This window comes from Oxyura jamaicensis, chromosome 9 (assembly GCF_011077185.1).
Source record: "Oxyura jamaicensis isolate SHBP4307 breed ruddy duck chromosome 9, BPBGC_Ojam_1.0, whole genome shotgun sequence".
In the NCBI taxonomy this organism is placed as follows: Eukaryota; Metazoa; Chordata; class Aves; order Anseriformes; family Anatidae; genus Oxyura; species Oxyura jamaicensis.
The window spans coordinates 654,739-721,861 of NC_048901.1; the positions used below are offsets into that span (position 1 = coordinate 654,739).

The window sequence follows — 67,123 nt, forward strand, 5'->3', positions numbered from 1 at the left end:
TTTTTTTTTTTTTTTTTTTTTTTTTTTAGTAGTTTTCTTCACCAGCTCTTTTCACTCTTGCGCATCTCAGCGCTTCTCGTGAGCACCAGCGATGGAAACGACTGCAAAGTCTCTCCTCGTCCTGACCGCTGGCATTGCCAGAGCCATGGTCAGCTGGGCAGGGACTGTCGGGGACCAAGTCCCAGACACGGAGATCATTAGGGTTAGGAAACCACGCAGCAAGTTTGTGCTTTGAAAGGTGACCGCGCCAGTGAGCAATTCGCACTCCCCTATAGACAGGCAAGCACACACACTTTGTGCCTTATGGCTCACTTTTTTTTTTTTTTTTTTTTTTTTTTTTTTTTTTTCGCGGGGGTTCCGTTTCTTTTTGTTTAATCTTTTAAAAAATGCCCCCACTTTTTTTTTTTGGGGGCCCCCGCCCCCCCCCCCCCCCCCAACACCTCACTCCCCATCCCCGGAAAACACACGGCTCCGGGGGTTTCCCCTTCTTTTCTCGGCTCCCGGGGTTCTTTCTGCGCAGCGAGACCTGCACCACGGACAGGACCTGAAGCTCGACCCCCTCGCGAGCAGCACCTAGCCCCACGCGTGGGCACGGCGGCTCCACAGATGGGGCCGGGGGGGCTCTGTCGCTGCCGGGACACAGGTGGCTTCACAGGTGGCTGCCGCTGCCACCGGTCGCTCGCCGGGACCTCACGGCGGCCGCGGAGGGCCGTGCGCCCGCCCCAAACCTGCGGGACAGTGCCCCGGCCCCAGGGCAGGGGGGGAAGGAAGGGAGCAAGATCTTGCGGTCCCCGAGTGGGGGGATGTTCTTTGTGCACGGGGGGATAACGGTGGGAGAAGGGGAGAGGGGAGAGGAGAGCCCGGGCAGGTTAGATAGCTATTACTCTCCCCTCGACACACGCCGCACTCACTCTTCCCCGGGACCAGGGGCATCAGAAACTCCATCTGCTGTCAAAACAGGTGGACACGGTCCCGGATAAAGGCTAAAGGGCCAAATCTCTGCCCTTTCTTAGAGCCAGGACAACTTTCTGGAAGGCAATTGTAGCCTCTTCCTGGCAGTGAGATCGCAAGAATTGCAAGGGTTTTTAAACAAGGAGAGGATAGAGTTTATTCGAGGTTTGGGAACAGTTTATAGATGTTTCCTAATAACAACCAAAACCACACCGAATTCATGCCCTGCTCCACAGAGTCCCTGGTCTGGGTTATTGATTATTATTATTATTATTATTATTATTCGGAGCTGTTATTATTTAGATCTATTTATTACTCAAAAGACAGGAGCTGTTTCACAGCGCAACCTGCAATCCATGCAGTCCTTTCGACTTCTCCTTTCTGGTTATGGCCGTGCAGCCCTCCCCGGGACCAGAGATGAGGTGCTCGTGCATTAAAACTAACACCTTGCCCAGGGGCTTCGAGACGACGCGCCTTTTCAAAAAAAAAAAAAAAAAAAAAAAAAAAAAAAAAAAAAAGCCTTGTCCCTTTCATGCAGAAAGAAGAAAGAAGAACGATTCGTGACACGTGAATCGTAAAAGTTCAGTTTTGTTTATTTGTTTGTTGAGATATTTAAAATGGGGTGAAACAAAGCACGTTAAACAGGGAAATAAAAGAAAAGAAAAAAACAAATAGTCTGGAGGACTGTAACTTCAGTGGCTGGGTTTGAAGCGGGCAGACCCTGGCTACCTTTGACCATCTGTCTGGTTTAAGCTTTTGCCCCCATGCTGTATGATTTTAGCTTAAAATCTCTTCCGTTGCAGTGCCGCTTTTATTGAATTCATCAAAAGCAAACTTTCCCGACTTTTTTTTTTTTTTTTTTTTTTTTTTTTTTAAAGAAGGGCTAAAATAATAAGTCGACCACTGTGACATTCTCTGGGCTTAGGCCATTTTTCATAACGCAGCTGATACGCTTTTGTGCAGCTAAGGCGACCAAACAGATGAATAACGAGAAAAGTCTTTCGAAAACTAAAGCTTCCAGCTTTTCCCGTCTTTAAAAAGTTAATGAAATTGAGAGGTGCATGTAGAAAAACCTCTCAAATCCAAAAAATAAACTCCACCACGCCAAAGATCAGGGCATTACTTTTATACCTCTGAATGGTAACGATGCCTTTTAAACAACTTACTGCACACACACACATACGCACACACACAAGCACACACGCACACACGCACACACACACACACACACACACACACAAAACTTTAAAGCTTGTGAAACTGCCCAGGTGGTGTTTATAGGACCGTAGCCAGTGGGTTGTAAAGAAATCCGAGACATTTGAAGGAGATTAGACTATTTAGAAATAGATGGCAAAACATTTTTTAAAAAATATTTTAGTCTTATTTCACTGTATCCACCGTGTATAATGCAGGGCTTGAAGGATCAAGTTGTCTGCAGAGCTAAAGAAGAGTGCTACAATTTGTGATGATTTGGCAGGCGGGGGTAAGTTCATTTTTTAAAACGTGTTTTCTCATGTGTGTATGCTTGTATTTAATGTCTGCGCTGCGAAGAAATGTGTCCTCGTGATTTTATTGTTATTTTAGTCGTAAACCAGTTTTGTGCTTAAAATCACGTCTCTAACGTTGTTGACGTTCTTCCTGGAATTTTGTCAAAAATAAAAAAATAAAAAAAATCCAGATTCTCTCAGAGCCCCGCAGCAGTCAGACCCCACAGTGCAGGACTGCTAGGCGACTGCCTCTATAGCACAAGGCAACAAGTAAGAATTTCACGAGCTTTCGCTTGGGTTCAGAATAATCGTTTTTATTTGGAGTCTTTCTTTTTTTTTAGTCTCACTTCCATGTATGTATGTATTTATTTATTTATTTTGCACGTGCGAACGCCAAACCTGAGTGCTTTAAGACCACAACTGTGAAACTCGGCTTTATTATGAAAACTACTGTACGTATAGCCTGGATGGAAGCACAGCCATTGGTTCAAACGAAATGACTATTGATTCAAAGTGCGAGCCCTCCAGGCTGAACCGAGAAGGAAGGAATGGGTCGACGGCTTTTTTTTTTTTTTTTTTTTTTTTTTTTTTTTTTTTCTGGAAAGAGAGAGAGAGACTTCTAAGCTGCGAGTGTGACAATCACCACCCAGCCCTTATTTTTTTGGATGGCAGGAAGAATTTCCCTATGAGAAATAATAAGGTTTCATTGGAAAATTCTGCAAGCGAATCACACTCAGAGATAAATTCCAGCCTTTCCTATTCAAAACATAACTTTAGTTTATTGCAACGGCGTGGGGAAGAATGAGGATAAAGTAACACGGTTCCTCCTCACCCCTCCTCCCCATGCACTCTCAATGAGGAGTCAAACTGCACTTTCCTGCCACTGCTCTCCGCTCGCCCAATTCCTCCAGACTTGCTAACATCGCCCTTCTCCCTGCGCCGCTGCTCCGGGCACGAAGCCCGATGAGTCGGCCAGCGATGGTCAGCCCAACTTCGTTTATCTAGGAGACAGGAAGGGAGAGGAAGGAAGTATGCAGGAAAAAAATAATAAAAAAAAAGGAAAAAAAAAAGAATAGCAAGGATATATATATATATATATATATATTTATATTTATATATATATATATATATTTAAAAGGAGGGGGAGAGCAGAAGAGTACAAAAAGCACCAGCTTATTGGAAGTAGCTTGTTAGCGAGGGGACCTGATGGTGCAGGAGCTGCACCCCGGGCACCTTCGGAGCCCCCAGCCCTTCCACCCGGGAGCTGTCTGGAAGCGATCACAGCCAGCTCACAGCTAATAATGCCCTTCGCAGAGGTTTGGTCTGCGGCGCTCGCATAAAATGCAACTTTTGCCCCATTGGTTAGCTAGGTGAATTAGCACACACTGCAACTGAACAGTACTTGACCTTTGCCTTTATGTTTGCTCAAATGTTTGCCTAAAACACAATCACCCTTGACAAGAGAGCATGCTACCGTGTGACACTGCCTATTCAATAGATAGATGTTCCCTGCCACACACAACCCAGTTCAGCATTTTAAATAGCTTAGGTATTTGTAAAAGCCGTATAAATTAATGTCTGATGATTGCTAGTTGCTGGTTAAAGAGTCGACCATTTAACACGTAGAATAAAAGTCGGCTTAAAAAAGCCCAAACCGGACCGAAACCAACGAGCAGCCAGAGTAGAATATAAGGGCAGAAAACCAAAGCCGTGGTCAGGGCGAGCAACAGATTCTTTTTCTGCCCCGTGCAAAGCGTGGTTTGCCGAGCCGTGCTGACGGGTTGCCTTTGGGACCGGCTGGTGGAGGGGCTGAGCTCAGGCGCTGGCCGGAAAGGCTGATGGCAGAGAGATGTGCGGGCTGACACACGACCACGCACCTGAGAAATTCCTAGATAACACAGGCGATAGGATGGAGGCAGGCACCCTCCTACACTTGACCCACGAACCGACGTCGCCGCGACTGGGCAAAGACCGCAAAACTTCAGACAATAAAATAACAACAACAAAAAAAAAATAAATAAAAAGTTGCCATTCTATGGGAGCGTTTTGTACTTGAATTTGCTCGCTGAAAGTCTCGTCCCCCAAAAAAGCGTGAACAGAAGGGACCTGGAGCTGGGCTGGAGCCAGCGGCAGGCGCTCCGTCGGGGCTGTCCGACGGGGGCTCGGCGCCCCCCACCCGGTGCGAGCTCGGGGGGCCGGGAGGCAGCGGGGGTACGGGGAGGGAACAGCCGCTGCTCCGAGGGAGCGGGCAGGGCGGCGGTCGCGAACAAAATGCCACCTGACGTGGGGCTTTTGTTTGAAAGGCTACTTTGTTGTTTGGAAGCCTGTGATAAAGCTGTTCCCTGGAACAGAATGTTTATCCCCGGTGCAGTTTGCAATGTAAGGGGATACCTGCACATCTTACTGGGGCTTTCACTCGGTAAAATATTGCGCAGCCCAACAGGAAGAGTACAAGTGGGATTGCAAACAGTTGCTCTGCTTTGATTTACCTTTACTGTCTTCATCTGGAGATTTTTGATGACCTTTTTTTACTATCAATTTTGGGAAACACAACTTCCCCTCCTTCTCTCCCTCTGTGTTTTATTTTCACAGCACGATTTACTCAGGAGCATTTTGAAAAAAATGAAAAAATAAAAAAGAAGTTGATCCATATTTACATGAACATCCTGCTTTAGATCTAACGTTAACATGGCATTAAAACCAAATAGATGGGGAGAAATCAACAACGTAGCTTAGAATAAACTCTTGTAATAAGAGCCGGATTGCAAAGCACAGAAGGAAATATTCAGTTGTTACTAGTTGCCAGTTATATAGATAATTTATTTCTATCAATCATTTCTTTTTTTCTTTTCTTTCTTTTTTTTTTTTAATTAACAATTACATTATCTCGTTTACAGCAATGTAGTAAATGATCTTTAGAAAAATAACAATCGAACTTCGCAAATAATCCATTTGTAAATGAAAGAAATACAAATCTAATTTATTTGGAGTCTGATTGCTCCCTAATGAGTTTATTTCTCCTCACACAGATAAGCGTGAAGCGTGTGTCCAGTTCTGCCAGCCCTGCTCACCCCGAGCAGCGCACTGGGCTGCAGCACAACCCCAAATCCCTGAAAAGGGCAGGGCAGCGAGGGGCTTCTGTGCCCGGACACTTCTCGGGGCTTCTGCCAAGGGTTAGGAGCCCTACATTTGGCACTTATCGGCTTTGCTCTGCTCTGCTTTTTGCCAGAGCCAAACTTGACCTAGCGGAACCAAACCTTCCCTATGGGCTGAACTGATCCTTTAGATGATTTGCTTCTGTGTGGCTCTTTTTGATGTGGACACACGTTCGCTTGGGCTTGTAGGTCACTGGTGACCTGGAATAACAGAGCACCTACCCCTAGAGGCATAACGACCAAAGTGAACCGTAAGGCCAGATGAGAATTCAAAGGCAAGTTGTGTGCACACCGCTCCCGCTCCCTTCGGCGGGGAGAGCAGGGCTCAACCCGGCGGGGACGGGCGCTGCGGGGCTGCAGATGCACGTGCCCCGCACTGCCTCTTCCCCAGGTAACTCATTGGAAAAATGCACCTGGAGGAAACGGAAAGCCAGGGAGCCCTCCACTGAAATGGGCATCAAAGTCAGGAAAGATTTTTAGGAGGGTTTTCCGTGGTTTTGCTGGGAGTTAGGGGCTGTTGGAAGGAGAATTGCCGGTGAAAAGAGAGACGGATGACTCTGCACAGGGAGAGGGATTTCAGAACAGAAACATTTGTTTAAAGGAGCGATCTCAGCATTAGAAATATATATATTCCTTTATGTAAAGAAGAGCAAGCTTGCCTTTTTATTATTATTTTTCCTTAAGCCAAGAAAAATAGCTTTAAATACTATAAACTCTATATGACATAAGGGCTTGATATTTTCCCAAAGCGATTTTTGATCTTGGTTAGTTTTGGCCAAGCTCTCGTTTACATTTATTAACTTTCTCTGTGCTAAAGGTAATTCTCTGGGCACCTTGAGGAAAATTGTTTTGCCAGCAGCCCCTGCTAGAAATCCCCCCAAACGAGTCGTGTTCGTTCTGCCCAGAAAAGCGGTCTTTCCAGAGGCACAGGGCAGAGCTCAGCATCACCGCCCGTTTCAGGGATGGCATTCTTTGTCTTTATACCTTCAGTTTTTAAAGGATGAGTTTTACTGGCAGGAATATCAAGGAATCAAGGATGTGCGTGTCTCTCCTATGTTTGCTATGCTGTGCAGGTATCTCTAATTAGAATAAGACACCCCGCACAATGAGGAGGTATTGTATGGGTGTTTGAAGCACAACAGTTCCCCTTCTGGTTCAGAATCGCTGCCTACAGTTATTCTCCGATTTCCGATGCCTATTATGTATACAATCGAGCCTATAATTACCTGCTGATTTCTTTGTAGTAGTTAAAGAGACTTAGTACTGCTCGGGCAATATTGTCCAGTCGTTATGTCTCCAGAAACTGTCATGAAAGCTTGAATATACTCTGTACAATCTGCAAGTAATCAATGAAATTTACGATTTCGACCTACGTCCCCCTTCCACACACACATTTCCTGTCCAAAGAAGAAAAATAGAGATAAGAAGGTGTCTGGGTGTCCTTCGCAGCACCCTGTTACACGGCGGCTCTGGGAGGAAAACAAGTGCCAGGCTCTGTGGGTCTCTGCGGGAGCGGGAGCCGAGCAGGGACGAGTGCCGGGGATGAGGGGGTGCCCCAGGGGCGCTGCCCGCCGGGTGGGCACCGGGGGCTGCTTCCACTTCTCCCCCCTCTCCTCCAGTTTCGGGGGAGTGAGCCTAGCGCTGGGAGATCCCCCCGGCTCGACCGACCCTGGTGCTTTGCTGTGCGGTCCCGTCCCCTCCGGTACAGCAGGCGCGGCGATCCAACATCCCTTCGTCCTCGGCTCGGCCGGGTGCTGTGAGCCCAGCCGCCGTCCCCCACCCCCGCCCCCCGCCGGCCCGCTCCCTCCCCTGGGCAGCCGCCGGGGTCCAGGTGGCCGCGGCATCACCTGGAGGGGGACATAGGGGGGGGTCCCACTGTGCCCCCCTTGTGCCCCCCCGCAAAAAAAAAGCTGCCCGGGGTGTGTCTGTGCGTGTGCGAGGGAGGGAGAGAGCTGCCCCAGGCATCTCCCTGCTTTTCTGAACACCGACCCGCTGCGGCGTTTTTCAAACACTGTTATTAAAACAACATTTAGGGAGTGTGCATAATTGTACAGTTAAAAGGCATGGCTGATGCCTTGCAGCCTAGAAGGTCGGAGCTGGGTAGCAGTCCCCGCCCCATAAGATGAGGGAGGAGGGAAGAGAGGGGGCCTGAAATTTGACTGAGGAGCACTAAAAAAAAAAAAAAAAAAAAAAAAAAAAAGAGAGAGAGAGAAAGCACTTGCAGGCAGACACAATGGTGGATCCACCCTGACCCAACAATTAATCTTGGGAAGAGAATGTGACCAGATAGGGTGGAAGCCAGTTCCCTGGGGAATTGGGGGGAGAAGGAGGAGGGAAAGGGGGCTGATCTCGGGCGCTAGGGTTGCTACATCTTCTCCCAGTGCTTATCTTTCAGACAGGTGAAACGCAGCCCAACCCCCTTCTCTTCTCCTCCCCAAGGCCCAGATACTGCCTGCAAGTGGGTGCTGTGGTCCCTGAGTCCTCCCAACGCCATATAAACATGCTGCCTTGGAAACTGTGTTTACAGCTGGTTCCCCTCTGCAGTCCCTGGGCACAGACACCAGGGAGTGGGGATACCCCAGATGGTGAATGGTCTGATCCTTGGCTCAGAGCTGGGGGTGCTGTGGGCTGGACATGGGACCAGGGGACCAGAAGCCCCATGCAGGCCTAAGGAAGGTGCTGGGGGACACCTGGAAGTGTGAGGCGATGCCAAGCAGGTGCAGCAGTGGTTGGTTGACTTGCAGTGACTTGGCTGGTTGGTGTGCCAAAAGCATACAGGTTGTGGCCCTTGTGCCCACCCGAGAGTCTCCCATGCTGGGAAGAGGCTGAGTGTTGTCCCTGTTTCATGTCTGTCTGGCAAAAAGGCAGGAGCAAAGCACCTGAGTCCTCTGCAGCCAGCCCAGCACCCACCCTGCTCCCAGCCCTCCAGCCAGGGTGCCTCTGCCTCCACTTGCAGACTGGAGTGAGCATTCTCCAGGAGCACACAGCCAGATGTGTGGGCAGAAGCACTTTTACATTTACTTTAGCTGGAAGTTTGGAAACTGGGGGGTTCCTTTTGAAAATAAATAAGAAAAGGAAGCCAGAGACCGAACAAGCTCTCACAAAGGATGCTGAAATGTAACAAACCTTCCTCTAATTCCCACTCTCTCCCCAGCCTGTTGTATTGTATTGCCCCAAAATTGACTCCAACAAAGTAGGAAACCAGTCTGTGTTGGGGTTAATCAGCGAATCATATGGGAACATGTATGGGCACCAAGGCCAATGTAACTGATACAGCAGAAATTGTTGTTTCCTTAGCTGGCATTTTACAGAAGAGGAAGTAGCTGTAATGCAATCCTTTTGGAGAAATCAACACTTCTCACTGCTCAAAGCTAGGAAAGGAACCAAGCCGTGTGATTAGGGTTAATTCCAGGAGGGTTAGATGCGTAGTGTCACGTGTAAGACCAACCAGATGCTCATAGATGGAACCAGGACTGGGCCCAGTTTTTTCTCCAGGATTATTTACAGCCTGTCTTACACATATGTGTCAGTGCTTGTTGCCACTTACAAACAGAGAAGTCAAACACATACTTGCATGTTTGCATGGACACTCCATTTGTTTTGCTTTACTGGCACGTAAAGCCAAGATTTCAGCATTTCAGGGCCTCATGCTGTCCACATGTGTCTGATTTCTAAGAAAAGGACATTAGTGTCACATTGATTCCTCTAATGTTCACACAAAATCATGACTTGGAAAAAAGCCTCATTTTGCATCATGCATTACAATCTATTACAATCTATGATGGGCATGCTGTTATTTGCACCCACCTCCGTTCTTGATATCAGCATTAATTAGTAGGTTAAGGCTATCCTAATTTGGCCCTGGGCAGGGTCAGTGCCTTCCAATGGTGGCCTGGGCCCAGCAGGTGACAAGGTCCCAGGCTGCAGCAGAGCCCTTAGGGCGAAGGCCAGGGGACAGCCGAGCTGGGCTGCACTCGTCTGTCCTCCTGGCTGCTTTGGGGAGGAGGTGGTGAGAGGGAAGGGGCCTTTGGCACACGTCGTGCCCGGGGTCAGCGGGACTGGAGAGAGCCCAGCACACAAATAACTGCCCTCCTTCCCTGCCCCTGCAATCCTCAGGCACAAAAGTAGGCGCAAATTATAAAAGCCTGTTCTGTGCATCAACAACAAAAAAAGCCCCCTATTCTCCCCTGACTTTGTTCTTTTGATTTTTTATAGATCAAAGGCAGGATAGAGAAAAAAAAAATTGGCAGGCGAAGATAGACATTGTTCTAGTGACAAGACGAGAGTCCTGAAAGGAGAATGCTTGCTCCATCGGAAGTGGCTGCATGGCAAAGGGAGAAACCTCACTTTTCAAGCCCCTTTGCAAGGCATTGTCTTTGGGGCTGGCGCTGCTGCCATACAGTAGGGTCCCCATGGCAACGCAACCTGCTGCTGCTGCTGCTGCTGCCCCTCTTCCAGAGTTGAAGGCACTGAAAGGCAGCTGAAGTGACTGGGCTTAAAGAGCAACAGAATAAACAATATTTTGATTCATTGGGAGAAGAGAGAGAGGCTCCCCCCCCCACACCCCGCCCCCCGACCCATGAATGCTGGCATTGTCCGTGCTTTTCTGAATCTGATTTACCATATCATAACCCCTAGGAAGAAGAAAACATCAATATCCCGAAGGAATGGAGATGTTTCTATGGAAAACCTAGGAATTTTAGTCCATAACAGATCTGGTGTAAAAATCAAAGAGATCAAAGGCGGCGCTCCCAGGAGTATAGATGCGTCTCTGAATTAAAGATGGACGATGCAGACTACAAAGTACTTTTTTTCCACTCTTATTTATTCAGGCCTCTGTTTCCTTTCAAGGGAGGCGCTGTCCCAACATCATATCTGAGCCCAGACAGTCGCCGCAAACAGTGCTCGCGAAGGGGGAGAAACGCTAAAGAAAGCAAATCATAACAACCATCCGGCCTCGCAGGATTGTTGCCATTACAAACCGGAGTGTAACAATTAATTACGAAATTGCAAAAACAAAACAAAACAAAAGAAAACCAAAACAACAACAACAACAAAAAACACAACCCTAAAAACAAAAGAAGGGTGGTGGTAGGGAGGAAGGCTCAGGCGAAGCAATTGATCCAGATGATGCAGGCTGCGGGGGCGGGGGGTTCAGAGTGATGTGATTTGGGGGGGCAGGTGCCCCCCCACTCCGGCGAGGCCCAGGACCCACAGCTCTGCCCCGCATTTTGGGTGCGGGGAGGGAGCGCGACCCCCGCGCAGTACCTGCGCCGGGCGCGGAAGCTCAGTGCGCGCAGGGGACGAGCCCGCGGACCTTGCGCGCCTGCTGAGCCCGGCGCTAGCAGACATGGCGCTGCAAGGCAGCTCCCTGGGAGGGGGCCGGGTCTCCTCGGGCCGGCAGCGGCCCTCCGAGCGGCGAAAAACAAAAGCGAGACCCCGGTGGGACGAGAGAGCTCACTCATCTGCGCGCATCTCTCTGCCGCTGCACCACGCACGGCCCCGACCCGCTGCGACATCGGCGACACGGCTCTCCCCTCGGGGAGAGGGTCACCCCTCTGCCTGCTCGCCTCCCTGCCAAGCCACCCCTGCAGAAAGGTGCAGCTCTTTCCGCCCAGACGCCCTTGGGCTTGCTTTTTTTTTTTTTTTTCCCGGGGGCTGAGAATCGCGCGGGAAGAGCCCCGTTGTATGGAGCTCAAGAAAATGAATATTGGAGAAGTCAATTAAGTTGTTTGGAAACACATGCAGAAAAAAGTGCTGGGACTAATGTTATGAAGAAAGCCAATTAAAATGGTTTGATAAGCATATGTATTAGCAACAAGTGTAGCACAGAGGTCAGAAACAACACTAAGTAAACAGAGTTGACAGAAGAGTCAATCTTTTGTGGCTGGTGCGCAGCTGTCCAGCCTCCCTTTGTCCGGGCTGAGGCTGGGTGCACGCTCCCTGCTGCCCTCTCCCCAACTCAATGCACAAAAACAGATTGGGATGTTCTGCATGCATAGGCAACATTGCAGCTCCAGTCCTCCCTTTTCTGTTCCTTCTTTAGGAGACAGGGCTCTCCAGACTTTTTTTCCTGACAGTAACAAAGCGGGGCTGTAAAACAGTTCAGAATAGGAGGGGAGAAAGAAGAGAAAGGAGTCCCCGAGGGGGAAAAAAGTGCCATGTCACGGGACAAAAGAATAGGAAGTTGAAAATAGAAATAAAACTGAAAGCAAGAATTATCTTGTTAAACAGAGGTGCTTTTTGTCCAGAGTCGTCTTTGTGAAAGTTTTTAAAGTATCACGACGTGGAACAAGTGTGTAACTCCCCACACGTACTTCAGTCAAAGATTCATGAGCTTCCGAGAGCCTTGATGGCTTATTTATGTCAGCAATTTCTGCAGCTTAAATACGTTTTAAAAAACAGATCTAGGGTTAGACGGAGTCCCGCAGACATGGCTTAAAGCGTGCGGGGCGGGCAGGGGGATTTCTCCCAGGCCAAGGAAAGGAAATGAAAAGATCAAGAAGCAACCAGCCGCTTTCTTTTCGTTTAAAGTCCCGAGCCAAGCCCCAGGCCGGGCTGTTCGCCGCCGGTCCTGTCCCCCTGCTCAAAGCCGTGCTTGGCTCAAGTGGCTCGGGATGGGGCCGGCAGCGGCACGAGAAGGGAGAGCACACAAAAGGGCCCTTTTCTGACAGAAGATGTGATGTGCCAGGGCAGGGAAAACCCAACCGGGTTGCAGCTGGGGGCTTGCACTGGGCTGGCCCCGCTGGCTCCCAGCTGGTTTGCGCCCCTCGCAAAAAGCCACCTCTCCCCTGGGAACCTCTTCCTGAGGCACCTGGAGGGAGCGATACCGCCCCTCGACCTCGGGCGAAGCCCCGTCACCGCCACCTGGAACCCTCTGCACGCCTCCCTCCTAGCCCAGGTCACTTCAGAAAGTCCGTAGTAAAAAAAAAAAAGGGGGAAACGAAAGTCAATGTGGGAGCAGTACCAAAGCCCCAAGTCGAGCAAACGCACTTTCCAAAGTCTGCTCATCTCCAACCCCTCCCCAAGGTAGGCAAAGGATGTCAAAAGTTAATCTTCGCTCGCCTTTCCGGAGAAACAGTCTTGAAGCATAACTTTGGTCAAACCGGAGCTGACAGGGAAACCTCAGGAGAAACAATCCATCTTGGCTCCCAGGGACAACACGTGTTGCCCAATGTTGCCCCAATTGCCCGCAGCATTGTCAGAGTAGCTATGCGGGAAGTGGCTGCTGCAGTCCCCTGGGAAATTGATAGCTCTTGCGCGCTTTTGATCCTGGACTCTGGTTTAGTCAAGTTTCGGTTTGGAAAAGACAAATGTGAAAGACTAAATTTTATGACTTCGGGATTTGAATATGAATCTTTGGTCTGGGCACAAGAACACAGTAACCCACTGCAAATCAGAAGGGGAAAATCATTATAGCCTGTCATTGGAGTTGTTATTCTGCCTTTGAAGTGGAGTCCAAGTGCAAACTTTTCTGATGAATCGAAGTCGTTAAATTTTAGTGCAAATGAGTTATGGCTGAGCTTCCAAAATAGTACAAATGTTTAATAAAAATCGTCTCATATGTGGCCTTTTAGAATTGTCTTGTTTCACCAGCGAAAATTAAATATGAGACGGCTCATTCCTTTCTAAATGCCATCTTCCCCGTAAACTCAATTTATTAATATTATCAATTTTCTTTTTCAAGTCTGTCATTGCCGTGATTTAAGGGGACTCCTTGTGTTAAAGCGAAGGTTTCACAATCGGAAAAAAAAAAAAAAAAAAAAAAAGGTGACTCGAGTCACGCCGCTGCGTGATTTCTGAAGCGCGTACAAACGGCCCAGGGGGCGTGCGCGCACGGTGCTGAAAACACAGGGTGCGACAAAGGCGGGCCCCAGGTGCGACAAGCCCGTGGGGTATGGGGACGGGGCGATCTCCCACCCGAGCTGGGCCCGCCGTGACCTCTCCTTGCACTTCCGAGCGCGGCACCTTCCCCGACGCTGCGCCCGTAACCCCCTCGTGCGCGGGGAGCAGCCGGGAAGGCAGGGGTAGTGTGCGCTTTCGACATGGATTTCAGTGAAACCAGATGCCAGCGTCTAAATTAATACTAGTGTTTTGCAGATTCTATAACCATTAAAGCATCGAATTAATTAAGTTCTGCGGCTTTCTTTAAGTCGAACGCTATCGCTTTATTCTCATCGAGGGGAGGTGGGTCAGAGTACTTGGGCACAGTCATCAGATATTTTCCAGAAGTTTATCTGTATATCAGAACACGTTCTGAACCGATTCCAGGAACAGTCTGCTTCTTATCCATGAAGATAAGAATATCTCCAAGCTTTGGAGAATACGGTATAAATAGCGTGGACAAGCCTGTGATTCCAGCAGAGCAGACCCCAGCCCTCCCAACCTGGCCACTTAAAGGAATGCTTGGATTTCATAGGGGGGGAGTGGGAATTGGGGGCTGGAGCTTTTCTTAAACATTTGTTTTTCTGTGTTTCTTTTACTATTATTATAATATTTGAGAGGCATTTTCCCGTAACCCCGCCCCGACAGAGCTAGGTAAAGTCAACTGGCAGCGAGCGTCTAAGTTACAAATGTTCTAATGGCAGAGGGATTGGCTGGGGACTTCTTTCGTTCACCACCTTGCAACAAAAAATAAAAAGTTTCCTAGAGCACAGGAAAACCCCGATGACCTTACATTTCACCCTGCGCATTAAAACAGCGGCTGAGCGGCTGCCTGCCTGAGAAGAAAAAGCAATAGGCTTAAGAGGAAATTGAAACAAGGACAATTCTGCTGAGATTGGAGTTGATCTGGTACATCTTTTGGATCAGATCAAGACAACTGGGTTTGATTTTGCTTGGCTTTACAGGGAAGAGAAAACTGCATCAAGGTGGGGCCCAGGGCTTCAGAAGCGAGCAGTTGAGGTGCCTCCCTCCCCACCCCAAGCGATGCCTTGCGCCAGGCAGCGAGGCAGGTACGGCTGAGCCCTGCAGGAGAAGGACATCTCCGAGCAGGTTTTGCACCTCCTTGCTGAGAGAGGGGCACGCATCCCCAGGCAAAACTCATCCTTGGGGCCCCGGCTGGCCCCTGGGGCCCGACCCTTGTTCCTCCCCCCTCCCGCGGAGCTTCAGGGGTTGTTCTATGGGGTCGGTGCCGCCCGGCCCCCGAGCTAGCCAGCCCGTCTTCTGCGGGGGGCTCTCGCCGCCAGGCTTCCTCCTCCGAGAGGAGCTGCGCCTTGCCAGGGGTCGTTACGCGGGGAGAGCAACCAGCACGCTTTGGCACAGCCCTTGGGGGAGAAAATGACAGGTTAAACACATGCGAGGGGCAGGGGTTCTCTGGCTGCTGGGGATCAAAAAGCTGTCCGCAGACTTTCCGAGAAAGCAGAGGTGGAAAGAGAAACTTGCTGCGCGGGACACCGGTGCTGGGCAGCTGTGTGCAGCGACGCCTGAGCAGCGGGAACGACCGCGCAGCAACTCCTTCTTTATTTCCCCCCTGTTTAATCCCACGATTACCATTACCCCTGCATGCCTTCCCCTGCGTGTCCTCATTCAATTAATAAAAGAAAAAAAAAGAAAGGAAGAGAACCGTACCAGAGGCCTTTGGAAAGCTGAGCACATCCCAGGCTTGGCGTTAGGCAAAATGCGTCATGTTGCTCGCCCGGCTGGGGGCTGGCCGCGGCCGTGCGCGCCCGCGGAAGGGCAGCACGGAGCGCCCCGCGCCCCTCCGTCGCGACACTACGCTTGTCGCGACACGAGTCGGGCCCCGTCAGCGGGACAGCAGCCCGCGGGGCCAAGGGGGAGGCAGGAGACTGCTGCGCTCCGGGACGATTCCCCAGACATCTTCGGAAGTGGGAAGGTTTTCGGGCTTCCTATGGCCAGGGCCAAGGCTGGGGCTCGGCCGAGCTCGCCAAGACCCTCTGAGGAATGTAAATATTTCAGTTTTTCCTATGAGAAAAACACCCCCTGCCTGGGGTAGGTCCCCGAGAGGGAGTTTGCTGGTCACGGCCAGCCCCATCCCCTCGCTGAGGGGCATCGGTGAGCCCTGACGGTAAACGGGGAACCGATTTCATTGCCAAGGGTCACACTTCTGGTAGCAATGGGCTGTTAATATTTTAATTGCATATTAAAAATATAACCCGATTAAAGGATGCGGTTTATTGGAATAATGCGAGCGTATTTCAAAGAAATCAAATACCCAGAGTTAATAAATATTCAGACACTCGAGGCTACAAAGCTAGGTGAAAACAAAGCCTTTTTCAGCCGCGTAGCAGTAAAAGCAGTAATGCGCGGCACCTGAAGTAAGTCACTGCTGGGGAACTCTGTCAGACACTACTAATTAACCTACTTTTCAACTGAGTTGATGTCAACTTTTCCTAAGCCAGGAGAGACGCACTTTTCCTTGGGTTTCATCCTCGCCCAGCGCGGTCCTTCCCGAGCAGCCTCACCAGCTCTGCCGCGGCGGACCCGCTGCAGGGCTCGGGGCTGCCGCTCGCCGCCCCCCCCAGCCCCGAGCCCCCCGGGCTCTCCTGGGGCCAGGCAGCATCAGTTCAGCAGCCTAAGCGCTCTCCGTTTTATTTATTTATTTATTTATTTTTAAAACATTTATTTATTTTTCTCCCTCGTGTTTCTTGGAGCGTGTTAGCACAGAACCAGTATGAATGACTTTTTTCCTCCTCCAGGCTCCTAACTGTTACCCGACAGTGAGTGGCCAGGGGACAGCCCTCTTCTGACCCTCCGAGTTTCAGTAAAAAAACAGTTCTTTGCGCGGAAAGCAGCCCATTTTCCAGATGGAGGTAACACGGTGCTGCTTGTTTAACAAACCCCAGCTGAGCAGAAAGACGATACTAAAGTGTCCCTTACAAACCCAGGAGCGCCTCTTATGGATTCCTTAATTTAACAACACACAAGTCTCCTAAATAGCGCCCTCCCCTCATATATGAGCAAATCAAGAGCCCTAACTTTCTTACCATTGAAACAAATAAAAGAAACCTAACCTTTCTCCCTAGCTCATATTTTCTAAGCCAACAGTGAGATAAACTATCCCACCCACCAAATTTACTTAGCACTTGTATTAGGCACAGCCCTGTGCCAACATATATCACCTGTGGGTCTGACCCATGGCTATATACAGGAGAGAGCACAGCCTCTCTCTTCCCAAAGCTCCTGCTTAAGTGAGAGAGGACAACTGAAGGATTAGGAGGAGGTGAGCTTTAAATAAAGGGAAATGAGGAAACTGTTCATGAAATTCACGTGTTTGATCACAGCTCTAGGGCACAATTTGTGAAGGAAGATAGTACAAATAAGACTCATCCTGGAGAGGATGATAGCTTAGGAGAGCCTCTGACTACACTAAAAATATATATATGTTAATAAGAAGAGGGGCTGAACACTTCCTAGTTCACTGCAGACAGGAGAAGAGAGAAGGGGCTTAAACTACAGCAAAGGGGGCTTGGGCTGGAGGTAGAACAAGGTCTCTAGATACAAAGAGCACTGAGTGATGCGGCTGACCTGGAAGGCTGCTGAGGCTCCAGCTGTGGTGAAGGCAGACAAACATCTAGGTGTGACATAAGTGTGGGGATCCTGCCTTGAGGCAGGAGAGTCACTCTTAAATCTCTCTGGCTGTATCCTATATCACTTAAGTAAGAGCAATGTCAGGTTCAGCACTAATGAAAAATAAAGTCAGAGAACTTAATCTTGTAGTATCAGTTAAGTTCAAGGGGAAGAAGCTTTTGCAAGAGGAATTGCTCTGTATGTAATTCCTCTGCCACTGCTCCCAGCAAGCAAGGCTAGCTTTGAGGATAATAAGGCAGGCTTTGGCAGCAGAGGGAGTGTTTTAAGTATTTAATCATGTACTTATCATATTAAGCAATAAAGGACAAGGCAAGTGAAAGGGAGAACTTTCCTAGGTGAGAGGGCTGAATACTGCACAGGTCTCCAGCTAATGTGTGCTCCACTGAGGTTGTTTCAGACTGTGTCCTGAGGTACTGAGATATTCCTAACTTTGATAATCTATAACTGTAGAGGTCATAGCTTTCCCAAAGCAAGGGAAGGGTCTAACTTTTGAAATCACTGTGGGTGTTCTTGTTGGACATGTCCAAGCTTCTAAGTTTTAATTATTCTACCCACCAGATTGCTGGGGATGAGAATCAGCACCTGACAAAATGCTGAAACCTAACTGACTTTGAACCTGTGTGGCTCTGAAATCAAACAAACAGCTCTTTCACAACAGGGGGCTGAGGAAAACCAGTATATGTTATCTTGGTTCTTGGTTTCTTAATGTATTGGAGGAAGCTTACGAGGAGTTGTGGGAAGTATGGAGAGAACTGTTTCTAATGGAAAGCAGAAAACAGCTGAACAGTGCTCTTCCCTGGAATTTAGTTGTCATCCAAGTGTTTCCCATAAGCAGTACCATTTCAGATATATCCACCTGGTAGCAACAGGTACAGCTTTAGAGTTTAAAATGATTTTTTTCTTATATGAACCTGAAAACATTCTTTCTACTGGGAGAAAAGATGTTTGGTGAAGAACTCCCACTCTTTCCTCTGCTTTGATTTGAGCTTTTTTCTTTTCCATTTACTAACTTACTTATGGAAATAATTTGCAAACATATTGTATGTTTTAAAGTTTGAGATATTGCGCCATTTGTTCTTATGCACACTCTCTAGTGAAGTCGTTGTGGGGGTTCTGTTTAAACAGTGGATGTGAAGAAAGCTTCATGTATTTCACAGGTTGGTGGGTATGGATTTTGCTATTACCCCTCCTGCTTGTTGCATATTTGTGGATCAACTTCTCACTTTTCATTTGAAAGGAAAAAAAAAAGTGATGCTAGCAGCCTCAGTCACAGTGAACTATATAAAAATAAATTCAAATCCTACACCAATCCTTTATTGCCATTTTGGGTTGAGGAGAGGCTGAAATGATCTGTAGGTATGAACAATTCCATGAATTCTAGAAGACAGCAAATTCGGAAGCAAAAATCAGATTGGGAGGAATGCAGTACAAAATAAATACCATATGCATGACTCATCAGCATGTTGTTTCTTTTCACATTTAATTATAGTGAGGCTTTAAGATCAGTCATTTATCTTAAACTACTGGTAAGCACTTTTTTTTTTTTTTTTTTTTTTAAATGCAGTCAAAATTCAGGGATTTCAGTCCCATCTTGCTCTGTGAAAATAGTCACAACATTGGCTATGTGACACAAATAATAAGCTTCACCTGTGATAATTTCATTTTGAAAAGTTTGCCTTGCACATGTTTTGAAAAGATAAACACAAGCACATGAGCAGTGCAGCAATTACGATGCTAGACAGTCGTTTGTATTGAATAGGTCATTTAGAGTGGAGTTCTGGCAAGTGTAAATGTCTGCTGTGCAGCTTACAGCTTCTCTTGGGCACAATAAGATTTGTGAAAATGTTTCCTACTTTGTGTTTCTTGAACAAACATTTTCTTTGGAGAAGTCAGGGATGTGTGTCTTTTTCTTGTTTGTTCCCCCTGAGCACAAATGACAACATAATTATTACATGTGAGGTGGTGGTGGTGTTGAGGGACTTTCAACATGTTTGTGATTTTCTCTCAAATTTTTTTCTCCTCTGGCTAAAATTTTTCAGAAATGTATTAATTGTCTATATAACTCATATAAACCCTACAATTTATGAAATTACTATTATTATGGAGGATGAATACTGACATTTTTGCTTTCGTATACTGAGAACTTATTTGTTCTCTTATTGGTCTTATGAAATGTCGTGGTTTTCTGTCTAGGAAGTAGTCTTGCAGCTTGGATTTTGCTTGTAGAGACACCCACAGGAAGGGTTTGTATATATATATATATTTGGTGCATGTGTTCTAATATAAAAATAAAGGGGAAAATGTGTATTACTTGTGCAAAAGCTGGCAAACCTAGCTTGATGCAGGATGGCACTTTATGCAGGTGGGAATAAGATTCCTTATCCTCTCTATGGCATATCATATGTTATTTAATGAGATTATCTGAACATGTTGAGCACCAAAAAAAAGGGGGCGAAAGGGAATCTGAAGAAATAAAAAATTGAAACTTCCTTTCTATGTGTGATCCACAAATTGTAGAGAACTCATTAGAAAGACAGACTGTCCACAAGAACTCTGTTCTGTTACAGTTGATGTCACCTTGCAGTGCTGCAAGTAGCTGGGACAAAATCCTTGGCTACAGGGATGGGATGGCTGAAGGCAGCCTGAAACAGAGCTCTGCAGAGCTCCTATAAAAGAGGCAATAAATAAACACCTCTGGTGTTTCTCATGGGCTACCACTTCCTCATGCACTATGACTTGAAGGATGAGTCCAACCTATTGAGCAAATATTCTCATTGGTATTCCCTGGAGTCCTGCTCTTTGATTATCCAGAAAGTAAATGTGGGCTGATCTATGTTATGATGAAACCAGTGGACAGCAGGTGGGAAAGGGTTTGTGCTTTTGTCTTGCTTTAATGCAGGCCATGGACTGCAGATGGAGGCCATGGCATAGGCTGCAAACTGGTGCTAGGGCTTGCTTCTGTGGTGCTAGGATTTGGTCCTGGGTTCTACAGGCTGCAAATGGTGACTTGTCCTTGCCTGGTCTTCTCCTGTCTCTAAGGCTGATATTCAATTTGGTAAAGAGCAGGTAATGTCTTTTGGCAAATCAATATCATTCTGACATATCAGTGCCTATGTTATTCTTTTTATTTTATTTTGTTTTGTTTTTCCTCTCTCTCTCTCTCTTTTAGCTGCTGTTGGCTTCTGCGCATCATGTAGCTGAGGTTGTTGGAAAAAAGTAGCTGTAGTAGCTGGTTCATATGGTTCTGTTAAAGTGCTGGTTATGGCTGGTGCAAACAGCCTTGCTGACACCTGCACAGTTAATTTTGTCCCACAAGGGCTGGGTGACTCTGCTTTCTGATCCACAGACTGAGTCTGACTGTTCGAGTACTTACTCAGTTACGCATCTGCAGCCTGGCAAGGATGGAAAATGGATGTCTGCTGATATGTCAGAAACATGAGTTTGCTGATTGCTTCTTCAAAGAGCATTCCTTTAGCGGCTGTGGCCCTGGACACAATAGCTTTCTTTCTGAAAAAGAGAGTTGTTAGTAATGCAATGCCTGGGCATTTGAATGATTTATGGTGTTCTCTGTACCTCATAGAGGCAGGTCTAATCCTTACTTTTTGTGACAGGACCAGGTAAAAGGACCTTTCTAGACACCAAGATCCTCCTAGAAGTATTTCACACATTGGCTCTTCAATGATTTTTTTTTTTTGACTTACCATTGCCCTATGCCCAATACTTTGGGGAGTGGGGCTGTGTCTTTGTTCTTTGGGAAAAAATGTCATTTTTTGTACATTGTTCCTTTTCTTAAGCCTGAAAGAGAATTTCCTGGTTAATGTGCCAGCCTGGCATGTCTTGCTTGGTGTGCCCTAGGATCTAATTTCTTTGCTATTGTGAAAGATTGTGGATTTGTTCTAGTTATTTTTGCTTTGGCTTGCACCTACTTTTTTTTTTTTTTGAGTGTTCCTGACTGACTGTGTCATGCATCACATTAGATCACATACCAAATGTGTTTTTCTGAACATCATCTGTATGTGCAGGCAATGAGATAAATTTCCAGACAGAAGGTTTCTGATATTCTAGGGGCCTCTAGTTTCAGATCACTGTCACACTGGCAAATAACTGGGATCTCAGCAGACTTCAGATTTATGTGTAGCAGAGAAGAAGAAGAAGAAGAAAAAAAAAAACTGGACCCTCTAGATATGATATGTCTGGCCTAATTCTGGTATGGTCCAGTGAGCTGTGCAGTGTTCTGCTTGATTTACGTCAGGGTAAACAGCATCTGATCTACTGTCCCATATCAGTCTGTTCCCCCCTCCTTAGGTAAAAAAAATCAAGAGAATTTTTGATCCCCATAGTCAGAGCAGTGGCCTGGCCTCCCACAACTTGTTTTAATTGAAGGACTCCAGAGCCAAATCTCCTGTGTTCAATTGGATGCTGCTGCTTCCAGGATGTGCTGTTCATGTTCACCCTGCTGTGTTGGCTCTTCTCTGCATGCCTTTAGTATGTCTGTGATGTTATGAATACCCCAAGATATGTGGATAACCTTGATCACAGTTTGCTTGAATTCCTTCTTTATTTTTAATGGATCACACATCTGATAAACAAACATTTGTTTTTATCTAAATCATAGATCAGAATGCCCCTTTTGACCTTTTTACTGTTTGCTTGTTGGTGTGTGTGCAAAGTGCAGAGTGTTTTGCAGAAATTCAGTACTGCAGGAAGAAAATACCTTTCAGATGTGCTTTCACTTAGAAAAAAGGAAAAAAAAACTCACTATTTTCCAACATTATGCATAGTTATGGTATTCAGATTTAATTACATACAGAATAAATATAATGCAGACCCCAAACTGGTGAGATCAGCTTTCAATCACAGCAGGCCATAAGCTCTAGTAATTAACCATACCTCTACAAACCATCCCCACTAATAAATCTGGGGAAAAAAAAGAACACAGCAGAGGATTTTTTTTTTTTTTTTCTCATTTCTCTCTTTATAGCAAAGGGCCAAACAACACCCTGATGTATACAGAATGTATCCCTGAGAAAACAAATGGTGGTAAAGAATTTGTTTTCCATACTGAAATACCTGAAGCTGGGGATGTGTAAGCTGAGATCTGTATGTAAGTTAGCATCTCTTTGAAATGAGGATGTGTTGGAGGGCTAAGCAGGAAGGCTGTGTGGTGGCTTGACTCCCTGCCCCTTCATCCATCAGTCCCTGAAGCCCCTGGGGGAGCATGGAAGAAGATAAAAAGCTGGGGAGGCAGTGAGTGGGTGGTATGGGCAAACTGTTTTCTTGAAAAGTTGACTTAAGGCAGTGAGATCTGGACTGAGTCACTGATTTTGGTGACTGAGAGTAAATACGGACTGTCCTCTGCAATGGGAGGTTCTAAGACTTCAAGTGAAATGTTATGTTGCTTTTAAATGGTGTTTAAATTTTTCCTCTCCGCTTTTTATGTGACATACTGCCTTTGAAAGACACCAAACTGGAGGCTTAACAAAAGGAATAAAAACCAAGGAGTCACTCTCCAGTTAAAAACAAACAAAACTAAAGGAATACTAAAAGAAACAATGGTAATTGTAGAAAGATCACCTGTTTCATTCCAGTCAGGCCCCCAGAGATATTAAACACACTTACTTCACAGATTTAATTGCCTCAGGATGAGGCAATCCTGTATATCTTTTTTAGAACCATTAATAACCTACTTCACCTGATTGCAGCAAGTATTTTATTAGAGGATTTGTCAAATGGTAAATGCAAGGACTTTATGCACAGATAAACAACAAAAATTGACCAAATTTAGCCTCCACTTACAGCTAAAGCTCATTTTTATTTTAATCTTCCATTTAATTTGAAACTTAATAGCTTTTCAAAAATTAAACCTACGTGATTTTCCTACAACACTTATTTTGATTAAATCAAATATGCTCGTTTGTACAATGCTCAGTGCCTTGTTATTGAGCATTGTTGAACATGTGCAATTTTAAATCCACTCTCTCTTTCTGACATGTTATAGAAACAAGTTTGATTTTTTTTAAAAGACAATAGAAACTAACCACATAATAAATTAATAAATCAAAATTTGAAGGCAAAGTGTAGAATGCTGCCCTTCAGAAGTCAAGGCATGTTCATAATAAAAATGCCTTCCTGATTACCAGTTTATTGGAAAAGGGTCTGTAAATTTCAGGGGGTCTCAGTCCAAACATAAAGCAATGCAATGATTCTGAAAAAAGTGAAGCTGCCATCCCGCTATGATTGGATATGTCTAGCGGGCAATGTGCCTAAACAAGGGGAGGTCTCTACTGCATGGCATCCAGCTCTGGTCAGCCACGTTAGGAGAGATGCAAGCAAAGTGCTGGAAGCCAGAGGAACAGCAAACAACTGTGGGGGCTTGGCAAATGTTGCAATTAGATGCTTTCTTTAGTATTAAAAACAGGACAATGAGAGGTGTCACGGGTGTTTTGGGACTGAAAGGTTAAAAAGGGGAAAAGGTTGGGCATAAATCTTTTACTTCTGTGCATCTGTTATTCAAAACTGCCTCATATTTATAGAAAGAAAAGACTAGGTTGGATATTTGGAATAATTTCCATCTGCTGGGATGGTGAGGCAGGGAGCAACCCGTCAGGGTAGTTGTACCAACACCTTTGATGGAAATTGAAACACCATATTGGAAAGCTCCTCTTTGGAGGCAGGTCCTGCTCCTGCTCCAGGGCTGCTGTGGTCTCTTACACTGCTCCCCAGCACTCTATTCTTGTGGCCCTTGCCTTGTGGCAAGACAGGCAGACATACATGCAGTGCAGCAGAGAGGATTTTCTATAAAATAGGGGGACTGTGTCTGATCCTCAGTATGCAATACGCATTTGTGGCTGGGACTGGGAATGATGTCTGTCTGACCTACTCTGCTGCTCCTATCGAAGCTGCTCTGTAACAGTCTTTTTTATTACGAATTTGGGTGCATATTTTTATTTCTTTTAATAAAAAACTAAAAAGCTAGCATGGTTTTGACCAGCCTTTCCCACCCACAAATGTTTTCATCTAAAATACCACTATGGTGCCTTTTAGTGTTGTGTAATTTAGTTTTGCGCATCCCTGCCCTTTGCACAATCTGTCTGTGTCCTTCAGAGCACTGCAGCCAGGAACTCCCTCTTCTGTCTTCTGATAGGGGGCACAGTGGGGAAAGTGGAAAGAAGTTGAGAACATATGAAATTAAGCTCCAAAACAATACAACTTTTTTTTTTTTTTTTTTTTTTTTTTTTTTTTCAGCTGGAACATGCACAAAATGTTATAAAAGGTAGAAATGTTCTCATGGCCATTAAAATCGGAGTTCTAATGTGCCTGCAGATTCACAAGAATTTTCCTGTGTGCTGTTGACTGGATGCCCAAGAAGAAGATATTAAAAAGAAAGGAAATTTCCACTACAGAAGTAGGGTTTCTCTTTGAATACATTTTGACTTACTCTGCTGATGTATATTGGTGACATTTGGAAAAAAAAATTAGAAGATATGGACAGGTTATAAAGCTTGTGTTGGTGAAGATTAAAGATTCTCCTTAATTTCTGATGAATTATTCCAACAGGAAAGTATCATGTCTCAGCTGGTTATCTACTTGCTCTTTGGTGGGGCTGGGGGGGGCTCTTCAGTCACAAGCTGTCTGGATTCTGAGGAAAGTGCACTGATTGGTCATCAGAAAAACTCACCACTTTGACTAACTGGCCAAAGGAGGAAGATATCTTCACGTACAAAATGTCTTTTGGCCCTAAGCTTCCCCCAAAGCTTCTATATTTCAATTATAAACCTAGCTTCAAGCTTCATTAATGTATTTCTTTTTCAAAGCCATCTTTATTGCATTAAAATGAGATAGGATATGTGCACTTACACTGTAAAGGGGATATGAAGAGGGCAAAACGAGCTTTTAATAATCATTCCATATTGTCAGTTACAAACTTAATAGCATTCATATTTGAGCAACGAAAGTCCAACTGGTTCCAGTGCATTATAGTCCTGCCAGAAGGCTACTAGACACCTAGACGCATTCTGAAGGTGACCAGTGCTTCTCTGTCTTCTTGCAAATATGATAGTTCCTTTGTTTTTGCCAGTAAATGTTCATGTTAAAGGCTATACACTTTTCTAGAAGGAATTCTAAGTCCTGCGCTCTCCCCCCGCCCGGCCCCCCCCCCCCCTTCTTTTTTTTTTTTTTTTTTTTTTACTTTTTAGTAATTGTTCTTTTCTGACTGGTGGCATATCTTCAGTAAAAAAGATGGAAAACATCCCTGTTTGGAAGGGTTTGTAGCTATGTTGTTTGCATATCTTAACAAGCTTCTAAGTCATTCTCTCTTGGCAAGTAGGATTTAAACCTGATCTCTTGTGTCAGACTGAGTGTCTTTTAGGATGTTACTTCCTCAGAGTCCCAGATAGACTATTTCTTTAGTTGTGCTTGAAATCAATCTGTTTCAGTCAGTGAATGTTGTGGGGGCCTTGAATGTGTTTGACTTGTGCTCTGCGAACGCCAGTTTTCATTGCTGGAGAAGGAATGATTGGTTTCAGTATCTCCACTCGACTTGAGAATGGGAGAGGTGCCAAAATGTGATTAGAAAAAAACATTCGGAAGTTGAGTTCGTGTTCAGGCAGATGTTCTGAGTAATTTATTACTTTTTTTCTAAAGGTATGGAAAAAATATACAAGTTGGAACACTTGACTGCAGCTTTGCAGAGGTTTTTACAGATCTTGATTGTGGGTGTTTACATTCTGTTTAAGACTCATTTTAGGAGATTTATGTTCTGTTTGGATCTGGGTCCAAGGTATCAGTAACAAACTTATCTGTTTCTCTCAAGGGAATTAGCTTTCTACTGGAACATCAGCTTCTGATAGAAAACCAAGCATTTTCTTCCCTTAAGAAATAGGATCATAAAAAAATAGGACAAGAAAAGACCTCCAGATTTGGGCTGCTCAGTCTTCTTTTTCCACCTATAGATTCAACCACGGTTATGTTGGTTTTGAACCATATATTGGAGACAATTTGGGACTGAGGAAAGGAGTCTGGAGGATAAATAATATAATTGGATTTTCTTGCTTAGGATCTAGGAAGGGATCTACTTAGGATCTACTCCAAAATGATTGGAGTATGAAAGCTGTAGTTTAAAATTGTACTTTAACATGTATTTCTCTCTCCAAGGAAGCATCCTCTTGATATCCTCAATATACTATTAGTTGTATATGTTATTTATAAAAGCATCACCCATTCAAAATGTCCTGTCCCTAGCGGTGTTCAAGGTCAGGTTGGATGGTGTTTTGGGCAACCTGATCTAGTGGGTGACATCCTTGTCCATGGAGGGGGGTGGGGTGGATCTAGAGGTCTTTAAGGCCCCTTCCAACCCAAGCCAATCTATGATTAATAGTTGATTCGCTTAAGTTTTGACAGACATCCCATTCTGTTGTGGTCACTACTCAGACGTACTGATGACAGAAGGTTTCTGGGTTACTGCTTTTTTTTGACACTTCACATAGTATTAATACTTTCGGCTCTGTTAGATTCTGAGTTGCATCCCTTAGTGGTTTGTGAAACTGTTCTGACATGGTTTCAAGTTTAAATAATTTTAGTCTTTGTCTGATGTAGGATAAGCCCCTCATATTGACTGGTTACTTCAACTCCCATTTACAATTCAGTTAGTATACTTTTTGAAGTCACCTTGATTGGTGAAATATTAGGTGATGATTGGCTTATTTTCTCAGGTGTGAAGTACTACATGAGCAGAGCTTCATGAACTCTGTGTATAGGAAGTAGGATAAATATGGATCTGTAGCCATTCTGTAGGCAGGCACAAATGGGATCCCCTCCTCTTCAAGGATACAGAACAGATTTTAAAGGAGGAGAAGACAAAGAAAAGAGAAGCTTCGTTTAAGACTTCTTTTTCTCTTCCCTCTATGGAGATCAGGGACTATTTTTTTTTTTTTTTTGGTGTAAATTGTTTTGTTTTCAGCGTGTGGGTGGCCTTCATGGTACAGAGCTGGAGAAGCATTCAAAACACACAGGGGAAAACTAAAATAAGGTGCCAAAAGGGAGTTGCAGTTACTTAGCAAAATAATCGAGTCCAGTATTGCAGGAAAATCAGTTTATGCCCAAATTACCCTAAATATGCCCCAAATAGCCTAAAATTACTTCCCTTGCTTAAATTAGGTATTTGTCATGTTCTTTGTCGATAGAAAAATACTTTTCTAAAAATAACTTTCTCCATAAATTCTGGATAATGGAGTTCTGAATACTGCAGTTGCTCTAGGAATTCAGTACATCCAAATGTACTTAGTTCTGTAATATTGTCTTTGTGGACTGGATTTTTTTTTTCTGTTCTCTTGCTTGTTTCACAATGGTCAAGAAAAACTCTTGAACTCATTTTTGCTTTGAGTCTAAGACACTGAGAGCTTAATACAAACTGTTGTGTATAGATTTTTAATAAGGACTGGTAGATCTTCATGATTGGAGTTTCCCATATCTGCTGAAAAACTCACCAAAGCTTTAATAAAAATCATTAGGTTCTGCAATCTTTATTTTATGTACCTCTAGTTTACTATCACCTCCTGTAAAGCAGACAGAAATTACCCATTAAAGTTCTTCTCTAAGGTCTTCATTTATAATTATAATGAAAAGATGAAGAAAATATGCATTAAAGTACATCCTTCTAGGAACAATAACAGTATTTCCTAGATCTCCTTAATTAGTGTATCAAGTTTTTCCTCCCTTCTATGTAAATAATCACACAGGAGCTACCATAAACTTTTACCTTTTGTAGGTACAGTTGAACGAACACAAACAGAGCTCAGTGATCTACCACCCTGTAAGGTATGAGCCCATTCATTCCCCCACTGAGTTGAGTCTTGAAGATGGGGCTTTTGTTGTGAAGGTCATGACCAACATCTTCATTTTTGGTCTTGGAACTGATTATATTTAGATAAAAATATTGGTCATAGTCATACAAAAATATATGCTAAGCTGGAACACATTAATGTCAGCTACTTAGTTTTCAGGCAGCTTCTTAATTTTATGCAAATGATGACTTCTTTCTGCTTGAATATTAAATGCAAAAGCAAGTAGAATGTCTATCTCTGCTTATGCAACAGCTTTGTGATAAACATAATTGTTCTTAAGGTTTATTTTATTTTATTTATTTATTTTTTTCCATAGAGAGGGATAGGGAAGTTACTGGAAAGAAAATATTCTAATTTTCTGAATTTTAGTATACTAGTGCAAGTAAGGTCGTCTTTTAGGATGAAGAACATATTCTGAATATTTATTCTCTCTGCCCGGGAAAAGCACCTCCACTGCCTTTGAAGGGATTTGTACAATGCTTCTGTGAAATTGTAAATCATCATTGTTCATTGTTTGTGGGAAAATATATGTTCAAGCACTGTCTCCAACAAGCTCTGATGAGATTAACCTTTAGTCTTTGCTCTATAAACACTTCTGTTTTCTTCATAGTGCCCTTTTGCTCAATGAATATGTGAAGATATTATCAGGATTGCTGTGGAAACAGATGTCATTATAGTTTTAGAATACAGATTACATATACTACTCTGTTCTTATTTGTAGCTGGTACTGATGGATTCTTAATTCATTTGGCTTGTCATCAACATACCTGAACAAGACCAAAATGATATACCTAGGTTAGGGCAAATGAGAAGACATGGGAGATAAAATCTCTTATGACTCCATCAGTTAGAGCTGGGTGTGCCATCATGATCCCCAAACTTCATGCTTGGTGGTGGCAAAGGTTGCTATTTAATCCTGTGGTGACCTCAGATTATATCACCTCTCAACACAGGCTAGTCTATAAGAGAAATACGAAAGTGTAGAAATCACAAGAATCACAGAAAAAAAAGATTTTATTGAAAAAATATAAAGATATGAACGTTGTTGGGTTTTGTTCTCATCTGGAGGAAGTTAGATTTTTTTTTTTTTTTTTTTTTTTTGTCATAAAAGCCTGGTAAAGTAGCTAAGACTTTAATTTCTGCTTGGCAGTGGAAGGATACAATTTTCCTTTTGCTTTTAGTCATAGCTATAGCTACTCTTTTCATATTTTCATTTATGCACTTAGTAGTTCTGCCATTGTGGTCTTAGATTAGTTCATCATGATCTAGTGAAACAACTTCAAGCTATTGAAATATTAAGACACTGTTCAATTTCTAAACAGGATTGATTGTACTGAGCAGATGAGGTGAGTCCCTGTGTTCATCAGACACCTGTGCTGGAAAATATATTGCTCAGATGGTGTTTCTTGGCTCCTGAACCCAGAACTGCATCTGAAGAAACATTGCATGTTGTGTTGAAAGTAATGCTTGATGATTGTAGAGTAATCCAGGGCTTAAAACAAGAAAGGCAGCTCCTTCCAACTGAATTGACTGATGTTTTCCTTCATGGTCTAATTCAGCTTATTCAATCAAAACAATATTATCAATTGCATATTATCTGTATGTCTGGTATAATCTCCTAAATTATCTCCTAAATCTCCTAAAATATGACTTAAATTGCATACAGCGATGGCTTTATAGAATATAGGATGCATATAAAATTGCCAAGCAGCAGGTATTAAAATACCTTAATATTTATTTGTTATTGTATTATAATATACAAGAATAGAAGGGGCTCAAGTGATGATGTCAGGTGACAGTATTAGCTTTGGGTTATTTTCAACTTTTCCACACAGTATGTAATGTGAAACTTTGCCATGGGATGCTAAGATACTATACAAATTGAACAAATGACTGGACAATTTAATAGAAGAAAACATTATCAAGAGCAAGAAACTCCAATTTCAGCATTCAGGATGTGGTTCAGGATGTCTCTGTGCAACAAATGGCTGAAATTGAGACTCTTCCAATTTGTCTTGCAATATGCTTGGCCTCCCTCCCCAGGCATCGTTTATCAACCACTGTTAGAACGGGATATGCCAGCTTGGTTTTACCTACCAAAGCTGTTCTTGTCCCAAAATAGGTTAACTGGCCAAAAAGCCAAGAGACAGAGCACATTAATTCTTAAAGATATAATAACTGTATTACTAAAAAAAAAACAAAAAACAACATATACTAACTTGGAGCTAATTCAAATCTTTCTGAAGTCATTGACTCAACAAGCTGACTCTCATATTAAGTTAGGCTGAGCATTGGAAGGAGCAATAATTTGCAGTTTTTACACTTTCGTTGTTACAACTACTGTATTAACTGCTTAAGCTTCTGATAAACTGTCAGTTAAAAGGTAGAATAGACAGAGCATGACTTTCAATTTCTTTTAAAGTATTACAGTTCTCAAGTATATTTTTGTACTGACATCTGGATATTTCAATCTCTGAAGTAAATAGGAGCAAAACAGAAACCACCTGGATTTTCAAACTCCATATGTAGATGTAAATACTTACAGTTTTTGCCTTGCTTCCTGCTTTCTTTGATTTTTTTATCTTCCTGATCAACTTGTTTGCTCTTGGAAACCTTCCTAATTGCTTTATTTTTATTTTTGAGTTTCTTTAAATAAACTTAGTGCCGCTGCATTAGAGCTGTTATTCTGCAGATGTGTAGGGAAACTCTGACCTCTACTGAAGCCTAAGGGAGACTTTTTTGTATGACACCACTCCAGAGTTTCAGGGTGGTAATCACTAGGCCTAGGAGGAGAATTTTATAGTTATGCAATGTATGGACTAACCTACTCTAGTCTAAATTTCCATATAGCTCAGTGTATGCATGTCACTCAACTTTCAGTGCTGAGTATTCTCATTTTGTTCATCTGTGTAATGGACAATATCAAAATATTGCCTTGGGTTTGGATGTGGAATTCAGCTGTGTCACACAATATTTGGCTCACTAGACTTCAGTAGAATTAGTTGAAGAATGAATTTAGACCATTGAATTGAAATCAATTCAGTTAATTAAAGTCAGTCAGTAGGAGCTTTTTGTACATATTTGAAGGAAGAATGTAGACCTTTTTATCTCTAATCAGCTACAGAACATTATTAAGTTCCCATAAGAAATGGTTTAAGTGCAACATGATAATGAAAAATGCAAGTGAAAAAATTTTGTTCACTTTGAGTAGCTCTACAATCTAGAATCTGAAAAGAAACCACTTTACATAATGGAAGGAGATACTTACAAAGCAGTCAGACTGAAAAATACCTAGAATTATAGGGAGTAGCAAATTAGAAAAGAGCTTGTAAAGTGATACTGCAGCAAAAGTAATTTCAGGCTGGAGAGATCTTTTTAGAAACCAAGGAGGTGCTAATGCCTTTATGTGAAATGCTGTCTGCAAAACTGCACTGAGTTGTGGGAAACTGATAGTAGAAAAAAACATCACTGATAATCAATTCACAAAAGGGAACTGATCTGGGGAATCTGGAGGTTGGAGTAAAAGTGTATAGGCAAATGCTGATTTCACTCTGCTTTAGAAACACTTAGGAGGCTCCTTTGTGATTTAAAAGACAAATGTCACAACACAATATGAATAACCCAACATTTACCAATTTTTTATTTTTACCTCCAGTAGTGTATTAACAAGGGATATTCTGAACTAGGCTCTCAAGTGAGGTGTCTGGTTCCCTCATTATATAGTAACATTGTCTTTGAGAAATCTAATTCTGATTTTTTTTTCCGTGTACATAGATATACCATTTCTTCAGAGTTCTTTAAATCTCAATATTCTATATCTTTTGCCTTATTGCTGAAGACACTGGAATTAGTCACATAGTTGTACAGTTTTCTTCAAACTATAGGAGTGCCTGCACTAGGCCAGGATAAAGGTCCATCTGTCCCAATATCCTATATTTGACTAGAGACATCAAAAGATGCCTAGGGAAGAATATAAAAGCAATTGTGCAGTGGTACTTCTCAGAATTACACTCCCAGCTTCTTGGGGTATGTCCTCTTGTAGAGATGCCATGTTTCACTTTACTAGTCCTAATGGGTTTCTTTTGCATGAATATCTCCAAATGCTTTTGGTGGTCCAAGTGTCTTCCAGGTTAAAAAATTCCTTACCTTAACAATGCACTATCAAGAATGCCCTTTTTAATTCTAAACTTGACATTTACAAGTTTCATCTGATAGCCCCTCAACAGTTTTAGAATAAGCATTCATTTGTTATATATCCTGTTCACATTATTCTTGCTATTATGGAACTTTACGATGTCTCCATTAGTCATTTAAGTATATATATGTGTATATATATATTTATTCTTCCAGTTTGAACATCCTACATTTATTTAACCCACCCACACTGGGAGGCTATAGTTGAGTTTTGATCATGCTTGTTATCCTTCTCCAAACCCCTTTTCCAAATCTTTTCCTGTTTTATTATAGATATTTTACTGGGTACATATATGTAGCTGCATCTGCTCTCATTTTGGTAATTTGTAAATTTAGATGTTAATCGTGCAGTTGGAGACCAATATACTGAACCTTGCTCTGAACTCAGCCAAATAGAAATCAATATAGATCCACTGCAAAGATCTAGTAACAAAACTGAAACTGAAGAGAGGAACATGTTCTCCTTGTGGATGTACTGGAGCAATTTATATCCCCTCAAGAATACCTTTCTCTTCATTGATGATTATTGCATTGCAAATCTTTGACTTAAAATTAGTTATGAAGAAAAAGAACCTTGCAGTAAGCAACTGGAAAAGCCACATTAATCTAAAATGTGAATAATTGTTGTTTAAATTCTTTACTTCCTAAGCTCAGTTTCCTCAAAGAAACAAAAAAATTGATCTTAAAAATAATCTCCAACCAAAGGGCAAGATTAGATTTAATGCCCTGAAGTTCTGGAAAACCATAAGGTGAAAAATAGTCAGCTGGAAATGACCACCCAAAAGAGTGATTAACAGGAAAAGCAGGAATTTAAATAATGCTGGAGCAGCACTCTGCAGATGCACACAATTACAGCAGAATAGCTTACAGCAAGGGAAGTTCAGCTTGTTCATGAGTCTTTGCAGGACCAGGGCTACATGGAGGATGTGTTTTTTCTCTCCCCAGAGCTATATAAATGATACATCTTGGATAAAATTCATCCCCGATGTATGAGTTAAAAATAGAGACTAGAAACAATTCTTTTTAGATCTAAACATTTGCACGGGATAAGGACTATTGAATATTAAAAATCTGTGAAGTAACATAAAACAGAACTGGACAGACATTCTCAGAGGGCTCTGTAAAAACTTACAGAAATCTGAAGTAACAATCAGGCTAAGAAGGGTTTTTAAAAATAACTTTCTCTAACTTCTTCAGGGTCCAGTAATCTTTATACATCAAAAAATACTCTCTGAAAATGATCTCAAGTCACTGGAAACTGGAAACAGAATTTCTCTTTGATTTTTGGTGTGAAAAGGATCTTTTTCTAAAATATTGTCTTTGAACAGCAAACTTATTTTGCATGAGTTTTTTCCTGTCTTCAAGCTGTAGAAGGTGAATTTTGCTCAGTGCTAATCAGCCTAGATTGTTAATGTCCAATTGTTGTGCTAAGCATTTAGGTTTGTGATGCTATATAAATAAAACACTAAATATAAATGAAATAAAAACATCATTACTACAGTTTGCATTAGGTTTATAGTGTGTTCTCAAGATGTGCAACCACTTTGTGTTTAGCAATTGAAGGTTATACACTTTAGATTATAAGAAGTTCAAGCATGTGGTACAGAAAGAAACATCAAAGGTTAGACTGTTATTATTAGGACACTTCAAAGAAAGGAATTTCTGAAGCCTTTAAGTTTTACGGCAGGTGCATGAAGAGGTGCCAGGTCATCTCAGGGTGGTCAAGAGTAGACTACGTTGAAACTGGATTGCATAAGACTCCTTTTATCTCCCAAAGACAGTTGGGATCCTGACTTAGAAAGACTTTTAACAGTGATTTTGAATACTGGACATCAAGCCTCTCTAATTTCAGCTGTTCTCAGCATGGAAGCTTGCAGTCATGGTTTCTACCAATGGGCGCATCTGGTTAACAGAAGAATGGTCCTCTTGGTCATGTCACAGCCACAGAGCCTCTGGTGTACTCTGTGGCTGTCACTGGGTCAGGCAGGCTGAACGCTTGGCAAATGCTGTAGGTTTGGAAGCAGATCTTTGCCCCAATAATTTTGGCAGTGTGGGAGGATGACCTCTGGCTCCTACTCAATGTTTATAATCCATTTGAAGACAAAAGTGTAATTCTGGTATTTCTTATTTAGGAGAAGTGCAAAAGCAGACTAATTGTACTTGTAGCTTAAATACAGTAAATCCAACACCTTTTGACTAAAGTGTGATCATATTCCTCTAATGGGGTATTACACAAAGCTATATGGAGAATAATATTTTTACAATCAAATTACATGACAGTGATGGTTAATTTTGGCTGATTAGAGCAATATATGTTCAGAGCTTGGAAAGAAAACATTTATTTCTTTAGGTTGTGCAGAATTCTCTTTCTGAAAGACTTGTATCTCAGCTCTGACTGTGCTGTGCTACTACCCATCAATTTAATACCACTTAACAACTATATTCTTTGGAACATCATCAGCAAAAATAATGACTTTGTCCTAATTAAAAAACAACAACATCAAAAACCAAAATGAGTTACATATAGCTAACAAAAATATACTCCCTGCCAAAAAAAAAAAACAAAACTGCAAGTGAGTTTCTTTTTGCTAATGAATTAATACATTAAATAATAATAGTTAAAAAACATTTTACATTGGTTTGATCATTCACTTACATGTCATTAACTAGACTGAGCATTTTAGTGTGAAAAGGCTGTGTTTACAAATTACACCAGAGAATGTTTCACACTGAAGATCAGCACATATATTGTGTTTTATTTCAGCTGCACATGACACAACCTTAATATTAGAGCCAGATGATTAAAAGAACATTACCTGAGCCTTGAGAGTCACTGAATGAGCCATGCTAAATTGGTTGTTTTCTATTTTGTGATTAATTGTGCTTCTAAACCATATTTTAGTGTGCTTTGTTTTTCTGTCCCCAGTCATCCCATATTATTAAAGAGAAATTCTGCATATCTCTCCTGGAGTCCAATTAAGGATTTGCATCATGACTAGATTTTTCACTTTAATTACTGTATATAAAGTAGGTTTTGACTTATTTCCATATTTATCAAACTATGCAGAAGAAGCAAAATTCATCAAATAAACAGATATCTGTGGCTATAATTGCAGCCTGCACTGAGCATGTAGGAAAAAAATATGAGGGCCCAAATTTCATTATGTAGAACATAATAAACATCTGAATAATTAAACTGTGTGTAAATCACACAATTGGCAGTAGTAAGAATAGAGAAGAGACACCTTAGTTTGATCTCAAGAAAAATACCATATATTTAAGTATATTTAAAAAAAATATTCTAAACATAATTCAATCAGCAGTGAGTAGAAATACAAGAACCCAAACCTTAAATTGGTGGCTTGTTATCAGGTGAGGAAGGATGCCACATATTTAGAAATATTTTTTCATTAATAGTAAAATGTGCTTAGTTCTCCCTTTTGGATGTGTATTGCAAATGTTGCAAACTAGAGGATGCAAACTAACATTCAAGTGACAGGTTCAATTAAGACATGCAGCCAGTTTTGATAAACTGCGTTAAATCAAAGGTTTGAAAAATGTATTTCAAATTGTAATTGCTAAAGTAGAAGCTTAGTCAAAAGTAAATGTGAGGAGTTCATTGCTTGCTTAAATATCTTCTATTAGGCCCCAGTTGAGAGCAATAAAGGAATATTTCTTTATTCGGTAACTTCTAATTCAGTTTTATTTAATTTTATTTATTTAATTTTATTTGTTATAGTGCTATAATTTTTTTCTGTTACATACGTTTTAAAATATGGTTTTATTGCTATAAGAATTTCAAGGAATTGCCTGTAGAACTTTGCAAAATTGTGCCGAGTTTAAAATAAGATTTTGGGGACCAGGCATGAATCCAGTATAAAATACTCGTGATGCTGAAGCAAAAAAAAATAGGAGCATAAACAACATTCATGTTGATTTACTCTTAAAAAACAAAAACAAAAGAAACATAATCTAAGACTGTTTTCCCCTTCTTTTGAAATGAATGCAGTGTGTATTACACTCAGGCAAATGTACACTCACTTCAGAATTAATCTGGATTTTTAATTGAGTTTTAAATATTATTTTATATTGTTACCTTGATTAGAATTTGTAGCTACATAAAATATTTTTATTTTTTTGGAAAACTTCTTGAAAGAACATTATTTTTTATATATTTTATACTGTTTATAAGAAGTGAAGAGCTATTCTACCATAATTGAGCCTTTTCATGGACACTACAGTTGTTTCTTGGAAACAAGAACATTTTTTACTAATTTATTTGGTCTGCCCCACTGAGTATACAAATAGTAAGTGAGGAGGAGAATAATAGCAACTCAGATAAGATAGCAATAGAGAACTTAAATACCATTGTTTTAAATGAGTACCAACAAAAAGAATTGCCTGTGCAAATGAGAAAGGAAATATGATAAAAAAAAAGTCCAGAGGTAAAAGTATAAGGAAATTCATGCCAAATTTTAATCTACACCCATCAGCCGATCTAATTTGTGTGTCTAGTAAGGTGAGCAGATATGCTCATATAGCAAAGCATATCTGTTCTTGAGGAGGGAAGGCTGGAAAAGTACCTCAGTGCATTTCCTAAATTGAGACCTATTTAACAGCCTCCCTATACAACCACTATTCAGCAGAACCATCCAAAGGACCGTGAGTGATGCTGAAAGCCTGGATAAAAGCAAATACATTGCTCATTCTCAAATAAAAGAGGACTAATCATGCAATGAGCATCCATTAGCTCTAACATCATTTTCAAGCAATGTACTACAAAACCCTGACAAGATTCAACATTACCACAAGCAGCTTAGGTGTGGTTAAGCTTAGCTTAACCATATTACGGACCATTATCTGCTATTACATTTGCATCATACCGCTTGTGTGTGGCACTTAGCAAACAGCTAACATGCCAGTTCTGGGGTAGATAAGGATGACAAGGAGCTCAGGATCAGAATGACAGGGGAAAAACCTCAAGCATGCTCTTGAAAAAAGGTTAGTGTGCCTATCTGTCAGGTGGTAACTTTCTACAAGGAATGTAAGAAGTGTGTTGGTAATGTAAGGGATAAAACTTGTTCCAGCATGTGTTTTCCCATGGGATTAGTTGTATGTGCTCTCCTAACTCTCCTAGTTAGTTGTCTCTGGTAAGATAGAAAGTTACTGGTAAGAGATATCAATACAGATTCATATTCTGACTGTGAGAATCTCAGCTGTGTAACATATTATTTTAAACAAACAAAAAAAGAATAGAGAAAGGGGAGATGAGATGTCTTTTCCATACTAGGTATTGCCTCTTCTGTTTAGGATTGAATAATGCCATTACAAACCAAGTATGCACTACTGCTTGTTCTGTTTAGTTCAGTATATAAATGGATGAATGCATAAAAATTGAGGAAAAGAAAACAGAAAAAGCAGAAAGAATGCAAAGATGTTAAAGTTACAATAACAAATAAACATGAACACAGTCTTTTAGGAGGCTGACCTACCAAATCAACCTAGTGGTATAAAAACATTAAGCTGATGTAAATCTTCCACAGTAAACAGTGTAACAAAGTTGTGTCTTAACATTGATGTGGATCAATGACTGATGTCAAGAATGCTTTCTTCTTTCTTCACACTTGAATTGTTTTCCTCTCTGACTTGTACTGCAAGTTCTGCTTTTGTCCAGTAATCAGATTTGCTAAAAAGAGTATATGACAGGGGTGAGGAAAGTCAGGTGTTCTGTATTGGTCAGAGTCACCACTGGCCAAAATACCTCATGCTCAAAATTTCTGGACTGAGACTGACAACCTGAAATGGAAATAATGATATTTCTTCCTGAGAAGAAAGAAGAGTAAAGGAGCAGATAGCGTAGTAAAAGCCCAGATACTACATCTGTGCTCAGCAAAGAAGGCATACAGGGGAATGGACAACATCCTCTTGCTTGAAGAGAAACACATTATAAAGAAATGCATTCAGGTTTACGGACTCTCTTTCATCTGTTTTGTGTCTCTTCTTCCTTCACTATCCTCCCCAAGGGCTCACTTTTGCATAGAGAGTATTGCATCGAAGCCTGTGATACAGAGGAAATGGAGATTCACATCTCATATTTCTGAGACCTGGTTACAATTTGGAGATGCAGTGCACAAAGTGGCCAACTGTGTAGCAGAGTTTATTAGACTATCCAGGTGTTTCCTGTACTTCCAGGGAAGGATCAAAGTTTGTAGTTACAAGGGTGTATAGACTATCAGAGTGTATGAAATATATCACAAATGTATTCACTGAAGCTCTGTCAGAGCTACTGTTGGAACTGTACTATTAGCCTTAGAGACTTAAACATCCATATGAGCATCAAACCTGATGAGGCAACATCTGTTTTCCTGATAAGGCTGAGCTCCCTAGATTTTACCTAGCCATTTGACAAGCATTTGTAGGGCGGGAAAAGTATTTGATTTTTATTTGCATCTGGCCTAGCTGTCTGAAGTACAGAGGGACTCTTTTTGTTTAGTTTGACCATTTTCAACTACATTTCAATGTGAGAGCTATTCCAACCTGCCTTATCTAAACAGTATCTTCAAGATCAGCTAGGAGTTACAAATCTTGTCGTTATCCTTCAGTGAAGTATAAACCTTATCTTCCTGGCTTATTGTTAGTGAAGATAAATAAATTCTCTGGGTTGTGATAATACAGCAATCAATTGGATGCTGATCTTTGTCCTTGAAAATAAGCCACATGCTTGTTCAGTGGTCATAGTTCACCACTTCTGGCTTGGGGAAGTAGCTAATTTACTATGGTCAATGTCACTCACCGGTAAATATTCTTGCCATGATGCTGCATTTTTATTGCATTTTAGGCTGATTTAAATTGTTCAATTACTTGATATACTCAGAAATAAAGCAGTATTATTATTTTCAGTTGCCTTATCCAAAGTGATTTATTTTCAATTTTTCAAACAGTTGTGCTTTATACTACACCTATTTTATTAAGAACTCAGCCTTACAAAATGTTGCTTCTGATATTCATGACACTGTTGACCTTTTTTTTTTCCCTAGGTTTCCCTAGGTTTTTTTGATTTTTAATCTGACAGTCACTTCAGAAATCAGGTAAACACTCATGGGTCAGTACCCGCTTTTGCTGTCTTTGCCATATAATTCCAGTTCTAGTGACTTTGAAACTGTTAGTTTTGAGACCCACTGAATGGTAACACATGCTGACAAAGCACTCACAGAAAATAATGTAAATACTGGTAGTGAGAGACACTTAATAAAAAGTACATTTGGTAATAAGAAGTGCACACATTCATAAAATATATATGTATATATTGCACAAAAAGGCCAGCCATTTACCAATCTATCACTCTTAGTGGACTCTATTTTGATAGTATTTATTATTCTGCTTGAGTTAATGAGACGTGAAGCAAAATAAAGTGAACTGGACAATACTCAAAAGTTTTTTCTTGCTTTGCACAGAGTGGTGCAAAGGAAATGTAATGCAGTCTTACAGCTCTGACTTTTTTTTTTTTTTTTTTTCCCCTTCTTTATGAAGGAATTCTTAAATAGCATAAAACCAAATATACTCTTCCAAGACATCTCTTTTAGGAGCAGCAGTGAGACAGGAGCACACTGGTACTGTAGTTGAAGGGTTACTTAGCCCCTCAAGACAGAGCTTTTCACATCTACAGGACATGGTGCCATAGAAATCACAGCACAGAAATTTGTTCCAGAGCTCTTCAAGTGCTCAGACATTTTTTACTCTAAGTTTCAGCTTGCCTGGTGGCTTTCCATGTGCTGTATTCTGGTTATGATGCTCATGTTTGAAATGCAAAATAAATTGCCTAGTGTGCTACAAATTGACATGACTGCTTGTTGAGAGCTTCCTCAGATTTTTGATGGGAAAAGGTGTGCATAAGCTTTAATGACTTTCCTATAAAGAGTATCAACCAAAGCTTCCCTTCCCTCTGTAGTTTAATCATTTATGGTGTAGCACAACAAAACTTTCTGGAAAGCTGATGCTACACCCCTTTCACTAGCACTTTAGTAGAGAAAGAAAAGGAGATTTCTCCCAGCCAAGAGAATCATTAAAAAGGGAAACTTGTAAGAGGTTGCTTTTAAAGACTATTGTCATATCTCACTGTTCCATATTTCAAACTTACATTAGTCTTTTCTAAACGTTTCTACATGCATCCACATTTGTATCTTTCAGAGCTTCTGTTACACTAAGACTGCAGAAACACTGGATTAGTGAAAATATATTTTCTCTAGGTTTAGGTCTTTGTTAATGGTATCTTTTTTAATTTAGCTGACACTGACATAAAAAGTACTATTTTAATTGTATTAATTCCTACAAAATGTAGTTAATAAAACACATGCCACTTGGAACATTTTACCTAGAGCTACACATAGCAGACTTAAACTGTTAGGAGTGAAGCAAATGGAATTAGAAAATTCTAAATTGGAGCTCAGTCCTGTTTTTTCTCTGAAGAATGGGGATTACATTGTGTTGACATTATTTATTTGATTACGTGAAAGGAACTTTGGCTACCTAAAGGGGTTTATAAACATCATGGTAAAGTTCTCATTACCTCTGTTTACATAGTACCACGCTACAGGCAACCACTGTCTCCACTAAATGCTAGTTTCTTCTTAATGGTATCAACCGTATGCTGCTAGCTAGTAAAAGTACTGTCTAGAAAAAGCAAAATGGATGAATACCATGTGGTATCGACAGATACAGTGTGCACTGTGAGACCAAGCTATAAGGAGGCAGCATAATCTACTTAACTCGTTTTGGAGCTGGGAGTGTTGGCATCCTTGCTCTCTCTAACTTTCTGTCACGAAACATATACATCCTGGTTTATTTTCTCTGACTGTAAAATGGAGATTCTAACAGACTGAAGCTATTTTTCATGTCCTGCTTTCTTTAGCAGAGTGGAAAGAGTGTAGGTGTGTTTGAAAGTTGTCTGATTCCCTGGTGTGGATCCATAGCAAGGCTGAAATGGTGGGGAAGTTGTTTAAATATCTCTAATATTCATTAGCTACTTATGTCAGGTACAAAGAGGGATGCACATTTTGGGCTTCACTGTTCATGGCAAAGGGATTAAATGATGCTTTGCTGACTCTCATGAAGAGTGGGAAAGGCTGTGTAGAAACACCAGATTAATCTTTCAAGAGATACTTATCTTTGTGTTTCTGGAAAAGATGTCTCTACTGATAGTATTTCAGAATTGTCCACTATCCTTCCATTTTGTTGGAAATAACCAGTATTGCCTCAGGAGAGGGTTTCTGACCCCAGTAGGACTGGCAGTTCCAATTCCTTTCTGGAATAATTCATGCAGATTTCATACTTTTGAACTGTTACTTCCTCTTTTTTATCATTATGTAGGATACAGATAAACAATTTAAGGAAAATGCAATGGTTATACTTATATATATATATAATGGTTATATAATGGTTATATAATGGTTATATATTATATATATATATAATGGTTATGTATAATGGTTATATATAATGGTTATCTTATCCTGTTATACAGTTATTAAATACTTATCCTGAAATGCTGCAGGCCTTTTTTGACTCGAGTCTCTGAACTCAACGAATATAGTTTTTTATAGTTTTTTTTTTTTCTTCTTCCTTCTGTATTTTTATTGTGCTACAATGTTGCTTACCTGTGCCAGTTTGAATACATTGTCATAGCAACATTACCAGTACTTACATACCTGCATTTCTGCTTGCACCAAATACAGTATTTTTAATGAAATGATTTATCCCCAAGATATAATACCTTACTTATTGCTGGTAAGTGATTGATTATCACTTAGGCATTGAGTGCCTTGTCTGATGTCCATCACTTCACTTGAACTTGGATTATGACAGACTGAAAATTCTCCAGAAGTTTGCATTGAAGTCCCCTCTCAGCCTGCCTTTCCAGTTCACCCTGCCTGGATAGCTCTATTACAGATAATCATGAACTGCATATTTCAATGATTAAGTTAATCTATTAAAGTTAATCTTGGATTCTGAGCTTTCCACTCCTGTTTGCCATGATAATCCTGAGTGCTCTGCACTTTAAAATAGACTGCAGTGTACCTTGAAGTTACGGTATTGTAAAAATGATGGTTTTATAGCAACAGCCTACAGTAGTAAAAGCAAAATAAGATTTGTCATCCGTCAGTGACTTGGAACTTACTATAAATAGAAAGTGTTCAAAAGGTGTTATTTAGTAGTTTGCATTATGCAGCTGTCTATTTAAATCATTTAATTTTGGCATCTAATCTAACTCCCAGTCTCCATCAGAGACAAATAAGAAGCCATATGTGAAAGCATCTGTGAAAATCTTTCTTTTATTTATGACAACATTAAAGAGCAGCTCTGATGTCAGTTACTTAACCATAATAGACATTCCTTTGCACCTATAGTGCTGGGTTACTTGGGCATATCCCTCTGTGGTAACTTATACCTACTGCTGTTTGCTTCATTATATACAGATGCACAGCAGTGAAGACAGTAATAGTCTTTCTTAATTAAATAAAGCTAAATGTTAATTAGTCAGAAAAAAATGATTTATTTTCAGCATATGAAACTTTTCATTGCATGCTTCTTCTTTTTAAAGAACAGGTTGGATATTCATTTAGGATTTTACATTTTTTCCTTTATTTCTGCACTGTATTTGGACTCTTGTGGTGGGATCTAATCGTCATAGAAAAATTATAGGTCTACAGATGTTTTCAAGATGTTACGCTGTCAGTAGCAGATTATCCCCTGTAGCAAAATCTCATTAAAGTGCAATTTACAGAGCTCTGCTGATGTTGCCATCAACTAAAATTAAAGGCATTAATTTTTCAAAGTTCACAGAAGTCCTTACATAAATGATGTAGCAGTTTGCAAGAACAATTTACAGAAGTGTTATTTGCAGAATTAACCTACATTAACAGAACAAATGTTGTAAGGGTATAAGAAAGGATTGGACAGTGAAATTACAGCTGTTCATGGTTTATATTAGGTACTGGGTGCAAAGAACTGCTGAAACATAACAGTGGTTCATCCTTGATGAAAACTTGGGTGGATAACTGGAATCTGAACTCTGTAAATAGTTAAGCTTATAACAGAGTGATCACCAGTTGGAGACACCCAGGGAGACCTTAAATTCTACTTTGAAACATCTGTACTTGATATCTCTTAAAATCTTCCCATTTAGAGAATGAGTTTATGTAGCTCATGTTGTGAGTATGCCTCTTCAATACAGTACCAAATGCTTATCCAGGTATTTATTGTCATAGGAGGCCTATATTTTAACTGCTCCTAAAAATTCCATGTCAAATACACCAGAAAACTTCAGGCTATTAGTGTATTATTGACTGGTACCAGAATAAACCTTAGTTAAATCAGGGGCAGGAGATAAATGACTCACTTTCGGTATTTAGAGCCATATCTGTATGTAATGACCATATTTAGTAAACTATTACCTGCCTTTTGCCACCATTCCAAAATACCATCTAATGCAATCGGTATTACGAAGTCTCCACAGCCACAGTTATCTCTTTCACTTCTGTAAGTGTTGTACTTCAATATCCAGAAATTAACATCCAGCACATGAGTAATCCCTTCCCTTTGCCACAGAACAATTGAGCATGTGCTTAAAGTTAAAAGTCACCATCTCTCCAGAACTGGAAGCCAACAGAAACATTTTAACTTCAGTGCTTACAAGGGACACATTCCCCACTCACACATTGTTCTGGGTATTCATAGATTTTTTTATACCACCAGAACAGGCTAATATAATTAAATCAACATTTTTTTTTATTTATTTATTTATTTATTTATTTATTTATTTGGGGTCTGTGTCAAACAGATAAAGGTTTAGACATGAGCCAGTAAAGCTGGGACCATATTAGGAAAGGGAAAAGCCAATGAAAACCCTGGGGTTACTTGGTTATTTTTGGGGAAATATTTATCATGAAAGTTTCTTTGGTTAAAAATTTAACAAAAAAAATGCAAAAAAGATGTCTTGCTATATGTTGCCTGGTTCTAAAATTCCCCTATTTTATCTTCATGACAAATTCAGGCCTTCCAGAGACTGCTGTTTTGTCTTGACCAGTCAGGTATTTCAAGTTTCATCCTGTGTATTACCCATGGCCTTGTGATCTCTGAAGCTTTTGGCCCATCACAATAGCAGCCATGACAAATATCTTACCTTCCATCACCAGATGAGCACCTTCTTGGTTGATCTGTTTTTGTTCTGTGCAGGTCAGAATTTCCAAGGTGCTTCACACACTTGTTGGGATTTTAGGTCTTAAATTGTCTACAATTTCAGAACAGATGCTGAAAGCTGCATGGTTTTTTGATATCTGGCTGCTGAATTGTAGAGCTTAAAGTGGAGCATGAGCACTTTTGAAATCTTCCCAAGTACTGAGTTGCCAAAAGAGAAGGCCGCCATATTGTGCTGGTGCTGCTGCATTTGTGGCTGCAGCACAAATGAGTTCTGGGGTGGACATGGGAGCTGGAGGAACAGTGTAAGCTCATTTAAGCTGCACCATTGCCAAATATAAAACCACACCCCAGCAGATTGCTCACGAGTCACACTTAGCCTTGACAACTAAACAGAATGGATCTTTAAGTTGTCTTTAACTGCTAAAGATAGAAAAGTAAGGACTCAATAGGTTCACAACCTAAAAACATGTCTGTCAGTGTGTCTGTGTGTGCAACAGATTGCAAGGTCTTGCCCATGGCCCTGCCCAGCCCACGGGTATCAGGACTGACTGAGGTACCTTCACCACCTTCAGGTCCTGATGGCTTTGCACACCTATAGCAAAGAGAGAAATGACACATCAAAATAGAAGACGTGGAACAACAGTGGGAGAAAATCCAGTGTATTTAGGACTCATGTATTTGTGTCCTTTAGGCCTGTAGTTGCATGTCACAAAGTCCTTGAGTTTGCAGCAGCTGGAACCTGGATGTGCATCTGGTTGGCATTGGCATGTGTGCTAAGGAGTACAGAGCATGTCCTGAGAGGGCCTGCAAGCTCGGACCTTTAGTCTCACAGCTGCAAACACTGTAACATGTGGCTGATGGGTTAAACGTGGTGTAGATGCAACAATATATGTAAGGCAGACAATAAATGGAACTGGATTTATTAACATTTTACAAATGGTGTTTATTTGTAGAAGTTACTAAGGCAATTCATTATTGGAGACAGTGTCTTCTTGTTCTTGTAATATTCATTTATCTTACAATTAGAAGGGACTTGATCTATAATCCAGGCTGTAGATTTCACCCAGAGTTTTGCCTTGAAATTTTTTGATATAATCAAAATAAAGTCAGCATATAAAAATGATCAGTCTTTGCTAACCTGTTCTCATGTTTGAATGCAACATTAATTGGGTATTATCAAGTTTTAAATACCAGTGACTGCCATTGAAAATATTTAAATAAAGCCAGCAAACTAAAAAAGCAAATACAAAGCCACGCTTTTTTCATATTGTTGTTTTGATGATGTAGTTAGTGACAGAGAGAATGCAACCCCTGATTTAAAATTTTTGTATCTTTTCCCATGCACTGTTGTCTTGATTTCTGTTTGTGTCCATAAATATAGTGTCTTGTTTTTCAAACAGTAAATGCATGAAGTTTTCTTCATATTCCAGCTGCCTCTGAGTGATTAGTATAAATCATATTCACTTTCAATGGGAATATTTTCACATAATTTGTAAAATTATTCAATGGAAGAATAGTTTGCAAAGGAAGAATATTGTGAAATTGCATCTCTTTAGCAATGCATCTGTATTCTGCAGTCTGGTTCTTTTGCATAGCAAACGTATGATAAATTTCAGTTGTCATCCTTGTCCTTTTTCTACCAGATATATGATAATGTTTAGGCCTTAAAGAGTTAACATACAAGTTCATTTTAACTGATAAACATGTTCCTGATTTGCAGGAAATAAAATGATTTTTTTTTTTCCCATTCCTATAAGCTGTTCCCCAAGCAACCTTACCTTTATGTTGATTTTGCAAAACCGTGCAGTTCAGATGAAGTCATTATGCATAAACCAGTGTTATTCTTTAAAGAGCAACAACCTCACGGCCCCCCAGGCACTGCTTCAGCAGCAGCCTGACCTGCGCCTCCACGTGCTCCCAACGTTGTGTGTGGCCAGACCTGCCTTGGCTCTGAACTCAGGAGTGAGGGTGTTCAAAGAAGGCCATACAAGATGCTCCCATAGGCTGGGGGCTGCTGGCAGGGTGCTTGGCGAGGCTGTTTTAAGTTACAGCCGGCTGCAGCAACACCCTTGGGACCGCCGCGATATCTGAGCGGCGGAGGAATGCGATGTTCCCACGTCAGAGAGGGTGGCACTGCCTCCTTTCCAGCAACATCCCGTGGTGGGAAACCCCCCGGAGGCAGAGCCGGCAGGGTTGACCAGCTGGGTGCGGGGGGACGCAGGCAAAGTGTTCCCTCCTTTCGGTTTTCCAATTAGCTGGACCCCTGTGAAGCTGAAAGATGGCATTTAAAAGTAGATAATTTAAAAGGAGATAATGTAGCTAATGTTGTCATGCTGCACAATACTTTTTGTTATGCTCCCTCAGAAAATAAACAGGAATAGATACAAATGTGTTATATTAATATTTAATACATGTTTGGCTATGTGAATCTAGACTGTGTTTTAAAAAGATGGAATGGTGAGGAGAACCATGAATGTTTTCAAAGAATACAGCACTCCTTGCAGTTTTTGGTAAATGCTTAAACTTAAGTTAACTTCTGCATGACTTCTCAGAAAATGTGAGAGCCATATGAATGCCTGTGCCTTATGAAAGTCATGAAATCCAAAGGCATTAACCACTGTTCAGTATTAACAAGTAAAACTCCATTCTTTTTCTGTATAAGGTCCTGATTAATGGACAAAAACCTTCCTCCTTGTTTTTTTCACATTCTTTTTACAGTTCCTTAAATGTATGACAGACAATAAATTATTTGTGCAGATCCTACTACATACCAGTTCCTATTTGGAGCTTGACTGAGAGGCAGAAACAAATATGGGTTTTGTGAAAACCACATTGGGTACAAAGACTGCACACGGATTGCCACTTATAGTCAACAGCTGGGAATCATATGGGTCTTTATTAATCTGAATATTAGTGGTTGCCATTTTGTTTCTTCTTTATGGGTTTGACAAAATGGTGGGAGAAAAGACACCAGTCATTCCTCACTGATAAGTCTGGTCTCCAGGCATACTTCATGCCAGTTCACTTGGCCCTTTTGAAAATGGTATTCTACTTTTAGTTTTCTTTTAACAGCCTGAGACTCCCATAATTAGTAAAAGAGAACTGAATTTTGGACTATACCAAAAATGGCAGTCTTGATGTGCAGTGCATTAGAAAATGAGACAATGGGATTAAGCAGGCAGAAGAGAGGAGAGAATAAATTTATGATAGGGCATTGCCTAACGAGATGGAAATTCCTTGGGATTTTCAAATAAGCACCACAGAAGAGCAGTAATAGCAGTATTCATCTGCAGAAACCTTCCCACGCTTCAATTTTAAAATAATAACTGTGTCTTGTTATGGGAAGACATGGACAGCACTGGGAGGAAGGATGGGACTGTGGGTAAAGTGAGTATTGGATATAGAAAATCTGACCTCTCATTCCGTCTTTGCCAGCTTCAGACAGGAGTACTTCATTCTCAGTGCGCCTCAGTTTTCCTGCTTGTAAAAATATGTTGATTGTATGTCTAGCCACAGGGGATGCATCCCAGCAGATAAAGCCCTTATATATATTTTAAAGTAAAGTGTTATCGAAGTGCATCATGTTATTGCCAAGTTGAAATCTTTGCTCATGACTTAAATGAGATTCTCAGTGACCTCCCTGGGAAGAGCTGCAAAGGTCAAGGCTATTACATTTGGACCATTATTACACTCCAAATCCAGGAATAGGAAATAAATCACAGATAATGAGGAAAAGTTTCAAGTAGCGTTTTGTTTTGTTTTGATTTTGAATAGAGAAGAAATTAAAAGACGAACATTTTCTTGTTAAAAAGACACTTTCATACACTACTGAACGAATGATAATTTTTCTTTATGTTTCTACTTTTTGCTGCTCTTACAGAAAAGAGGTGAACACTGCAAAGCACCCTAAATCCCCTTCTTTACTGCACTTGTATTTTTTGTGACTTATAGGCATAGGCATGATCTGCAAGTTTTTAATCCAAACAAAAGGTGATAAAAGCAAGAGGTGAATATTTGTTTGTTTGTTTCTATCATCTAGCTCTCTCTGCCCTTTCTTATGTCATTGTTTTAACAATTTAGCTAAGTTGCTGGGAGAACAGATGCTCTTTAAATCGAAGTAACAGCCTAGTGTGAATACAAGTGCATTAGCTGCAAAGATCTTTATTTCACCATAGCTTTAACAAAAACAAGAAGAAGTGGTGTAAATAAACTCTGTACCAGTGATATTCTGTCTGTGATACAAGATGGTACCAATTTTAATGGAAATATTTTTCCTGTTGATTTAATTATTCTGGTGCAGAAACTATATGTAGGCAAGGACTGGGTGTGGGGACATTGCCATTGTGAACAAGAAAGGTATAGTATAGTAAGGTGCAACTTGACTGTTTTGCCAGTTTGATTTCAAAATAATTGGAAATATTTTTAAGAAGGAAGATATTTGTCTTTTGAGACAAATACAATTGTTGCTTAAAAGTTTTAAAGTTTTATTTATTTATTTATTTTTAAAAATGTAATATGAAGTGATATTTTGGGTTTAGTAGCAGTTCCATGCTTCAGATTTCTGGTTTGAAAATACATTTATTTCACTATAAATAGATTACAGAATTGCCTTTTCAAGAAACTCATTAAGAAATATATTATTGTATTTATTCAATGGCTTTTGTTGGAATAAAAGATATATCCAGCTTTTGAAAACTAGGACTTTCAAGAATAAAATGTTTTATATAAAATGTTAGTATTCAGACTGACTCATTTGTGTCCTAAAGTTTGAAAACATCTGTCATCTATGTAGAATGTAGTGAGTGCATGCATCTCTTTTTATGGTCCTGTTCTCTGATTATATCATATCTGAAGACTGTGGGAGTAACTTCTTAAGTGAGAATAAGAAATGTTACATTTCATGTTATACATAAATTCATGCCCAAGCCACAGTATGGTGTAAACTTGGAATATACCAAGTATACAGTAAATTTATTTAAATTTTCTTTTCAGTGGAGAAGATTTAACATAATTGCCCCATATTTTGCACTGCTTCATATTTTTAATTGTATTGCTAATGCAGTGATTACACAATGGCAAACCACATCTTAAAGCAAACACACTGAAAGACAGAATTAAGGTTGAATGTTCATCGTTAACTGTGCCTTCTTTTTTATATGCTTAACTCTGCTGCTTTAATATTGTATAAACTTGTTTTTTACAGAGACTGTTTCGCCCTAAGTATAAGAAAAATGTTGATCTTTAATGTTCTCAGCCAGGGCAGATGCAAATCCTCCTACTTTTTATTGGAGAATGAACCATGTCCCTTTGGAGCACAAATGCCAGCATTAACTAATATAATTTTATTTTTAAGGCTATGGGTTGTAGTAAGCAGATTGAATGTTATAATATATTATATTCAAATCTGACTGCTTATGCACTTTGTTCCACAATGCCTTTGAAAATAGATCGTGTTCCAAGAGGAATACAAATTATTCGTAAAAAGTTGTTTGTTGCATAGCTCAGAAAATGTGGACTCAATTACTATTATATTTAAGAAAAGCAGGAACCTTTTCGATTAAAAAATATTTTTATTGAGTTTGTAGTAATAATCTCAAGTTACAGTGCAACAAATTCCTTTCCATTAGAAAACTGAACTAAAACAATAACTCTTGAAGGGATGGCGAGTGTTCCAATTAATATTATGTCAAGTTGTTTTACCATCTTCATGTATTTACTAAACCAGGAAATCTCTGAAGGCCTGCCCTAAAAATCACCATGTTTACTCAGTTGAAAACAAATCTGAAGATCTTACTTCATTTTCGTGCCACGAGGACATGTTGGAGTGTGTTCTATGTGTTGATGGATCCTTCAGGTTTTATTTATGGAATAAAGATTTGCATGAGAGATAATAGGCTAAGAATAACCATTACCTCACATAATTGCTGTCTCCTTAAGTCTTCTAAAAATGTATTTGGGGTTGGAAAGCAGGCAGTGTAACGAGTCTACCAACTGGTACCATCTGCATTAGCTACTCGTAACCTGATCAGATGATCAGATGCTCCTGAGACGCCTTCTTCTCCATACACAGAAAAGTAGTCTTAGAATAGAATGACATAGATATGTGACAGATATAGAGGTATATGATCAGTATATTAACAACAGATAATAGGTAATAGTAGTAATATAATAAAATAATAGATACATGAATAAAATGTGTCATGAAAGTGTGCAACAGAGAGCAGGCCAATAAGTAAACTTTTTAAAGAAGGTGCATTTTAACCATATCTAAGCAACACATTTCTCTTTTTGCTCTTTGAGCGTTGTTTCTTTTGATCAATGTGTCACTACTTGCCTGAAATTGCCAGACTGGCAGTTTCAGAATGTCTGAAGGTTGGAAAAGGAGTTTGGATTTTTCCTTATATATTTTCTGACTCCAAAACAAAACCTGTCTGGTTTTTAGTTTTTGGGTTTTTCTACAGAAAATTAGAAAGACTTGATGGAAATCAAGAAGCTTCCATTAAGTTTTTGATTGCTGAATGCACAAAATTCTTGGGAAGCTTTACTTAATCAGTACAGTGAATCTGAGTCTTCCTCCATGAGGATAGGAAAGTAGACCTCATCGGTTATCTAAGAAGTAACTACAGGAGGAACAGGTTAAGACCAAATGTGTAGCAGGCCAAACACGGGCACAGGAAGACCATCGAACCACAGCTTTACTTGAGGGAATCATTTCTCCTCCTTGAAGGAAAGATTGGGTGTTATCAGCTTCTGTTACCATTTCATAGACACCTGGAAGGTGAATTCCAACCATCCAGAAGAGAAACAGAGAGATTCTAGGTAATTTAATGCAATTGTGCTGGTGTAAATGTGTGTCATTGTATGGGCATGAATGGAATCTAAATATTCACTGATAAAATAGGTCCTAATAAGTGTAAGGAAGATATGTAAGAGAAATTGCAACTTTCAGTGGGAAGGGAGTAGTATGCAAAAAAAAAAAAAAAAAAAAAAAAAGGACAAGAATGATGAACAGATCTGTTAATTAGTGGGAATTTTAACTTAGTGTTACTACAAAGAATTAAAGAATTACAAATATTTTTGTAACTACATCCATGTACTGACTGGAAATGACATCTGGAGGAAGGATTTAATTTCTACATTTCTGCAAATTTTTTTCTAGCTTGTGGTCTTTGCCAGTCAAAAGACTTTCATGGTTGCATTTGGGCTTGCTTTGACTGATGGTGGCAAAGAGTTCCCTGACTCCAGCCAAAGCCACACAGAGTTGCAGTGAGATACAAATTGTGTGCTTGCTTGTGTATAGCTTCATATTTAGGAAAGCTCTTGATGTGAATCAGATTTATGAAAAGGGTTTTTATAAGCCTGTACTGAAGGACTAAAGTCCGGGTTCCTTTCCCAGGACTATGATGTGTGGGTACTGCTTTGTATTTACAAAATATCTGTCAGACACAAATATATCCAGAGTTTTGGAACAGTCTGTGTCTGTAGTTCTGCCTTACAAATTAACAGATGTTAACATACATGTAAACATCTTCAGGACTTAGTCTTTCTAAATTTGAGATGCTTCTTTGAGGAGTGTGGCTGTACTGCAATGCAAATTCAGGCTTTCAGCTGGTCTTGTATTTCTGAGACAAAAAACATACAACAACAGTTTTTCTGACAAAGTCCTGCAATAAAGCATAAATTCTACTAAATTAACTGGGAATTCCGATAGGGATTTAAACAAACCTGTTTGCTTCTTTAGGATAAAGATTTCAATCCTAATTTTAAAAATATTTGTATATTGCTACCTAGCGCACTAAGACTGGGAGAGAAGAAAAAGCAACACAGCCCGCATGGTCATACATCTGAAAATTAGGAGGTAATGACATTATATCTGCCTGGGCTTTTTAATTTAGGGCATTTCTGAGTGACAGTGTAGAGTGTATGGTCATGTGCCATTTTGCAGGAAGCAGGACCCCTGCCTTGCTCGGTGCAAGGGGTGGAGGTGCCTTGAGCAGTGCTGCTTGGGACATTCTCCTGCACACTACACCCCACTCCAGTCCTCCTCAGATGACACTGAGGTGTGTTCCTTGATGCCTTTATAAGGAGAATTGTTGAGTAGTTTTAATGACAAAGACTGCTTATTTTTTCTTAAACAGTGAACAATTTGTCTTAACTTAGTTTGAAAGGAGTAAGTCAGGACCAGAGGAAAAACATGAAATGAAACCACCAGATGTGCAATGCCAAGGGCTTGGGGTATTGTTTTATTTGCCTCCTTCTCATTTACTTTTGGAAATGTTATTTTTTTACACCTTTAAAGATCATTTACTTGGACATGTAAGCAAAAATACTGTCCCATACAAGAGAGTGTGATAAAAATGATCAGTGTGCATTTTTGGTGTGTCTAGGAAACCTATCTACCTAAGGGTGTGAGTACTGTGAACCCCTATCAGAGCATCATTATTATTCTGTAAGCTGTTATCCAAAATAACAGGCCCCACCACAGTGGAGGCCTGGAGGTACACAGCCCCGCATGAGCACTTCAAGAGATGGGGTCCTCTAGCCAGAGATCAAACGCCACCTTCCCCACACAGAGAATTAAACCAACACATGAGGATGCCTCATCAAACTGTATTTGATAATGAAGGTTTCAAAAAGATAGGTGGGTCAAAATGTCGGTGTCTTTCTTTTGGTCTGTTCAGGTTCTGTATAACCATACAAATTATAGAGGAAAAGGCTTAGAATGAGAGATGGCTGTTATTTCCCCTGGGAACTCTTTCACTATTGGCAAGAACTTTTTTTTTTTTTTTTTTTTTTCCTTCTTGATTTCTTGTAATTTTTCCAAGTGTTGTAATCTGAAGCAATTCTTGTCTTCCTTTTTCTCTGCCAGTGCCTTAATTCCCTACTTGCAAACTGGTATTAACAGACCTGTGGGCTGTTCCTGAAGGAATGTAATGTCTCATATTATTTTTTAAATTAATTAATATATAAAAAAATACACCTCTTCCAAGCTTTCTGGCATCATAAGAATAACTTAGGTCCAGTCACATTTTGATATGAATATATGACCAAAAAAAATTGCAACATGAATGCCTATTATTTTTTAAGTGACTTATACAAAAAAAGGTGTCTGTTGTGCAAAAACCAATGTCCATTATTGCATGGCACTGCAAAGACCATGAAGCTGCTCTGCAGAATGTAAAAAGCATGTAAACAATCAGAAAAGAGAATTTGGAAATGAAGGGAAGTGAGCACAGAATACCAGCTGATGAATAAAACATTTCCCAAAGTTCAGAAAAGTCAGCTGCTCTATGTTAAAGTGGTTGCCAGGCAACTCATTTTAAAACAAGTACTTCTGTGGCAGATAACTCATAAAGACATTGAAATGGTGAAATTAACTCCTCTTGAACAATTTCTTCGATACATTAGGTACAAACAGGCTTTCATTCATCATCAGGAGTGCATATCGTCTTGTTATAACTTTTTTCCCTGAACAAATACATGTTTTTTGTCCAAAGCAGTGAAATTTTAACTCTTTCTTTTCATCTCATTCCCCATGAGGGAACTGCTAGGCATCTCTGGCTTAAATCTGGGCATTGGTATAAGCCTATTTTTGATGAAATAAGGGAGCTCATTCTGTATTCTGTAAAATCATCACACTTGTTTGGTGAGCTCAGCGCACTCATACATGGAGGGGAGCTTGGCTGCAGCCCACCAAATATTTGCCATGAGACAAATGGGGGCTGCAGGCAGAGGGGGAGGCTCCAATAGATCATCAAAATACTTCGAGAAAAAAACAGACAGGTTCTTGTGGTTCTTGCCATGGAGAGGAGGATAAACCAGTAACTGGAGGGGAAAACTGATCATATGGACATATGGAATAATTTATTTGATTTTATTCCTTGCCAGTATTTAACTGAACAAGGTTGTATATATATATATATATATATATGTTTTACTATTGTGTTCATTATTCATGATTGCTCAATGAGCACTTTAGTGAAATGCTGAGCACAAAGGATGTTTGCAAGCTGATCATAATGCCTGGATTTTCAGCACTTTGCTACTTGCTATTTATCATTTGTATTGATCACCCTGCATAGTGAGATATTCTTTCTTCTTCCAGACTGGATGACTGGAACTTTTACAGATTAGAAAGGGAAAACCAAAAAAAGTTTTCAAGGACTGCTGTTTTCTTTTGAGTGCAACCAAAAAATATCTGTATCAAAGTAGAAAGGAAGTAATACAATAATTTTTACTAATTTCAAAGCATATTGTTAACACTTCAAATGCTGTTTGGCAATGCTTAGAAAGTTTTCTGGAGCATCAGCTCAGCTCTGGCATTGAATGCCACTTGGAAATGCCTGGGCCACCTCTGGCAGAGCTGTCAGGGCACAGGTGTACATAAAGCTGTCAGAGCACAGGGCTATCCTCCTTTCATGGCCCTTTGGTTGCTGCCAGCAATGCAGCAACAAACAAACAAAAAATCCTGTGTTTGAATTTGCCGTTGTCCTGAATTGCTGTCTGGTGGTGATTTGGCCATGACCATTGCTCCCAGTGCTGAACTCAGCACAAAGGAACAAAAAAATCACCTGCGTGACAGAGAAATGAATTTTCAGTAAAACCTCAAACATACCAAACAAAAATAATGCTTATTCAGACAGAAATTAATGCCATGTTGAGGTTACCTGTCAGTAGCTCATAGTCAATCCATGAAAGTGCTGCTGGGGGCCCAGTGATCAACTTGTGGCTTGGCAGCCTCCTGCACTTCTCCTGCCGCCTGCCCACCAGCCTTGGCCATGCTGGATAATGTTACTAAGAATGTTACTAATGTTACTTAATGTTACTAAGAATATGGTAGGGAAAGAGGTCAGCTTGAAAGTTGAGTAATATTGTAAAATATTTCTTATGTTGCTAAAAATGGGTGGTGATTTTTAAGGTCTTTTGGCTTTACCCAGCCGTACAATCCCATTAAATAAAATCAAGTGAATGAAGTGGACAAAGTGCAGACAAATTTAACTCCCACTTAGATGACACCTTGCTAAACAAGTATTTCATAGTGGTTTTTGTTTACGGTTTACCTAACTTTCTGAACTTCAAAGGTTTCTGCTTCCATAATCCAAACATACTCCTGGGCCCTGCAGTGGCAGGAGGCTGCAGTGACTCCTCCAAGGCCTAGAGCTTTGCAGTGCTTGAGGGGCAAGGCCCAGCTCCCCTGCCTGCTTCCCACAGCCCCATCAGCTGGGCAAATGATGGACTAATAGTACTGACGTTAATGTACAACATGACATTTCCTCCTACTGGTGTATATAAATGTGCATGTGTAATTAATGTGCATAAGTACTTGTGTTGCCTGATACATTGTTTTTGTTTGTAGTGAAAAAGTCACAAGGCTTCAGGAATAAAAATCATTAACAAGGCTATTTAGATATTAAAAATATCCAAGATGTGAAACTTTGGGCTGGAAGGTGCTGTTGTGGGAGCTGCAGCCTGTTATTCAATTCCTGGGGCCAGACCAGCAGCTGCTGTAAAAATCAATAAGGCTTATAAAGATGAAATGAACTTTAAAAATGAAATGTTGACAGAGGATATTCCACAAAGCCAATCTTGATGAGTCTGAGCCTGTTCATACCAAAAATGGGGGAAGTTTTACCATTTACTCTAACAGTCCTTGGCCAGAGTCAGGAACTTGCAGTATTATATAGAAAAAGTTTTTCAAAGTCCTGTCTCCTGATGGATTGGGATGCAGTCATTTCTGTCTGAAAGGTGGCTGGGTACATCACTACAGGAACATGTTGAGGTTGCTTGTCTGTCAGTCACTCCTTCCTGCATGTGGCGGATGGTTTTGTTGAATAAGTCACCCCACCCCCCTTCTTTTTTTTTTTTTTAATTTTCTTTTCAGAATTTTTCAGGGTACTAAACAAAAGACAAAACCTTGTAAGACAAAGCCAGGTATGTAAGTGTTAATATCACACAGCTGAGAACATGTTAGTGGAACAAACTTTTAGTATATATTGAGAACATTCTGAAGCTGCAAACACTCGCAATAACCAAAATCTTCTCATATTCTCATAAAACTCTCCTCTTCTATTCTCCTGTACTTGTCTGATTTGAAGTCATATCAGATTTAGCTGCAAGGAGAGCTGTGACCAGTGTCTTTTTAAGGCCAAAGAGAACTATTTACAGTAGAAAGCTTGCAGCAGATATATTCCCGTAGAGTCAGAGCCAACATAGCAAGGAAACTTTTGGGCCCTGCTTTATGCAGTGTACTTAAAAAACAAATCCCTGTTTAACACTAATATTTTCTTACAGAGGAAATGATTTTGCACCAGTCTGATGACTTTGAAGTTTTTTTCCATGTGTTTAAAATGGTCAACCTGGTATCTTTGCCAAGCGCAAACATTCAAGAATGCATCAAGACCCTGAACAAATATAAGCATAATAAATTGATAAAAAACATTTTTTTTTTTTTTTAAAAAAAACAGTCTGAGAAGATAATTTTGGACCTTATGTGCTGTCTCTTTTCAGCTGCTTTATCATTCATGCTTGCTAGATTTTCTCTGCAGTTGTGAGTGTTAGAAATTGAGAAACTGAGATTTTTGCATAACCACATGAGTCCAGGAAAAACACTTTGATGCAAAATGACCAAATGTCACAACTGGTTGACAAGCATGCAAAGACTGACAACCATGAGACTGCGCTGTCAGGTTTTGGGTTTGAACTTCCAATTATGGTCAAACATATGAACGTAAATATACCATTTCATTATTATGAGGTAGTATTTCTTTATTAGCTCATAACATGGTAGAAATAATATAATTAACTTACTCTTTGTAAGTCTCTTCAAAATATTTACTGTCATATGAGTATTACAACACACTTTTTATGGCCTCCATAATTTATAGTAAAGTCATTTAAAATATATACCTTGATTAGATCTACATTAGTCTTATATTTTTATGTCAAATTATGTTACAATTGTAATAATGATTAATTTTGCTATAGGAAATTTCATCAAGTTAAAATAATTTCAGTCTTATCTGTTTGAGCTGCATGTTCCTCCTATTGCTTTAAAACTAATTTAGGCCACATTATATACAAAATTAAATCTTACTTTTATAGCTACACCCTTGGGGTTCAATGAAAAGGCTTTATGAGCTAGAAATTAAAAGTACTGGTTGAAAATACTATTACATTATACAAGCTATTATTAAGGCAATTTACAAAGTTGGTATTAAAACTCTGCACATTTTTCATTGTTAGCACCCATATATTCAGCAAGCCCATGGGACCATTTGGTATATAATTTGGCAAATAAAATCAACTGAAAGGTAAACAGTAAGTCCATAGCATTTCTTGATAGGGAAATTGCACTACAATAATTGCAAGACTGATTTAGCCCAAGATTGTTATGAATTTAAGAGATACACACCACATATTTTACTTGCAAAAATAAATCTGAAACTCCATATTCTACATGTATCAGAGGACATACAGAGTCATGCCTTTGTCTTCTCATAAAGAAAACAAATATTTTATATTCTATTAAATCCAATTCAGCATAAGTCTAATTTTGCTTCTTGAATGTGCTGTTTTTCTTCACAGTTGATTTTTGGCTCCTCTGTAAGCATTGCTACATTTTGGAGGCTGGATAATTCTACTTGGACCCTAGGTGATATAATACATGGTTTAAAGCTTCAATATTTTTGAATAATGTTTTAAAAAAATCTCACAATATGATTTATGTCAAGTATAAGAAAAAGAAAAGGTCTTTTAATTTCAAGAAATGTTGTCCTTTAATGTTATATATTTACATACTCAACATTAGAGCATCCTTGCTCTTTTATCAAGATGGGAAAGGCCTGACTGTATTTTTAACAGAAAGGGAGACAGAATACTTTCCCTTTCTCAAAGGGAAAACCATTGCAATGGCAGAAATATTTTGGCATGAAGGAAGCCCCCAGGACTGCCCAGTTGCAGCAGGAGTGCTGGGAAGAGTAGGGCAGGCAGGAAGGATCATCACTGTAGCAGCATTACTGCTTGCACCATCACCACTCTGTGGCCACTGGAGTTGTGCTGGGAAAACCAGACTAATGTTACTGTAACTGGGAAGACTTCCCATCTATTTCTACTCCAATTTTACAGCAAGCTGCTTGTCCCACTGCTGGTGGAGTTAGAGGGCAAAAAGCTCATGCTTTCCTTGGTTCCTAGGACTATGTGCTAGCCAGCATTTGGCTGTTGATGTGGACATGGCTCTTGGTGTTTAACAATGTAGTAGCAATGTTTAAGCCTGTAATTTATTTGTGTGGTGGTTTTACTTGGGTAGGCAGCCAAGCTACACCACAACCGATCTCTCACTCACCCTCCTCAAAGAGCAACAGGGAGAAAATACAATGAAAAGGGCTCAAGGGTTGAGATAAGGACAGGGAGATTGTGCAGTAATTATCGTGATGGGCAAAACAGACTCAGCATAGGGAGATAGTAAGATTTATCGCTTATTACTAACGAGCTAGAGAAGTGAGAAACAAAGGAAAGAAACCAAAAGCACCTTTCCCCCCATCCACCCTCTTTCACCTCCTCCCCCCAAGTGGTGCAGGGGAATGGAGGAATGGGGGTTATGGTCAGTCTATAGCACTTCTTCACTGACGCTCCTTCTCAGTCACTCTCATCCCCTGTGCTGTGGGGTCCCTCCCATGGGATGCAGTCCTTGCTGAACTGATCCAGCATGGGCTGCCCATAGACAGCAGCTCTTCAAGAACTGCTCCAGATATGGGTCCATACCATGGGGTCCATCACTCAGGAGCAAACTGCTCCAACCTGGATCCCCCATGGGCAGCAGCTCCTGCCAGGTCACCTGCTCCTGTGCTGTCGCCTCTCCATGGGCTGCAGGTCCATCTCGGAATCTGCTTCAGCAGGGGTCTTCCACAGGCCGCAGTCTCCGTTGGTGCAGGTCCACCTGCTCCACTGTGGTCTCCTCCATGGGCTGCTGCATGGAACCCTGCTCCACCGTGGTACTCCATGGGCTGCAGGGGGACAGCCTGCTTCACCAAGGACCTCACCACAGGCTGCAGGGGACTTTTGCTCCGGCGCCTGGAGCACCTCTCCCCCTCCTTCTTCACTGACCTTGGTGCCTGCAAGGCTGTTCCTCACTCCTCTCACTCTCCCAGCTGCTGTGTGGCGCAGCTCTCTCTCTCTTTTTTTTTTTTTTTTCCTTTCCTGTCTTAAATCTGCTCTGACAGAGGTGCAAAACAACATCACTTATTGATTCAGTTCTGGTCATTCCTGTCTTAAATATGCTCTCACAGAGGTACAAAACATCACTTATTGATTCAGTTCTGGTCAGCAGTGGGGCCCTTACCAAACATGGGGCAGCTTCTAGAACCTTCTCTCAGAAGCCACTCCTATGGCCCCCTGCTACCAAAACCTTGCCACATAAACCCACTACAATTTGGAGCATCATTTCTCCTAGGGAACTCCGAGAAAACACTGCTTTTCCCAGACTTTTCCCATGGGCTTATCATTGAGGTGGCAGATTTTATGCCAGTTAGGAGAGGGCAGAGATGACCAGCATGTCACTGCAGGTTCACTGGGGAGCTGGGATATGAATTAGAAACCTTTCCAGATTCTGGGGAGACAGCAAAATTCTTTTTACCTCTATACTTTTTGGAAAGTCTGTGGCTGGGGAGCTGCCTGTGAAGGAAGAGCTCATGTAAATATGATGCCTGGTAATGGGCATCTGGCTTTCAGGGGGGAGCTGTGGGAGCATTGGAAGGCAACTACCTTTTTCTTGAATGCTTGGCAGCAAGCAGAAGTAGGGGTCAGGTGTCAAAGGGGCACTGCATAATCATGCCAATAAGCTCTGCTGTGTTACTGAGCAAAAGAAACTTTGGCTGTGCCGGGAATTCCCCATGGAGACGTCTGTGGCTGTCGGGTGCTGAAGCATGCTGCTCATCCACACTGGGGACTCACAGGAACACATGAAAATGTTGGCTTGTGTTCGAGTGACAAACTGCCTTTTAAAAGAAACAGATTTAGTTTGCAAATTTTAACAAATTTATGTTTTTCTTATGCTATGAGAGCCATTTGAAAAGGAACATAATTTTCTTTGCTTAACCAAAAATCCTCTAACCAGCCAACCTTGTTGCTGAGTACAAGTTTATGACTGATTTATAGAAATTAAAGCATCCCAATAAAAAAATAATACATTTGATATTGTATTTAATTTTGGCAGTTTTCATTATCCTCTTACTGCTCCTTAAAAGAAGAAGATTATTTAACTATTACAGCATAATGCAAACATTTATATTATTAAATATTCATAATTTATGGCATTGAAAAAAGTTGACATATAGTTAATTTGATTATGTATAAAGTAATTTAATTTTATATTACCTACACTAATTTATTAAATACTGTAAAAGATAACAGATTGAGTGCAAAGGGAAATGGAAGAAATTATTTGTACTCAGAAAAGTATCAAGCATGTTTAACCTGTTTGTACAGTGCAAATAAAAAAATGACATTATGTAATACATCATCAACCTACAGAGATTATACTTTGAAGCCATTTTATATTGAACAATTAGAGCTTCATTTTTAGCCTTTTTAGAAGTATCTGAATTTACAATACAAATTTCTAAATAATGCATTTTATTTTTGTTGCTATTGTTATTATGGCCTGAGGATCAAAGCTCTAAATTAGGCATCTGAATTAAATACAACCCCCCCCTCTAAGAACCAATAATCACCAAAACAATTTCTATTTATATATCTTTTCAGATTTAAATTGCTGAATTAATTTTTGAAAACATTTAAAATGAAGAAAACAAAATTTAGGGAGGGTGTTTAAGAGAAGGTACAGGACTCACCAGCTGCAGGTTTACAGCACAGCCGTCCATAGGAGCATGTGCTGGAGCTGAATACTACAGCCCTGGAAACCCTTCCTCATGCTCAACTTCTCTGGTAAGCTTGAATGGGGCTTCTTACTCAAGGAATGTTACTTATGCAGTGATTTCAGAACTTTGTCTTATTTAAAGGTGATTTAAGAGCTGTTTTATAAACAAAAAGGTCAATACGATACAGATTCCATACTAAAAGAAACTTTCTCAGTAAGGCTGATGAAACTTCACATGTATGAATGCATGTCTTTGAACAGTGGGAACATGTTCATCTAATTTTTCTCTTACAAAATTGTTTGTCTTTCTTATTCTTATATTGAGCCATACCTTATTTCAACCACATTGCCACTGATTTTAGCAAAAATATCAGATTCATCTTAAACATTAAAAATTTACAGACTGTAATGCAAAATATTATAAGTGAGAGCTGAAGCTTAAATTGTGACATTAGTGGTTTTTTTTGGGTAAAAATCCTGACATTCCTTTATTCCCCTTTTTTTTTTTAAAAAAAAAAAGTTTTATTCTAGGAAAAGTATATTTAGAACAGTTTTTGGTCCCAATCCTACAAAAGTATCCATGTACACATTTACAAATACAAAGAACTGTGATAGTCAGAAGTTACCCACATTAATGCATCTACTTGATTGCATACTGGATTGCTATTCACAGTAGTGAATACAATATTTATAAAATTTTCAAAGACATATACAGATCACAACATTTTCAGTGTGTGAAGGCTAAATGTAAAAAAAATAAAAAATAAATCTGTGATTCTTATCAGGAGTTACTTTTACTGACATCTTTCAAACGTGAGTTGAATGTCTAAGAGCTAAGCTTTTCTTATGTGAGAAGCTGATAAAAATACAGATAAAATATTTCAAGCTAATGTCCTACAGGATCAGTTACAATATTCTTTTGAGAACATTCCTTGCTGGAATATTACCCAACTCTAAATGAAGATTCATTTCAAGGACATCATTTTTGTCAGTATGTTTTATTGCCATAGTACACTACATTTGACATATATAAACATCAAATTATGAGATACTTAGGCCAAGACATGTAACTATTCTCCTTTCTCAAAGTCTTGGTTTTAAAATTCTGAATTATGCTGAGTTGATTTGTTACCTTCGAGGCTAGTCTGACACTCACCTCTTTTGAATTGATGGGAATACTATTACATTGAAACATTTCCTGGGGTGCAGGCATATAGTTTATGAAATCTAATTGCAATGAGCTCTTTACTGCAAGAGAAACAATACCTAGTTATGGCTGACACCTTACAAAGCAGATATAAAGAACAGATCCTTAAATGCAGATGTTAATTCCTTACACAGAAGCAAGAGCAATTTAACTTTCTCTTATAATATTTCATAATAGTCTTACATATACAAATGTGATATAAATCTATTACTGCAATAAAAGTGCTCCTTTGCCATTAAAAAAAGCACCTCTACTTAATAATGCATTTGGTAATGATTACTTTTTTAGTTATTACTTAATGCAAGCAAAAAAATGAACATAATTTTCAGATGGCTGAGTAGAATTTCCTAAGTCCATATTATTTATGATCCTGTTTTCTGAAGGTCAGATTGTTTTTCATGCACTTTAATAATTCACTAGATGTGCTAAATGTTTACTTCATGTCTGAATGACAACCGATCTTGTCTTAATGAAATATATCTCCTGACATTGTTTTAACATATCAGTGAATTCAAATCAGTTAGTAAAATGTTAAGCAAATCACATTTGTAGTCGCTCTCTACTTTGAATATCCACTTCTCTAGTTTCTTCCCACCTGCTGTCATGTGTTAATTTTTTTAAAGCATCATCTATTTGCAAAAAAAAGAAAGAAATTGGTATTGTCTTGTGTTGTTTCATCCTTAAAGTGAAACCATTTGCAAGAAAATTATAGGTCCCTAGTGCTGAACTTCTTTGCATATTAATTTTGTTAGCCTTACCTCCTGTGGTCTTTAGTTCTGGAAGGCCTATTAGATAATACACAAGAATTTTCCCTTGTATCTTACAGCTAGTTGGGGGAAAAAATCCTTTTTTCTTAAAGCGTAAAAATTGCAATATTAGCCATGCATATTTCCCCTAATTTTATTAATAAATATTAATTTAATTAAACACAATATCCTACTCAATATTGATTACATTTGTTTCAAGTCCTAAAGAATTTATGTTTATGGTAAAAAAAAGTATCTCAGAAAATTATGTAAAAAAATGTATCCTGTACATGTTCTGTTAAATTGTGTTGTCAGAATGGACCTTGGTGGAAGATCTGTGATGCTCAATATGTAGAACAGATACAGTCAGATACAAACATCAGGCACTTGGCATAGTTGCAGTAACATTTACCTGGATATGGTTTGTCTTCAGTTAGATTGGATGGTTGGAGACACTTAGATGTGCAGAACTACAGAAGGGTGCCTGGTGGGATTGAAAGGAGAGTCTCATCAGACAAGATACTTGACTTCTATTTTCAGAGTGTGGCAATGTGTATTTTAGCATTTTGGTGAATTTCTCTAAGTATCTAAGAACCTGCAACTGGAGCTCCCAGATTCCTTCGGGAATCTAAATCTCAGTGTTATGATTGTCTAGCAACTTGAAATATGCTAAGAGCAAACTGAAGAGTTTGAAAGTGCTCAGCAGCTGACTTTCAGCATGTTTCTTTTGGTGCCTGAGAACTGAACTTGTGAGTTCTGAGAGGAGAGGGATGGTGTTGCACTCTGCCACTGAGAGGAGAGGGATGGTGTTGCACTCTGCCACTTACAGATACCTGAATCAGGTACCAGTTACATTTCTTTAACTAGTTAAACTTGTTAGCTGTTTGCACATAAGTATCATCAGCTTCCTCTCAATAACTGTGTGGTAAGCTCTCAGTTCATGACAGATGACTTGGTTTTGAGCTAGGAATTCCCCCAAAACATGCTCTGCTTTTAGAACAATAGAAATCTTAACATTTCTCAAAATTTTAGAGCAGATCAGAGACCAGTAAATTTGTTTAAAGCTTTCCAGCTCATCCTCTGAAAACAAAGTGAGAACATCTTTAGGCTAAATTACATCATTATTTATTGACATCGCCTATTGTTTAAAATGGCACAACCCTTTACAATCCCACGCAAACCCATAGTGATTTTGTAGAATCTAAGAGTGTAGTGGAAAAAAAAAAAAGAGAGAGAGAACTTTCCCATAGTTGCTGAAATAATTAATTTACAACAGCATTGGTAAAGAGTTATCAAAAATGTTTTTGTGCTGTTACCAGGCATTTAAAAATATCTATTTTACATTGTAATAAAAATCCTTATGACATTCCAAAGGCACTTCTTCTAGTTTGGAATTTGTTTAATTAAAATATTTTTTAATTACAAGACTTGTGATGACATTCTCTGTTACTGAGAACAGGGAAGTAAGGAAAATAAACACCCAAGCCATCAATAACTAATTACAGACAAGATCTTCCGTTTCCTTAGGCAAATATTTTGACCTTTTGATATTTCTGTTGTCTTATTTTTTGCATATTTGAACTGTTTAGAGTGTGGGGAGGAAGATCAGTGTTACCGTGTTTGTTGAGCACCCCAAACCATTTTGAGATATCAGTTTTGAACAAAGCCTCTAGGCACCATCAGGCTGTTGGTACAACTGCTGGTAGTTCAATCTACTGAAGTTTCAGCTTTATGGCTAGAAACAGGATCAATTTATACAAAAGGATTTCCAGCCTTTCTTTCATCAGAGCACTTGCATAACATGTGCAGAGACTTTAGCACTGGCAGGGGTCATTTGCCACATTTTCCAATTTCTGCTACTGCTTTTGCATATGGTTTGTAGGAAGCAAGGAGGAGGAGATGGATTTTATGGCAGATTTTGTTAGAGAAGTGACATCATCAAGAGTTGGAAAGGAGAAAGCAATGAGCTTCCCTGCAGGGCAAGAAAGAGTAAAAAGAATGGCATGGTAGTATATTTGGAGAAGCAGGATGGAAAGAAGAATGAACAGAAGGAAAGAGTAATAGAGATCACAGGAAGAAGAATTAAGAATGATCAATGAGACAATATTATTAGAACTTTTTTTTTTTTTTTCTTTTTCTTTTTTTCCCCACTAGGGAGAAACATTTGCAATGAAAACAATTAAAATCCAGTAGACTTTCCTCATGTTCCTGATGTTTTTTCACGCATGTAATCATGGCGGTTGCAAAAGGAATGGGAAAGAAACAGTGGATTGGATAATTTTGAGTGTAAATGAAAAAGTGGGACTTGAAACTTGCAAATAGAAGACTGAATGCTTTTTATTGTGTGATTGGACAGAAGTAATTGGTATCTAATGGCAACAGAGGTGGTCTGAATGGATGCTAGGGAATGGAAAGTATTCAGTGACCTAATACAAACTGTTCCTACTGAGAGAGTAAGTTTACATCAATGCTAAATGTATAGAGACTTGTTTCCTATTTGGACTCAGAGGAAAACATTTTCTGTAAGTATTCAATACAAAAGGAGTCAAAAGACTGCAGTGGCTGTAATTTCTTACTTAAAAGAGGAGAATACCCTATCAGGAAATTTTGTAAATTTCCAAGTAGAATACAGTATTTGTTAAATGCTGGTGTCTATTGAAAACTGAACAGAAATTACCTCTGAAGTCTTTTGAGGTATGTTGTAAATGCGGTATAGCAGTGGTTTTGCATGAGGTCATTGCATTGTATGCCAATTCTATGACTGACCTAACGTCTTCTAACTGTGATATCACCATGACAAAAAAACGATGATACCCGGTGACTTCCACTATTTCTACCCTGGCCAGTACATGCTGTTATGCTGATGAACCAGAAAGCAACTTCAGTCCTGTTTCTGATGAAATTGCAATGCAAGGTGGGCTTCACCTAAATGTAGCCTCATAACACATTTGTTTAAATAAGGGCAGGTACAGATGACAAGTATGCCTTCTTTTATTATTAGCATTCCTTTTTTGTCAGGTTACTGTAGCTGTGTTTGAAAGTCTCTGAGTAGTTTTCTTAGTTGGAAAGAGCTCCTGATCTTCAAGAAAATATGTAAAATATTTCAGTCATGTTCCATTTCTTTCCTTTTCACATTTGGTAGTTTCTAATTTTACATGAAAGAAGTGTTTTTCTTCAATGTTGCCACAAGCTTCTGTTTTCCAGCAACTAATAAGGTTATATTTTCAGTTATATACAAATTTCTGTTGCCACTTCACGTCTTCATCTGTCAGTCTTATTGCTTGTATCTGTGAACAATTCAGGAATTTCTTCAGCAATGATTTTTGTTCTGGTTATAGTAAACAAGAAATATTCTTACAAAAATAAATCTTCATAATTCTTCCCTCTATTTTCAAATGTTTCTTCTTTTATCAAAGCCATTTCTTTATCTATTCATTACTTTGTCTCTGACTCCTTATTTGCTAATCAGACTGCTGTTGAATATTGTACCAATATTTTCCCAGACCTCAGCTGGGCCAAAATTGTTCCTGTTGCACCACTGTTACAGCATTCATGCTTTCTGTCAAGTTTACTTAGCATCATTTCTATTCTGTGGTTTGTTATTTCTTCTACATAATACAATTTAGATTTTTCCAATAGGGCTTCCATTATCTTGTTCTGTTTTCTCTTCCATTGGGTTAAGTTAACAAGGTATCAATTTCTTGTTACTTGCAAATTATTTTATATCAGTATAGTCAATAGAATGGCATCAGTAGGAGGTGAACACATTGGTCTGAATCTGATCCCGGTTTTCAGTTTCTTGAAACTTACTTTTTTTTTTTTTTTTTTTTTTTTTTTTTTTTTTTTCAAAAAAAATGGGTTTTTTTTGGGTTTTTTTTATTTTTTTTGTGGCAAAGATTTTTTTTTTTTTTTTGTTTTTTTTTT

The 67,123-nt window shown here is 40.0% G+C and overlaps 1 protein-coding gene across 1 annotated transcript; it reads right to left on the reverse strand.

Moving 5' to 3' along the window:
- Positions 1–13,636: 13,636 nt before the first annotated feature.
- LOC118171555 lies at positions 13,637–35,024 on the reverse strand. Its single transcript, XM_035334773.1, has 3 exons — positions 34,995–35,024; positions 15,164–15,441; positions 13,637–14,859 (listed from the first exon to the last, which is right to left on the reverse strand). The coding sequence occupies exons 1-3, from the start codon at positions 35,022–35,024 to the stop codon at positions 14,406–14,408; spliced, it is 762 nt and encodes a 253-aa protein (XP_035190664.1). The 3' UTR covers positions 13,637–14,405.
- Positions 35,025–67,123: the final 32,099 nt, after the last annotated feature.

What these genes read in the sequence shown, in the direction of transcription:
- LOC118171555 (XM_035334773.1), bottom strand. Translation starts at nt 35,024, where the DNA reads ATGGCTCATTCAGTGACTCTCAAGGCTCAG. An exon ending in CAGTGACTCTCAAGGCTCAG is followed by an intron (nt 15,442 to 34,994) that starts GTAATGTTCTTT and finishes CCCTGGCCATAG; the next exon opens with GAAGCCCGAAAACCTTCCCA. An exon ending in CAGCTTTCCAAAGGCCTCTG is followed by an intron (nt 14,860 to 15,163) that starts GTACGGTTCTCT and finishes TTCTCCCCCAAG; the next exon opens with GGCTGTGCCAAAGCGTGCTG.